General features: G+C 50.2%; 2 protein-coding genes across 2 annotated transcripts; one reads left to right on the plus strand and one right to left on the minus strand.

The window, feature by feature from the left end:
- Positions 1-8,648: 8,648 nt before the first annotated feature.
- Positions 8,649-39,784, plus strand: LOC134935820 (sulfotransferase 1C2-like). The gene is made up of 5 exons (XM_063930638.1): positions 8,649-8,827; positions 12,787-12,913; positions 27,764-27,858; positions 29,928-30,114; positions 38,447-39,784. The coding sequence occupies exons 1-5, from the start codon at positions 8,666-8,668 to the stop codon at positions 38,578-38,580; spliced, it is 705 nt and encodes a 234-aa protein (XP_063786708.1). The 5' UTR covers positions 8,649-8,665; the 3' UTR covers positions 38,581-39,784.
- Positions 39,785-44,857: 5,073 nt separating this feature from the next.
- Positions 44,858-71,164, minus strand: CMAS (cytidine monophosphate N-acetylneuraminic acid synthetase). The gene is made up of 8 exons (XM_063929396.1): positions 70,938-71,164; positions 66,541-66,683; positions 65,828-65,983; positions 64,581-64,711; positions 51,556-51,650; positions 51,076-51,244; positions 46,798-46,954; positions 44,858-46,425 (listed from the first exon to the last, which is right to left on the minus strand). The coding sequence occupies exons 1-8, from the start codon at positions 71,111-71,113 to the stop codon at positions 46,250-46,252; spliced, it is 1,203 nt and encodes a 400-aa protein (XP_063785466.1). The 5' UTR covers positions 71,114-71,164; the 3' UTR covers positions 44,858-46,249.
- Between the last annotated feature and the right edge of the window lie 925 nt (positions 71,165-72,089).

Consider the following 72,089-nt stretch of genomic DNA (forward strand, 5'->3'; position numbering starts at 1 on the left):
GAACCGGACACAATGTACCCTAGTAGAAACGGAATGGACTTGACTTCAAAGACGCATTTCTCTAATTTGCAATAGAGATGATTGACACGGAGACGGGACAGAACCTCTTTAACCCAAAAACGATGTTCCTCTAAATCGTTGGCAAAAACGAGGATATCGTCTAGATAGACCACGACATGACGGTATAGAATGTCTCTGAAGATCTCATTGACAAAATGCTGGAAGACAGCTGGAGCATTGCTCAATCCGAAGGGCATGACGAGGTACTCATAATGTCCATCACGGGTGTTAAAGGCGGTCTTCCACTCGTCACCCTCACGGATCCGGATGAGATTGTATGCACCTCTCAAGTCCAGCTTTATAAAGATGGTAGCTCCGCTAACTCTGTCAAAGAGCTCAGTAATCAGGGGTAAAGGATAACGGTTCTTGATGGTAATGTCGTTCAAACCTCTGTAGTCGATGCACGGCCGCAGACCACCATCTTTCTTTTTTACAAAAAAGAAGCCTGCGCCGGCTGGGGAAGAAGAAGGTCGAATGAACCCCTTTGCTAGGTTCTCTTTAATGTATTCCTCCATAGAATGCATCTCAGGCAGAGACAACGGATAAGTTCGGCCTCGAGGTGGAACCTTCCCTGGAACGAGATCAATCGGGCAGTCCCATTCTCTATGAGGAGGAAGGATATCAGCAGAAGCTTTACTGAACACATCCGTGAAATCTTGATATGGAGGAGGTGGAACATCAGACGACCTGGGGGAGGAAGAACAGACAGGCAATACTTTAAACAAACATGTCTCAGCACAGGAGGAACCCCATTCCAGGATTTGCGTAGTCGTCCAATCAATTGTAGGATTGTGAAGACGGAGCCATGGAAGGCCCAGGACCACAGGATGTGTGGCTCTTGGAATCACTAAAAAAGAAATAAGTTCGGAATGAAGAACTCCCACTCTCAGACGAACTGGTAGAGTCCTTAAAGAAATAACTGCATCAAAAATTTTGCTGCCATCCACGGCAGTTAAAGAAATGGACGAAGGAAGTCTCTCGGTGGGTAGGGACCACCGTTTAACATAGGCTTCGGTAATAAAGTTCCCAGCTGCTCCGGAATCAAGGAGGGCAATGACGTTCCGATAACGTTGAGCAACTTGAAGAGAGACTGGGAGATTACAATCTTGAGGAGATGGAGAGGAGATCATTACTCCTAGCCGGCCCTCTCCTTGGCGAGCTAGGATTTGGAGTTTCCCGGACGTTTGGGACAGGCATTAATGGTGTGAGACGGAGCTGCACAATAAAGACAGAGAGACTCGGAGAGACGTCTTCGGCGCTCAGCAGAAGTTAAACGGGAACGGCCAATTTGCATGGGCTCATCTTTAGTTGGTGACAGATGGCGAGGAGGAGGAGCAGAAGATTTTGGAGCAGATGATCTTCCACGCTCAGTTGCTCTCTCTCTGAAACGTAAATCAACTTTCGTGCAGAGTGAGATTAGCTCGTCTAACTTAGAGGGTAAGTCTCTGGTAGCTAACTCATCTTTAATACGCTCAGATAAGCCATGCCAGAATGCAGCATACAGGGCCTCGTCGTTCCATGCCAGTTCGGATGCCAGGATCTGGAACTGTATCAGATATTGGCCCTCATTCCGAGTCGTTCGCTCGTTCTTTTTTTTCGCATCGCAGTGAAAATCAGCTTAGAGCGCATGCGCAATGTTCGCACTGCGACTGCGCTAAGTAATTCTGCTATGAAGAAAGGATTTTTACTCACGGCTTTTTGTTCGCACCGGCGAACGTAGTGTGATTGACAGGAAATGGGTGTTACTGGGCGGAAACACGGCGTTTTATGGGCGTGTGGCTGAAAACGCTACCGTTTCCGGAAAAAACGCAGGAGTGGCCGGAGAAACGGGGGAGTGTCTGGGCGAACGCTGGGAGTGTTTGTGACGTCAAACCAGGAACGACAAGCACTGAACTGATCGCACAGGCAGAGTAAGTCTGGAGCTACTCTAAAACTGCTAAGTTTTTTTTGTTCGCAATATTGCGTAAACTTCGTTCGCACTTTTAAGATGCTAAGATACACTCCCAGTAGGCGTAGACTAAGCGTGTGTAACTCTGCTAAATTCGCCTTGCGACCGATCAACTCGGAATGAGGGCCATTGTCCTACAGTACGTGACCCCTGGCGTAAACGGAGAATCTCGGATGAAGCTGAGGTTACCCGGCCTGGCTCGTCGAAGATGCGCCTGAATGTTGACACGAATGCAGTGTAAGAAGATAGCAGGGTGTCGGACCTCTCCCATAACGGTGATGCCCAATCAAGGGCTGAGCCACTGAGAAGAGAAATAATGTAGGCAATTTTTGTACGGTCACTGGGAAAATTGCCAGGTTGTAGCTCAAACTGAATCTCACACTGGTTGAGAAATCCCCTGCAGAATCTTGGAGATCCGTCAAATTTTGCTGGCGTTGGAAGATGAAGACGTGGAGCAGAAATGGGTAAGGTGGGTGGGGTTATAGCTGGAGTCACTGTGGTTGACGCACCAGACGCGCCTGATCCACGGAGAGTTGTCTGAATCCCATCCAGCCGAGTAGAGAGATCCTGGAGACAGCGGATGATGTGGCCCTGTGCAGCCTCCTGATGTTCTAGTCGGGCTGCCAGTTCTTGCATCGGCCTGGCCGCTTGATCCTGGTCTCCGGCTGGATTCATTAGGTCAGTGCTTACTGTCACAACTGAGGGCCTGAGCTGACGGGAGGCAGCCTCAGTTGTAGGGGCTGAGATGTACCGGAACCTGGGAGGTTGTATCAGACCCCTGGACATGTAAGTAACATGAAGAAGAACCGCCCGAAGGCGTGACCACGACAACTTGAGTAAAAGTCAATGATGTTTATTTATGACAAACTCCATGCATCACAGTAGCAGTAAAAGAAACATAAAATCAGCAGAGAAATAATACAGTTCCTGGGTACTACAGGGTGGCAGGGGCCACAGAGCTCTGGTAGTATGAGACAGTTCTTATTATCTGCGAGTTGGAAAGTCCTTACCAGGCCTGACTGTAGCAATGAAGAAAGCCCAGGATCGTACCAGCTGGTGTTCCAGGGAAAGCTGGACTGCTGTAAATAAAATAGCTGCTGTGGGTTCTGGTTGGAACCAGACAGATGTTGGCACGGAGTGGATACTGGCTGGAACCAGTTAAATAATAAATGAAGCTTGAGAGCGATGCAATATGAATGAAATGTAGAGTTTGAGAGCGGAGAAATAATAATACCGGTGGAGAGTGGTAAACTGTAGAAAGGACACCGGCCCTTTAAGAGAAGCTGTACTCTGCTGGAAGCTGGGCTGGAAGCAGGTAATGTTGTAGCTGGAAACAGATGAATCCACAATGGATCGGAGAGTCAGGCTACACCGCAGGTGGAATGCTGGTGCGGGTCTCTATGGTGGAAGTCTTGAGACAGGAGCTGGAACCTGGAAGACAATCACAGGAGAGAGACAAACAGGAACTAGGTTTGACAACCAAAGCACTGACGCCTTCCTTGCTCAGGCACAGTGTATTTATACCTGCAGCAAGGAAGGGATTGGCTAGGCAATTATGCAGATTATCAATACTGAGTACAGATTGGTGGAAATGATCAGCTGACAGAATCCAAGATGGCTGCGCCCATGCAGACACTTGGAGGGAAGTTTGGTTTGTAATCCATGTGGTAATGAAAACAGTAATGGCGGCGCCGGCCACCGGAGACAGGAGGCGCCAAGCTGACAGGTGCACATCCAACCACGCGGACACAGCGGAGGCCGCGGCTGACGTAATCGCCACTCAGACACTCTGCATGCAGAAGCTCAGGGACGGCGGCGGAGGCCGCGGGAGACGCCATGCCAGATGTAATATGGCGTTTACTGTGACAGCGTCTCAGAGTGACAGGAGAGGATACAGGAATGTAAACATCAGGATAACAGATGGGATCCGGTCCTGGAGCACTGAGCCAGCCTTAGGAGGCATCTGATGGGTAAGAAATGGCGTCCAGATACCCGGATCGTGACACAAAATTCATCTAAGGTACTTTGAGTCAGAGATTGTGGTTGGACAACCTAATGGATCTCTTACCACAACTTGGTAAACTGCTGCAAGCTGTGAGTGGCCACGGGAACATCTACCGGAGGAAGAGACTGAAAGTCTGCAATCCGGGTATGTTGACCATACAGTAAACTGCAAAGAAAGGCGTAGAGGCAGAAAGTTAACGGAAATTGTGGGCAAATTTAGCCCATGGCAGGAGTTCTACCTAGTTATCCTGGGAAGAAGATACAGAGCATGAGGTAAATCTCCAATTCTTGGTTAACGCTCTACATTTGCCCATTTGTCTGTGGATGACATGCAGAGGAAAACTTAAGGCAGAGCATAAGGCTCTCCAGGAATTTGCTCCAAATTTAACTCCTCGATCCGAGACAATCTCAACAGGAAGACCATGAAGCTGGAAGATCTCACAAATGAAAAGATGAGGTAGCTTTGCAGCTGAAGTCAAACCATTTAGAGGTACAAAGTGGACCATCTTGGAAAATCGGTCAACCACAACCCAGAATGTATTATATCCCTTAGTGGGTGGTAGATCCGTGATAAAAAAAAACATTGCTAAATGGGACCATGGTTGTTTAGGAATGGATAAAGGTTGCAGAGGACCAGCTGGAGCTTCACAAAATATTTTATGTTGTGCACATTTAGCACAAGAGCAGATGAAGACTTGAATATTTGATTTCATGGTGGGCCACCAACAGATTCTTTGAAGAAACTTATACGTCTTCGTCACTCCAGAGTATCCAGCAAAAAGGGAACCATGAGCCCAAGACAATAATGTTTTTTACATAGACCTGAGGAAACAAGGATTTTGCCCGGTGGTGGAGTTAATGAGATCTTAGTGGTTGCAAAGACTGGATTACTCTTCTAATTCTGACTCTCCTTCTATTTCCAAAGATCTTGATAAGACATCAGCTCTCTGTATAAGACTGGAGAGAAACTGGAACAGTAGCAGGAAGCTCATTAGACAGAGTACTACTTCTGACACAGACATCCAAGAGTAGCTTGAAGGCAAGATGTACTGACAATTAGTAGGTGTCAGGGAATGGATTATATAGGGTGCTCTACAACAGGATTGGACACCGGAGTCATGTGAGGAGTAAAGATACTGTGAATGGTTGTAATTGTGTCAGCTGACCTCAGGCAAGATGGAAATGCCCATGCCGCCCCGTACCTCAGCAATAGGTGCATCCTGTGATGACTGACCAGTGGAAACATGCCAGCTAGTAAATAGGTAGCACCGGATGTGATAAGCAGGTGTGAGTTCACGGTTTGTGGCAGTGAAAAGTATCAAGCCTTGGAAAGAGATGAAGTGAAGAAGTTGCCCAAAGCAACCAGTCAGCTGTAATTTATCTAGAACGGTCTATGAATTGACAGAATCTAATTGGTTGCTATGGGCACTCATGAAAAACCGCACTTTAGTAATATACCCATTGCTGTTTGTCTTAATGCAGAATTAAACTGTAACATGTGTAGTGTTTTATCTGCCACTGGCTTGTATTGCAGTTAAAGCCTTGTTAGGACCCCATGGGGCCCCAAGCAAGGTACTAGTTTGGACACCTTGGGGGTCATATCGAGTTGATCGCTCGCTAGCTAGTTTTAGCAGCCGTGCAAACGCTATGCCGCCGCCCACTGGGGAGTGTATTTTAGCTTAGCAGAAGTGCGAACGCTTGTGCAGCTGAGATCTACTAAACATCTTAGTGATATTTGGTGGACCCCTTTCTTTGAAAGTAAAGCATTCATAACCTAGAACCAGAAATAACGACACTGAGACTTGAATTTTGGCAGAAAATTGCTAGCTATTTATTTGTCCCTATCCATTAGGAAACCTGTAATAAAGAAATTAATTTAATATGCCGCTCCAGCTGGCATATGGTGGCGGCCCAAAAGAACGGCTCAATTAATCTGAATTAACTTTAAATAACTAACCCTATAAATTTACTAAAACTTACTATAAACCGGTAATAGGTGACAACTCAACCCCCACAGTGACTACCCCCCGCTCCTGGGTGCCCTGCCGCTGCCTTCCCGGACGGGTGGTCAAGCGGCCATAAGTCGATGGAGGTGAGTGCACCTAAACCACAACAAACTGTAAAAACACTACAGTTTTCCCTACAATACAAAACTGCCGTTCTTTTCCGCCAATAAATAGCCAACGAAAACAGCCAACAACTTAAAGCCAAAGCCCACGTGCCACAAATTCTTAATACCAGGGCGGGAGGGTGGGAAAGCAAATCACCAAGAGACTTAAGATGGCCTCTCCTTCCCTATATATAGCAAACCCTCCCCCTAAAGAAGGCTGTACTTTCCTCACAGCTAGGTCCACCCCTCCCCAGATGTTTAACTCTTTCCTCTCCTATGCAGTCAATACTCTCTCCAAAAACAGTTTGCGCAGTTTCAGAGTAGCTCTGAACCTACTCAGCGCTTGCGATCACTTCAGCCTATTCGTGTCCGGATTTGACATCATACTCCCGCCCAGCGAACGCCCAGCCACGCCTGCATTTTTCCAGACACGCCTGCGTTTTTGCAAACCCTCCCTGAAAACGGTCAGTTGACACCCAGTAACTTCCTGTCAATCTTCTTGCGACCGTCAGTGCGAAGAAAAACTTCGCTAGAACCTGTGCACAACCACAACGGGCTTTGTACCTGTACGACGCGCATGCGCATTGCGGCCCATACGCATGCGCAGAAATGCAGCTTTTTCACCTGATCGCTGCGCTGCGAAAATCGGCAGCAAGCGATCAACTCGGAATGACACCCCCCCTGTTCCCTCTCCATTTGTCAGAGAAAACCCATATTAAACCCCCCCTTCCCCTCTCCCGGGCCTTAAGTGGGAGTTTATTAAAGCTCGGATAGAGATAAAGTTATCAAAGCCTGGAGATAAAGTGGCCGGAAATAAAGTACCAACCATTCAGCTCCTAACTGCCACGTAACAGGCTGTGTTTGAAAAATGACAGGTAGGAGCTGATTGGCTGATACTTTATCTCTCTCTCTCAAGCTTTAATACATCTCCCCCTAGATCTCCTAATAGATGATCTGGGTCTCAGTTATATTCACGTAGGATGCATCATACTCAGATCCCACCTCAGGAAAACGTTCTGTATGTAAGGGACAGGAAAGTGTTAAATGACAATAAAAATGAGCGATTAATCATATAACACGAGACGCCAGCACAGGTCAGCGTGACGCAGCACTAACCCATCACCAGCTGATCAATCGCTGCCGGTTAGGGTCCATCACTGCCCTCCGCACTTAGATAAATTCTCTTATGACCCAATTGATTTCTTTCCTGGTAATCACAAAACCTCACCGAGATTTTCAGCGTGAAGATAATATTATTATTTTCCACGAAGTGATAAGAGCGGTCGGCCGGGTTACCAGGTTTAGTGTACATTTACTTACATAATGGTTAAATAAAGGTTGACCAAGTCCGTATTGATCAAATCATATATGATAGCTTATTGTTTCATTTGAATGTTTGCAATCAATCGTAATCAGCCAAGTCATAAAGTCACTGATAAGCTGCAATTGTGACAAATTAGTTGAACAGTAATGAATGCCGGTCAGGGACACACCTCCTACCTCCCTTATATTAGCCCTGTGCCTCAGCCTCAGTGCTGTTGCATCTTACTAGTGCATCCGCCAAGTAACACTTCCTACGGTCCTCACTATGTCTCTCCACACCGATCTCATCCATGTCTTCAACGGGATCCCCTTTACAACCCGCTCCTCGGCCGAGCTCCTGCGATCCCTGGACACCTTTCAGGCCAGAGAGGACGACATCCTCATCGTCTCCTACCCAAAATCTGGTATAGTCTTATTTCTCTAAGAATGGGGTTTATTCACAAAGAAAGCGAAATGAGAATTGTTTGTTGTCACTATCGCATCAGTTCGATATAATATATAGCTTTGTTGAGTAGCAGTTCTGCAACGAGCCTGTCTTCAGCTGCGGTCCTCTGCAATGCGCGGAGTCGGCAGCCAGGTCCGTTCTGCAAATGCCCCGGCAGCTGAGGCTGCAGCATGGTGATGGGATGGAGCCGCGGAGCAGGGGGGCTGTTGGGGAAGTCAGGAACTTCTCCAGCGAAACCCGCTCTGTGAATAGCACTAGGCAGAGAAAAGCCCTGTTTAATGCAATATGGCATTTCTCTGCTCCATGAATTGGTGCCTCGTGCCTCACAGTAATTGTAGTTTGTATTTGCCTAGTGGGGGTGCCACGAAGCCACCAGGTAGATTCAGCCGACTATAAAATTTCTTTACAAACATTTCTGCCAAATATGAAACTGAATCAGAACGTCGATTTAGCATAATACGGCCAAGGTAGAAACCAAATGCCTGAATGTTATCGGTATTGCTAGCTCCTGGGAGCCCGTACCCCCAATGCCTCAAATTACCAGGACACCAGGATACTAGTGGACAAACGGGAAGGATTCAGCTGGAATTTAATCCTGGTAATACCCCGTAGGATTTGTCTGAATCTGGGACTTGTTAGGTCCTGCAGTGTTTTCCTGAGATTGTGTCCCCATGTGATCAGAGTAACAATGTGTCTTTGTATTCCTGTGTCGGAGTGTCTCACCTGGTGTGTTCCTCACACGGCTATCACAGGTACGCACTGGCTCGCAGAGATCATGAAGCATCTCTACTCCTCCAAAGTTATGCTGACCTCCCCCATTGAGTTCGGAGATGTTTCAAAACTAGAAGAGATGAACAATATCACATCCAGGAGGGTCATCCCCACCCACCTGAACTACGACATGTTACCCAAGGACTTCAAGACCAAGAAATGCAAGGTGAGGGGGTGAGAAGTGAGTGGGGTGAGGAGCGAGTGGGGTGAGAAGCGAGTGGAGTGAGGGGTGATAAGCGAGTGGGGTGAGGGCTGAGGAGCGAGTGGGGTGTTGGGTGGGGAGTGAGTGGGGTGAGGAGCGTGTGGGGTGTTGGATGAGAAGCGAGTGGGGTGAGGGCTGAGGAGCCAGTGGGGTGAGGAGCGAGTGGGGTGAGGAGCGAGTTGGGTGAGGAGCGAGTGGGGTGAGGAGTGAGTGGGGTGAGGAGTGAGGAGCAAGTGGGGTGAGGAGCGAGTGGGGTGAGGAGTGAGGAGCGAGTGGGGTGAGGAGCGAGTGGGGTGAGGAGTGAGTGGGGTGAGGGGCGAGAAGCGAGTGGGGTGAGGGGTGAGAAGCGAGTAGGGTGAGGAGTGGGGTGAGATGTGAGTGGGGTGAGGGGTGAGAAGCGAGTGGGGTGAGGGCTGAGAAGTGGGGTGAGGAGCAAGTGGGGTGAGGGGTGAGGAGTGAGTGGGGTGAGGGCTGAGGAGCTAGTGGGGTGAGGAGTGAGGACAAAGTGGGGTGAGGAGCGAGTGCGGTGAGGAGTGAGGAGCAAGTGGGGTGAGGAGTGAGTGGGGTGAGGGTCGAGAAGCGAGTGGGGTGAGGAGTGAGAAGCGAGTGGGGTGAGGAGTGGGGTGAGAAGTGAGTGGGGTGAGGGGTGAGAAGCGAGTGGGGTGAGGGCTGAGGAGTGAGTGGGGTGAGGAGCAAGTGGGGTGAGGGTGAGGAGTGAGTGGGGTGAGGAGTGAGTGGGGTGAGGGCTGAGGAGCTAGTGGGGTGAGGAGTGAGAGGGGGAAGGAGCGAGTGGGGTGAGGAGTGAGTGGAGTGAGAAGTGAGTGGGGTGGAATGGGGTGAGAAGCGAGTGGAGTGAGGGGTGAGAAGCGAGTGGGGTGAGGAGTGAGTGGGGTGAGAAGCGAGTGGAGTGAGGGGTGAGTGGGATGAGAGGCGAGTGGGGTGAGGGCTAAGGAGCGAGTGGGGTGTTGGATGAGAAGCGAGTGGGGTGAGGGGTGAGGAGTGAGTGGGGTGAGAAGCGAGTGGAGTGAGTGGGGTGTTGGGTGAGAAGCGAGTGGGGTGAGGGGTGAGAAGCGAGTGGAGTGAGAAGCGAGTGGGGTGAGGGCTGAGGAGCGAGTGGGGTGTTGGGTGAGAAGCGAGTGGGGTGAGAAGCGAGTGGAGTGAGGAGCGAGTGGGGTGTTGGGTGAGAAGCGAGTGGGGTGAGGGGTGAGTGGGGTGAGAAGTGAGTGGGGTGAGAAGCGAGTGGGGTGAGGGCTGAGGAGCGAGTGGGGTGTTGGGTGAGAAGCGAGTGGGGTGAGGGGTGAGTGGGGTGAGAAGTGAGTGGGGTGAGAAGCGAGTGGGGTGAGGGCTGAGGAGCGAGTGGGGTGTTTGGTGAGAAGCGAGTGAGGTGAGGGGGATGAGGTGTAAGTGGTAAGAATGGAGGCATGGGGGGCATCCCAGGGTGAGAGAGTGATATATTGAGCTCAGTGGAGGACTGGAGAAGAATGTCATTAGATATGAGGGCTCATTAAAAGACTTTCATGTCATGTACATAATTTGCAGTGTACCTGGCAATCAGCAGTGAGGTCTCATCTGTCCCTGCACAAGAGTCAGATTAGCTACGGAGATTGCTGCAAATGATGCTCTGAAACACATAGGCCCTCATTCCGAGTTGTTCGCTCGCAAGCTGCTTTTAGCAGCTTTGCACACGCTAAGCCGCCGCCTACTGGGAGTGAATCTTAGCTTATCAAAATTGCGAACGAAAGATTAGCAGAATTGCGAATAGACACTTCTTAGCAGTTTCTGAGTAGCTCCAGACTTACTCGGCATCTGCGATCAGTTCAGTGCTTGTCGTTCCTGGTTTGACGTCACAAACACACCCAGCGTTCGCCCAGACACTCCCCCGTTTCTCCAGCCACTCCCGCGTTTTTCCCAGAAACGGTAGTGTTTTTTCGCACACACCCATAAAACGGCCAGTTTCCGCCCAGAAACACCCACTTCCTGTCAATCACACTCCGATCACCAGAACGAAGAAAAAACCTCGTAATGCCGTGAGTAAAATACCTAACTGCATAGCAAATTTACTTGGCGCAGTCGCACTGTGGACATTGCGCATGCGCATTAGCTACTAATCGCTCCGTTGCGAGAAAAAAATACAGAGCGAACAACTCGGAATGACCCCCAATGGTAGTAGCAAGTTAAGGGTGGTATTCAGTATACCGGCTGTTGGGATCCCGGCGCACAGTATACCGGCGCCCGAATCCCGACACCCGGCATACCGACGCCTATTCTCCCTCTTGGAGGGAAAATAAATAGCGTGGTGCGCATAGCACGGAGAGCGCAGCGAGCCCACAGGGGGCTCACTTGCGCTCGCCCCCGCTGTCGGCAAGCTAGCGGTTGGGATCCTGGCGCCGGTGAGCTGGGCTGCCGGCAAACCATACTACACCCGTGAATTAGGAGTCTGTGTACTAAGCCTGGGAGACAGATAAAGTAGAGAGAGAAAAAGCACCAGCCAATCATCTGCTAACTGTCATGTCACATGCTGTGTTTGAAAAATGACAGTCAGGAGCTGATTGGCTGATACTTTATCTCTCTCCCCTTTAGTGTGCATAGTCCACAGAGATGATAGAGAATAAGGTGGAAGCCAGAAGAGTTCCGTGCGGCTACAATGCGCACTTTCACAAATGGTTTAGCGACTTCTTCTGAGAGCAACAAAGGGGGTTATTCAGAGTTGTTAGCAAACAGAAAAAATTGCAATTGGGCAAAACCATGTGCACTGCAAGGGGGCAGATGTAACATGCGCAGTGCAGGAGGGGTAGATGTAACATGTGCAGTGCAGGTGGGGCAGATGTAACATGTGCAGAGAGAGTTAGATTTGGGTTGGGTGTTCAAACTGAAATCTAAATTGCAGTGTAAAAATAAAGCAGCCAGTATTTACTCTGCACAGAAACAATATAACCCACCCAAATCTAACTCTCTCTGCACATGTTACATCTGCCACACCTGCAGTGCACATAGGGGGTCATTCCGAGTTGATCGCTCGCTGCCATTTTTCACAGAGCAGCGAACAGGTTACTACTGCGCATGTGTATGCACCGCAATGCGCAGGCGCGTCGTACAGGTACAAAGCGGATCGTTGCTGGGCGATGGATTTAACGAAGAATCCATTCGCACAGCCGATCGCAAGGAGATTAACAGGAAGAAGGCGTTTGTAGGTGTCAACTGACCGTTTTAAGGGAGTGTTTGGAAAAACACAGGAGTGTCCAGGCGTTTGCAGGGCGGGTGTCTGACGTCAATTCCGGGACCAAAAAGACTGGAGTGATCGCAGCGGCTGAGTAAGTTCAGAGCTAATCATAAAATGCAAAAAAAAAAATCGTCCCGCTTGGCTGCACAGGCGTTCGCACACTTGCAAAGTGAAAATACACTCCTCTATGGGCGGCGACTATGCATTTGCACGGCTGCTAAAAGTAGCTAGCGAGCGATCAACTCAGAATAACCCCCCATGGTTTTGTCCAACTGCTAACTTTTTTGGTTTGTTAACAACTCTAAAAAACACCCCAGAATGAATATCTGTCGGCCAAATCAGTATCATATCTAGTGGGTATGTGAAAGTGAGTTTGTCAGTTGATTAAAATTGATCTGAACCCTCCCCCACCCGCACTAAGTGGATGGTTAGTTCACTAAACTCTATAGCTGAGAGCAATGTATATATATACATATTTTTTTATTTTTTATTTTTTGCAACACTAAAGTCTGCACTAATTACAATTCTTTAGTAAGAGAAGATTGCATCATTTTATATCCTGATAAAGGACATTTTGAAGGGAAATACATGGAGTATTTTAGCGCAGACGTTTTGCTCATGAGATGATGCGCGGCGCCATGATGTACAGTTACTGTATTAGGACGTCACTTCTTGGCAATGATCCTGTGATATCATCCCTCAGGCCATATACATCATTCGGAATCCTAAGGACACAGCGGTCTCGTTATTTCATTACTACAAAGACAACCCCAACCTGCCGACCATCGAGATGTGGAATACTTACTTCAGTATGTTCCTACAAGGAGAAGGTGAGGATCCACAATGTATAGTCCTGTGTGTTACTTGCTGTGTGCGTGTACCTATGTATATCCCTGTGTGGTGTGTTCCCTGCTCTGTGCGTGTACCTATGTATAGTCCTGTGTGGTGTGTTCCCTGCTCTGTGCGTGTACCTATGTATAGTCCTGTGTGTTCACTGCTCTGTGCGTGTACCTATGTATAGTCCTGTGTGGTGTGTTCCCTGCTCTGTGCGTGTACCTATGTATAGCCCTGTGTGGTGTGTTCCCTGCTCTGTGCGTGTACCTATGTATAGTCCTGTGTGGTGTGTTCCCTGCTCTGTGCGTTTACCTATGTATAGCCCTGTGTGGTGTGTTCCCTGCTCTGTGCGTGTACCTATGTATAGTCCTGTGTTGTGTGTTCCCTGCTCTGTGCGTGTACCTATGTATAGTCCTGTGTGTTCCCTGCTCTGTGCGTGTACCTATGTATAGCCCTGTGTGGTGTGTTCCCTGCTCTGTGCGTGTACCTATGTATAGCCCTGTGTGTTACTTGCTCTGTGCGTGTACCTATGTATAGTCCTGTGTGGTGTGTTCCCTGCTCTGTGCGTGTACCTATGTATAGTCCTGTGTGTTCCCTGCTCTGTGCGTGTACCTATGTATAGCCCTGTGTGGTGTGCTCCCTGCTCTGTGCGTGTACCTATGTATAGCCCTGTGCGGTGTGTTCCCTGCTCTGTGCGTGTACCTATGTATAGTCCTGTGTGGTGTGTTCCCTGCTCTGTGCGTGTACCTATGTATAGTACTGTGTGGTGTGTTCCCTGCTCTGTGCGTGTTCCTATGTATAGCCCTATGTGGTGTGTTCCCTGCTTTGTGCGTGTACCTATGTATAGCCCTGTGTGGTGTGTTCCCTGCTCTGTGCGTGTACCTATCTATAGCCCTGTGTGGTGTGTTCCCTGCTCTGTGCGTGTACCTATGTATAGCCCTGTGTGGTGTGTTCCCTGCTCTGTGCGTGTACCTATGTATAGTCCTGTGTGTTCCCTGCTCTGTGCGTGTACCTATGTATAGCCCTGTGTGGTGTGTTCCCTGCTCTGTGCGTGTACCTATGTATAGCCCTGTGTGTTACTTGCTCTGTGCGTGTACCTATGTATAGTCCTGTGTGGTGTGTTCCCTGCTCTGTGCGTGTACCTATGTATAGTCCTGTGTGTTCCATGCTCTGTGCGTGTACCTATGTATAGCCCTGTGTGGTGTGCTCCCTGCTCTGTGCGTGTACCTATGTATAGCCCTGTGCGGTGTGTTCCCTGCTCTGTGCGTGTACCTATGTATAGTCCTGTGTGGTGTGTTCCCTGCTCTGTGCGTGTACCTATGTATAGTACTGTGTGGTGTGTTCCCTGCTCTGTGCGTGTACCTATGTATAGCCCTATGTGGTGTGTTCCCTGCTTTGTGCGTGTACCTATGTATAGCCCTGTGTGGTGTGTTCCCTGCTCTGTGCGTGTACCTATCTATAGCCCTGTGTGGTGTGTTCCCTGCTCTGTGCGTGTACCTATGTATAGCCCTGTGTGGTGTGTTCCCTGCTCTGTGCGTGTACCTATGTATAGCCCTGTGTGGTGTGTTCCCTGCTCTGTGCGTGTACCTATGTATAGTCCTGTGTGGTGTGTTCCCTGCTCTGCGCGTGTACCTATGTATAGTCCTGTGTGGTGTGTTCCCTGCTCTGTGCGTGTACCTATGTATAGCCCGGTGTGGTGTGTTCCCTGCTCTGTGCGTGTACCTATGATAGTCCTGTGTGGTGTGTTCCCTGCTCTGTGCGTGTACCTATGTATAGCCCTGTGTGGTGTGTTCCCTGCTCTGTGCGTGTACCTATGTATAGTCCAGTGTGGTGTGTTCCCTGCTCTGTGCGTGTAGTGTACCTATGTATAGCCCTGTGTGGTGTGTTCCCTGCTCTGTGCGTGTACCTATGTATAGCCCTGTGTGGTGTGTTCCCTGCTCTGTGCGTGTACCTATGTATAGCCCTGTGTGGTGTGTTCCCTGCTCTGTGCGTGTACCTATGTATAGTCCTGTGTGTTCCCTGCTCTGTGCGTGTACCTATGTATAGCCCTGTGTGGTGTGTTCCCTGCTCTGTGCGTGTACCTATGTATAGTCCTGTGTGGTGTGTTCCCTGCTCTGTGCGTGTACCTATGTATAGTCCTGTGTGTTCCCTGCTCTGTGCGTGTACCTATGTATAGTCCTGTGTGGTGTGTTCCCTGCTCTGTGCGTGTACCTATGTATAGCTCTGTGTGGTGTGTTCCTTGCTCTGTGCGAGTACCTATGTATAGCTCTGTGTGGTGTGTTCCCTGCTCTGTGCGTGTACCTATGTATAGTCCTGTGTGGTGTGTTCCCTGCTCTGTGCGTGTACCTATGTATAGCCCTGTGTGGTGTGTTCCCTGCTCTGTGCGTGTACCTATGTATAGCCCTGTGTGGTGTGTTCCCTGCTCTGTGCGTGTACCTATGTATAGTACTGTGTGGTGTGTTCCCTGCTCTGTGCGTGTACCTATGTATAGCCCTGTGTGGTGTGTTCCCTGCTCTGTGCGTGTACCTATGTATAGTCCTGTGTGGTGTGTTCCCTGCTCTGTGCGTGTACCTATGTATAGCCCTGTGTGTTACTTGCTCTGTGCGTGTACCTATGTATAGTCCTGTGTGGTGTGTTCCCTGCTCTGTGCGTGTACCTATGTATAGTCCTGTGTGTTCCCTGCTCTGTGCGTGTACCTATGTATAGCCCTGTGTGGTGTGTTCCCTGCTCTGTGCGTGTACCTATGTATAGCCCTGTGCGGTGTGTTCCCTGCTCTGTGCGTGTACCTATGTATAGTCCTGTGTGGTGTGTTCCCTGCTCTGTGCGTGTACCTATGTATAGTCCTGTGTGGTGTGTTCCCTGCTCTGTGCGTGTACCTATGTATAGCCCTGTGTGGTGTGTTCCCTGCTTTGTGCGTGTACCTATGTATAGCCCTGTGTTGTGTGTTCCCTGCTCTGTGCGTGTACCTATGTATAGCCCTGTGTGGTGTGTTCCCTGCTCTGTGCGTGTACCTATGTATAGCCCTGTGTGGTGTGTTCCCTGCTCTGTGCGTATACCTATGTATAGCCCTGTGTGGTGTGTTCCCTGCTCTGTGCGTGTACCTATGTATAGTCCTGTGTGGTGTGTTCCCTGCTCTGTGCGTGTACCTATGTATAGCCCTGTGTGGTGTGTTCCCTGCTCTGTGCGTGTACCTATGTATAGTCCTGTGTGGTGTGTTCCCTGCTCTGTGCGTGTACCTATGTATAGCCCTGTGTGGTGTGTTCCCTGCTCTGTGCGTGTACCTATGTATAGTCCTGTGTGGTGTGTTCCCTGCTCTGTGCGTGTAGTGTACCTATGTATAGCCCTGTGTGGTGTGTTCCCTGCTCTGTGCGTGTACCTATGTATAGCCCTGTGTGGTGTGTTCCCTGCTCTGTGCGTGTACCTATGTATAGCCCTGTGTGGTGTGTTCCCTGCTCTGTGCGTGTACCTATGTATAGCCCTGTGTGTTGTGTTTCCTGCTCTGTGCGTGTACCTATGTATAGCCCTGTGTGGTGTGTTCCCTGCTCTGTGCGTGTACATATGTATAGTCCTGTGTGGTGTGTTCCCTGCTCTGTGCGTGTACCTATGTATAGTCCTGTGTGGTGTGTTCCCTGCTGTGTGCGTGTACCTATGTATAGTCCTGTGTGGTGTGTTCCCTGCTCTGTGCGTGTACCTATGTATAGCCCTGTGTGGTGTTCCCTGCTCTGTGCGTGTACCTATGTATAGTCCTGTGTGGTGTGTTCCCTGCTCTGTGCGTGTACCTATGTATAGCCCTGTGTGGTGTGTTCCCTGCTCTGTGCGTGTACCTATGTATAGTCCTGTGTGGTGTGTTCCCTGCTCTGTGCGTGTACCTATGTATAGCCCTGTGTGGTGTGTTCCCTGCTCTGTGCGTGTACATATGTGTAGTCCTGTGTGGTGTGTTCCCTGCTCTGTGCGTGTACCTATGTATATTCCTGTGTGGTGTGTTACTTGCTCTGTGCGTGTACCTATGTATAGCCCTGTGTGGTGTGTTCCCTGCTCTGTGCGTGTACATATGTATATTCCTGTGTGGTGTGTTACCTGCTCTGTGCGTGTACCTATGTATAGCCCTGTGTGGTGTGTTCCCTGCTCTGTGCGTGTACATATGTATAGCCCTGTGTGGTGTGTTCCCTGCTCTGTGCGTGTACCTATGTATAGTCCTGTGTGGTGTGTTCCCTGCTCTGTGCGTGTACCTATGTATATTCCTGTGTGGTGTGTTACTTGCTCTGTGCGTGTACCTATGTATAGTCCTGTGTGGTGTGTTCCCTGCTCTGTGCGTGTACCTATGTATAGTCCTGTGTGGTGTGTTCCCTGCTCTGTGCGTGTACCTATGTATATTCCTGTGTGGTGTGTTACTTGCTCTGTGCGTGTACCTATGTATAGTCCTGTGTGTTGTGTTCCCTGCTCTGTGCGTGTACCTATGTATAGTCCTGTGTGTTGTGTTCCCTGCTCTGTGTGTGTACCTATGTATAGCCCTGTGTGGTGTGTTCCCTGCTCTGTGCGTGTACCTATGTATAGCCCTGTGTGGTGTGTTCCCTGCTCTGTGCGTGTACCTATGTATAGTCCTGTGTGGTGTGTTCCCTGCTCTGTGCATGTACCTATGTATAGCCCTGTGTGGTGTGTTCCCTGCTCTGTGCGTGTACCTATGTATAGTCCTGTGTGGTGTGTTCCCTGCTCTGTACGTGTACCTATGTATAGCTCTGTGTGGTGTGTTCCCTGCTCTGTGCGTGTACCTATGTATAGTCCTGTGTGGTGTGTTCCCTGCTCTGTGCGTGTACCTATGTATAGTCCTGTGTGGTGTGTTCCCTGCTCTGTGCGTGTACCTATGTATAGTCCTGTGTGTTGTGTTCCCTGCTCTGTGCGTGTACCTATGTATAGCCCTGTGTGGTGTGTTCCCTGCTCTGTGCGTGTACCTATGTATAGTCCTGTGTGTTCCCTGCTCTGTGCGTGTACCTATGTATAGCCCTGTGTGGTGTGTTCCCTGCTCTGTGCGTGTACCTATGTATAGCCCTGTGTGTTACTTGCTCTGTGCGTGTACCTATGTATAGTCCTGTGTGGTGTGTTCCCTGCTCTGTGCGTGTACCTATGTATAGTCCTGTGTGTTCCATGCTCTGTGCGTGTACCTATGTATAGCCCTGTGTGGTGTGCTCCCTGCTCTGTGCGTGTACCTATGTATAGCCCTGTGCGGTGTGTTCCCTGCTCTGTGCGTGTACCTATGTATAGTCCTGTGTGGTGTGTTCCCTGCTCTGTGCGTGTACCTATGTATAGTACTGTGTGGTGTGTTCCCTGCTCTGTGCGTGTACCTATGTATAGCCCTATGTGGTGTGTTCCCTGCTTTGTGCGTGTACCTATGTATAGCCCTGTGTGGTGTGTTCCCTGCTCTGTGCGTGTACCTATCTATAGCCCTGTGTGGTGTGTTCCCTGCTCTGTGCGTGTACCTATGTATAGCCCTGTGTGGTGTGTTCCCTGCTCTGTGCGTGTACCTATGTATAGCCCTGTGTGGTGTGTTCCCTGCTCTGTGCGTGTACCTATGTATAGTCCTGTGTGGTGTGTTCCCTGCTCTGCGCGTGTACCTATGTATAGTCCTGTGTGGTGTGTTCCCTGCTCTGTGCGTGTACCTATGTATAGCCCGGTGTGGTGTGTTCCCTGCTCTGTGCGTGTACCTATGATAGTCCTGTGTGGTGTGTTCCCTGCTCTGTGCGTGTACCTATGTATAGCCCTGTGTGGTGTGTTCCCTGCTCTGTGCGTGTACCTATGTATAGTCCAGTGTGGTGTGTTCCCTGCTCTGTGCGTGTAGTGTACCTATGTATAGCCCTGTGTGGTGTGTTCCCTGCTCTGTGCGTGTACCTATGTATAGCCCTGTGTGGTGTGTTCCCTGCTCTGTGCGTGTACCTATGTATAGCCCTGTGTGGTGTGTTCCCTGCTCTGTGCGTGTACCTATGTATAGTCCTGTGTGTTCCCTGCTCTGTGCGTGTACCTATGTATAGCCCTGTGTGGTGTGTTCCCTGCTCTGTGCGTGTACCTATGTATAGTCCTGTGTGGTGTGTTCCCTGCTCTGTGCGTGTACCTATGTATAGTCCTGTGTGTTCCCTGCTCTGTGCGTGTACCTATGTATAGTCCTGTGTGGTGTGTTCCCTGCTCTGTGCGTGTACCTATGTATAGCTCTGTGTGGTGTGTTCCTTGCTCTGTGCGAGTACCTATGTATAGCTCTGTGTGGTGTGTTCCCTGCTCTGTGCGTGTACCTATGTATAGTCCTGTGTGGTGTGTTCCCTGCTCTGTGCGTGTACCTATGTATAGCCCTGTGTGGTGTGTTCCCTGCTCTGTGCGTGTACCTATGTATAGCCCTGTGTGGTGTGTTCCCTGCTCTGTGCGTGTACCTATGTATAGTACTGTGTGGTGTGTTCCCTGCTCTGTGCGTGTACCTATGTATAGCCCTGTGTGGTGTGTTCCCTGCTCTGTGCGTGTACCTATGTATAGTCCTGTGTGGTGTGTTCCCTGCTCTGTGCGTGTACCTATGTATAGCCCTGTGTGTTACTTGCTCTGTGCGTGTACCTATGTATAGTCCTGTGTGGTGTGTTCCCTGCTCTGTGCGTGTACCTATGTATAGTCCTGTGTGTTCCCTGCTCTGTGCGTGTACCTATGTATAGCCCTGTGTGGTGTGTTCCCTGCTCTGTGCGTGTACCTATGTATAGCCCTGTGCGGTGTGTTCCCTGCTCTGTGCGTGTACCTATGTATAGTCCTGTGTGGTGTGTTCCCTGCTCTGTGCGTGTACCTATGTATAGTCCTGTGTGGTGTGTTCCCTGCTCTGTGCGTGTACCTATGTATAGCCCTGTGTGGTGTGTTCCCTGCTTTGTGCGTGTACCTATGTATAGCCCTGTGTTGTGTGTTCCCTGCTCTGTGCGTGTACCTATGTATAGCCCTGTGTGGTGTGTTCCCTGCTCTGTGCGTGTACCTATGTATAGCCCTGTGTGGTGTGTTCCCTGCTCTGTGCGTATACCTATGTATAGCCCTGTGTGGTGTGTTCCCTGCTCTGTGCGTGTACCTATGTATAGTCCTGTGTGGTGTGTTCCCTGCTCTGTGCGTGTACCTATGTATAGCCCTGTGTGGTGTGTTCCCTGCTCTGTGCGTGTACCTATGTATAGTCCTGTGTGGTGTGTTCCCTGCTCTGTGCGTGTACCTATGTATAGCCCTGTGTGGTGTGTTCCCTGCTCTGTGCGTGTACCTATGTATAGTCCTGTGTGGTGTGTTCCCTGCTCTGTGCGTGTAGTGTACCTATGTATAGCCCTGTGTGGTGTGTTCCCTGCTCTGTGCGTGTACCTATGTATAGCCCTGTGTGGTGTGTTCCCTGCTCTGTGCGTGTACCTATGTATAGCCCTGTGTGGTGTGTTCCCTGCTCTGTGCGTGTACCTATGTATAGCCCTGTGTGTTGTGTTTCCTGCTCTGTGCGTGTACCTATGTATAGCCCTGTGTGGTGTGTTCCCTGCTCTGTGCGTGTACATATGTATAGTCCTGTGTGGTGTGTTCCCTGCTCTGTGCGTGTACCTATGTATAGTCCTGTGTGGTGTGTTCCCTGCTGTGTGCGTGTACCTATGTATAGTCCTGTGTGGTGTGTTCCCTGCTCTGTGCGTGTACCTATGTATAGCCCTGTGTGGTGTTCCCTGCTCTGTGCGTGTACCTATGTATAGTCCTGTGTGGTGTGTTCCCTGCTCTGTGCGTGTACCTATGTATAGCCCTGTGTGGTGTGTTCCCTGCTCTGTGCGTGTACCTATGTATAGTCCTGTGTGGTGTGTTCCCTGCTCTGTGCGTGTACCTATGTATAGCCCTGTGTGGTGTGTTCCCTGCTCTGTGCGTGTACATATGTGTAGTCCTGTGTGGTGTGTTCCCTGCTCTGTGCGTGTACCTATGTATATTCCTGTGTGGTGTGTTACTTGCTCTGTGCGTGTACCTATGTATAGCCCTGTGTGGTGTGTTCCCTGCTCTGTGCGTGTACATATGTATATTCCTGTGTGGTGTGTTACCTGCTCTGTGCGTGTACCTATGTATAGCCCTGTGTGGTGTGTTCCCTGCTCTGTGCGTGTACATATGTATAGCCCTGTGTGGTGTGTTCCCTGCTCTGTGCGTGTACCTATGTATAGTCCTGTGTGGTGTGTTCCCTGCTCTGTGCGTGTACCTATGTATATTCCTGTGTGGTGTGTTACTTGCTCTGTGCGTGTACCTATGTATAGTCCTGTGTGGTGTGTTCCCTGCTCTGTGCGTGTACCTATGTATAGTCCTGTGTGGTGTGTTCCCTGCTCTGTGCGTGTACCTATGTATATTCCTGTGTGGTGTGTTACTTGCTCTGTGCGTGTACCTATGTATAGTCCTGTGTGTTGTGTTCCCTGCTCTGTGCGTGTACCTATGTATAGTCCTGTGTGTTGTGTTCCCTGCTCTGTGTGTGTACCTATGTATAGCCCTGTGTGGTGTGTTCCCTGCTCTGTGCGTGTACCTATGTATAGCCCTGTGTGGTGTGTTCCCTGCTCTGTGCGTGTACCTATGTATAGTCCTGTGTGGTGTGTTCCCTGCTCTGTGCATGTACCTATGTATAGCCCTGTGTGGTGTGTTCCCTGCTCTGTGCGTGTACCTATGTATAGTCCTGTGTGGTGTGTTCCCTGCTCTGTACGTGTACCTATGTATAGCTCTGTGTGGTGTGTTCCCTGCTCTGTGCGTGTACCTATGTATAGTCCTGTGTGGTGTGTTCCCTGCTCTGTGCGTGTACCTATGTATAGTCCTGTGTGGTGTGTTCCCTGCTCTGTGCGTGTACCTATGTATAGTCCTGTGTGTTGTGTTCCCTGCTCTGTGCGTGTACCTATGTATAGCCCTGTGTGGTGTGTTCCCTGCTCTGTGCGTGTACCTATGTATAGTCCTGTGTGGTGTGTTCCCTGCTCTGTGCGTGTACCTGTGTATAGCCCTGTGTGGTGTGTTCCCTGCTCTGTATGTGTACCTGTGTATAGTCCTGTGTGGTGTGTTCCCTGCTCTGTGCGTGTACCTATGTATAGTCCTGTGTGGTGTGTTCCCTGCTCTGTGCGTGTACCTATGTATAGCCCTGTGTGGTGTGTTCCCTGCTCTGTGCGTGTACCTATGTATAGTCCTGTGTGGTGTGTTCCCTGCTCTGTGCGTGTACCTATGTATAGCCCTGTGTGGTGTGTTCCCTGCTCTGTGCGTGTACCTATGTATAGCCCTGTGTGGTGTGTTCCCTGCTCTGTGCGTGTACCTATGTATAGCCCTGTGTGGTGTGTTCCCTGCTCTGTGCGTGTACCTATGTATAGTCCTGTGTGGTGTGTTCCCTGCTCTGTGCGTATACCTATGTATAGTCCTGTGTGGTGTGTTCCCTGCTCTGTGCGTGTACCTATGTATAGCCCTGTGTGGTGTGTTCCCTGCTCTGTGCGTGTACCTATGTATAGTCCTGTGTGGTGTGTTCCCTGCTCTGTGCGTGTACCTATGTATAGCCCTGTGTGGTGTGTTCCCTGCTCTGTGCGTGTACCTATGTATAGCCCTGTGTGGTGTGTTCCTTGCTCTGTACGTGTACCTGTGTACAGTCCTGTGTGGTGTGTTCCCTGCTCTGTGCGTGTACCCAGGGGTTAAAGTGAGCCGGAACGGGCCGGAACTGCGTTCCGTCAGTTCCACCAGGAGACGGAACGCAGTTCCGCCTCCCCCGGCTCACCTAACCCGATGTCCCGGGCGGCGCTGCAGGGAGATGCCGGGCGCCCGCTGAGATCGCGTTAACCAGCGGGCGCTCGTCTCCCTCTCCGCAGCGGCAGCCGGAGGCAGGAGCTCAGTACTGAGCTCCGGCTTCCAGCTTTGTCAGTGCGCGCTATGGGAGAGACGTCATGACGTCTCTCTCATAGTGCAGAGGAGCGGGCGGCGAGAGAGGACTGCGGCGGGAGCGGGGCTAGGTAAGTATAGTTCTTTCCCCCCCCTCCCTCCCTCCTTCCTATATGTGTACCACAGGCGTTTCTACTGGGGGCCTTTACTACTGGGGCAAACTACTGGGGGGCTCTAGTACTGGGGGCAAACTACTGGGGGGCTTTACTGCTGGGGCAAACTACAAGGGGCAAACTACTGGGGGGCTCTAGTACTGGGGGCAAACTACTGGGGCAAACTACAGAGGGGCAAACTACTGGGGGGCTCTAGTACTGGGGGCAAACTACTGGGGGCCTTTACTACTGGGGCAAACTACAGAGGGGCAAACTACTGGGGGGCTCTAGTACTGGGGGCAAACTACTGGGGGGCTTTACTGCTGGGGCAAACTACTGGGGGCATTACTACAAGGGGGCATGCTACAAAGGGGCAAACTACTGGCAGCATTACTACTGGGGGCTAAACTACAAGGGGGCATAATTACAGGAGCTAAACTACTGGGGGTATAACTACAAGGGGGCAAACTACTGGGGACATTACTAACTTTGGCAAACTACATGGGGGCTAAACTACAGGGGCTAAACAACTGGGGGCACAACTGCAGGGGGCATTACCACTGGGGGCTAAACTACATAGGGCTAACTACATGAGGGCAAAACTACTGGGGGCATTACCACTCAGAGGCTAAACTAGAGGGGGGGGGGGGTTGTAAATTGCTGGGGTCATAACTGCAGGGGCATTACCAGTATGGGCATGACTACTGGGGCTAAACTACAGGGGCTAAACGACTAGGGGCAATACTACACAGGGGCATTACCATTAAGGGCATTACTGATGGTGTGCACAGCTAATGAGGGCATTGTAAAGGGGGCACTTCATAAGGGGCACTACTGTTGGGGGCATTGCATAAGGGGCACTACTACTGTGGGCATTGTATAAGGGATGCTACTGCTGGGGGCATTACTGTATGGGCCGACAAAGAAGCTGCGTTCCCGGTCCGCCCTCCGTCGCTCCGCCCCTACCATCGCCGCCGCACTGGAAGCCCAGGTTCCAGACTCCCAGCTGCAGCGGATCTGGGACCAGGCCGGCTTTATTATCCCTGCCGCTGCATCGAGCTTCTGTGACCGCGGCACTACTAGTTCAAATCTGTCGCTGATTGGCTGCCGGTCCGCAGCAGTTTTGAAATATTAGCGCCGTGGTCACAGGAGCTCGATGCGGCGGCAGGGATAATAAAGCCAGCCTGGTTCCAGATCCACTGCAGCCGCCCTCAGCCTCTTCTGCCGCCCCGCCCTCGGACCTCTGCGCACCCACAGCCTCCTCCTCCGCACTATCTCCGAGGCCCACAGCCTCCTCAACGTCACGCCTACCACAGCCTACTCATCCACAGCACCGCAGACCACCGCCGCTGCTAAACAGGTAATCTTACCCTGCTGCCTTTCTCTCTCCCTAGTCCCTACTGTATTCCCCTGCTGTCACTTTCCATGTCCCTGCTGTCACTCTCCCTGTCACTCTGTCACTCTATAATGTGAATTTCGGCTCATTCTCTGTGCTATAATGTGAATTTTGGCTCATTCTGTGTGCTATAATGTGAATTTCGGCTCATACCGTGTGCTATAATGTGAATTTTGGCTCATTCTGTGTGCTATAATGTGAATTTCGGCTCATACCGTGTGCTATAATGTGAATTTCGGCTCATACTGTGTGGTGTAATGTGAATTTCGGCTCATACCGTGTGGTGTAATGTGAATTTGGCTCATACTGTGTGGTGTAATATGAATGTGGCTCATACTGTGTGGTATAATGTGAATTTTGGCTCATACCGTGTGCTATAATGTGAATTTCGGCTCATACCGTGTGCTATAATGTGAATTTCGGCTCATACTGTGTGGTGTAATGTGAATTTCGACTCATACCGTGTGGTGTAATGTGAATTTGGCTCATACTGTGTGGTGTAATATGAATGTGGCTCATACTGTGTGGTATAAATGTGAATTTCAGCTCATACTGTGAGCTATAATGTGAAAGGGGTCCTACTATTGTGGTGCATAATGTGTATAAGGGGTATATGGTGTGGTAAACTACATTGAAGGGCACGCCCCCTTTTGCGTGGCCACACCCCCTTGTCAGGAGTGCGCGCGCCGAAGGCGCGCACATAATTGCACCCTTCACTTTTCCATACCCCCACTTCAAAATTTCCACTTGGGTACTACTACTGTGGGCATTATTACTATTGTGTGACCACGCCCCTTTCTTTTTGAGACCACACCCCCTTTTTGCAGCGCGCGCCTACGGCGCGCGCAATACCTTTATTTCATGGGCGCCGTGGGGAGGGGGGTGAGTTCCACCACCTCTCTAGGACCACTTTAAGCACTGCGTGTACCTATGTATAGTCCTGTGTGGTGTGTTCCCTGCTCTGTGCGTGTACCTGTGTATAGTCCTGTGTGGTGTGTTCCCTGCTCTGTGCGTGTACCTATGTATAGTCCTGTGTGGTGTGTTCCCTGCTCTGTGCGTGTACCTATGTATAGCCCTGTGTGGTGTGTTCCCTGCTCTGTGCGTGTACCTATGTATAGCCCTGTGTGGTGTGTTCCCTGCTCTGTGCGTGTACCTATGTATAGCCCTGTGTGGTGTGTTCCCTGCTCTGTGCGTGTACCTATGTATAGCCCTGTGTGGTGTGTTCCCTGCTCTGTGCGTGTACCTATGTATAGCCCTGTGTGGTGTGTTCCCTGCTCTGTGCGTGTACCTATGTATAGCCCTGTGTGGTGTGTTCCCTGCTCTGTGCGTGTACCTATGTATAGTCCTGTGTGGTGTATTCCCTGCTCTGTGCGTGTACCTATGTATAGCCCTGTGTGGTGTGTTCCCTGCTCTGTGCGTGTACCTATGTATAGCCCTGTGTGGTGTGTTCCCTGCTCTGTGCGTGTACCTATGTATAGCCCTGTGTGGTGTGTTCCCTGCTCTGTGCGTGTACCTATGTATAGCCCTGTGTGGTGTGTTCCCTGCTCTGTGCGTGTACATATGTATAGCCCTGTGTGGTGTGTTCCCTGCTCTGTGCGTGTACCTATGTATAGGTCTGTGTGGTGTGTTCCCTGCTCTGTGCGTGTACCTATGTATAGTCCTGTGTGGTGTGTTCCCTGCTCTGTGCGTGTACCTATGTATAGCCCTGTGTGGTGTGTTCCCTGCTCTGTGCGTGTACCTATGTATAGTCCTGTGTGGTGTGTTCCCTGCTCTGTGCGTGTACCTATGTATAGCCCTGTGTGGTGTGTTCCCTGCTCTGTGCGTGTACATATGTATAGCCCTGTGTGGTGTGTTCCCTGCTCTGTGCGTGTACCTATGTATATTCCTGTGTGGTGTGTTCCCTGCTCTGTGCGTGTACCTATGTATAGTCCTGTGTGGTGTGTTCCCTGCTCTGTGCGTGTACCTATGTATAGTCCTGTGTGGTGTGTTCCCTGCTCTGTGCGTGTACTTCCCCTGCATTACATATATTATTAATCAGTAATTATACAAATAATAATACATATAATTAGTAACGGTAGTAATTAGAAAGTCACCAGAAATGATTATGGTGTCTCCGCCACAGATGTTATCAGATACAGAGAGCATTAGAATAGGGTTTATAGCCGGCTCTGAGTTACCTCAGGAAGGACAGGAACAGCAATATTACCCATTCCCACCAATCAGATGCTTCATTTTCTCAACTGCACCAATGTCACTGGTTGTCCCACATGGAGAATCGCTGAGCCAGTCACAGTGTCATATAAATGCTCATTTCCCTCAGAAGTCTCCACAATTAGTACAATCACCGGGACCCGATTCCTGGAACTCTTTGCAGCGCTCCCCAACCAGGGCCTGAGTAAGGGCCACATGGGCCTGGGGCCGAAAGTGATGAATGGCCACTTGTGAGCAGAGTGATGTGTGGGTGTGGCCAGAGCCATATGTACCCCCCTCCCCCCTCCTACACTATCAGCCTTGGAGAGAGATAAAGTGGACGGAGATAAAGGCCCCCATTTATCAAGCCTTGGAGAGAGATAAAGTACCAGTCAATCATCTTCTAACTGCCACGTTACAGACTGTGTTTGAAAAGTGACAGCTAGGAGCTGGTTGGTTGGTACTTTATCTCTCTCCAAGGCTTAATACATAGACCCCTGTCTCATTCCAAGGTTTGTTCCATCTCCCCTCCAATATCTCCCTAAACACATAACAGTAGGAGAATGACAATGTTGGAAAACCATCCTAATACTTCTGATGTATGACTGATGGCGTGGCCGGCTGGTCGCCATCATGTGACGTGATAATGGGCCTATCTGGATGTGTAGGGGCCGCAGCTGTAGTCCCGTCTGATGCTCCAGGTCCTAGAAGTGGTCTACGAGGTCTGCCCCAGAAACCGGGACAGTCTCCGCCATCGTCACCCGGATGTCTCCTGTGGGGAAAGAGCAAATCGTAATTTTCCTACAAGAAAATAAAAGGGATTAATCGGAGGGAAGCCTGTGCCGCTATATCTGGGAACACCAAGCAATGGATAGCGCCCTCGCTGTCTTAGAACGTACTGTTCTCCGTTATATGACAGCGCTGGGTCTCTGTGCTGGCACAAAGGTCTCGCAGACCTGGCGATGTACCAGAGTGTTCTGTAATTTCATTGTGATATGGCATTCATGATGAAGCTGATTATTACATGATAATGTGAGTAGTAATGAAACGTACAGTAATATTATTATGTCACGCTATCAGATGTCCCGGGGCGGACCACGAGGCACTATTATTATTATTATCTGTCACCAGATTAGAGTTCCACGTTACGAGACACGTGTGTGTGTGATTGCTGTGGCTCTGTCACACAGTGTACTTATAATGGGACAATCGCTGGATGTGTTTATAACCCCCCTCCCGTGTCACACTAACCCCTGACGTGTATCTTCCAGTTGTCTGCGGATCGTGGTTCGATCACATACTGAGCTGGGAAGGACACCGGAATGAGATGGGAACGTTATTCCTGTATTACGAATCTATGAAAGAGGTCAGATGGTTTGTTTCATTATTGCACTCATTGCGCAGGACCTGTCCCACGTGCAGCGCGGCGGAGGCGTCACCGGAGCATTGCGCAGAGCAGCCGCGGTCCGAGCCTGGGAGGTTGGAGCCCCATCACCGAGTCCTTATACACAATAAGTTCTCCGTCGCCGATATATAGACAACGGGGTACATTTACTAAGTGGCGGACTGTCTTGTGGCTGTTAGGCGGCAGTTGTGTAATCCGACGCACAACCACAGAGAAAGCACACCGTAGACACACCGTAGACTAGAACTGAAGAGAATATCAACACACGGTTTCTGGCGGTTTCCAATTGACACAGAATCCACCTCAATATATATATATCTATATATACTATATTCCATATTACTGTATCCCATATCCAATATGCTTGGGACCAGTAGTATTTTGAATATCAGATTTTTCCGTATTTTTGGAATAATTGCATACCATAATAAGATATCATGGTGATGGGACCCAAGTCTAAGCACAGAAGACGTTTCATTTTTATACACACAGCCTGAAGGTCATATAATACAATATTTTTAATAACTTTGTGTATTGAACATCGGGGGTAATTCCAAGTTGATCGCAGCAGGATTTTTGTTAGCAGTTGGGCAAAACCATGGCCCTCATTCCGAGTTGTTCGCTCGCAAGTGAATTTTAGCAGATTTGCTCATGCTAAGCCGCCGCCTACTGGGAGTGAATCTTAGCATCTTAAAATTGCGAATGATGTATTCGCAATATTGCGATTACACACCTCGTAGCAGTTTCTGAGTAGCTTCAGACTTACTCGGCATCTGCGATCATTTCAGTGCTTGTCGTTCCTGGTTTGACGTCACAAACACACCCAGCGTTCGCCCAGACACTCCCCCGTTTCTCCGGCCACTCCTGCGTTTTTTCCGGAAACGGTAGCGTTTTTTCCCACACGCCCATAAAACGGCCTGTTTCCGCCCAGTAACACCCATTTCCTGTCAATCACATTACGATCGCCAGAACGATGAAAATGTCGTGAGTAAAATTCCTAAATGCATAGCAAATTTACTTGGCGCAGTCGCAGAGCGGACATTGCGCATGCGCATTAAGCGGAAAATCGCTGCGATGCGAAGATTTTTACCGAGCGAACAACTCGGAATGAAGGCCCATGTGCACTGCAGGGGAGGCAGATGTAACATGTGCAGAGAGAGTTAGATTTGGGTGGGTTATAGTGTTTCTGTGCAGGTTAAATACTGGCTACTTTATTCTTACACTGCAATTTACATTTCAGTTTGAACACACCCCACCCAAATCTAACTCTCTGCACATGTTACATCTGCCCCCCCTTGCACTGCACATGGTTTTGCCCAACTGCTAAAAAATTTCCTGCTGCGATCAACTTGGAATTACCCCCATCGTTTGTGTACATTGAGCCACTCAAAAATTTCTGTATTTTGGAATATTTGGATATGGGAAACTCAACTATCTATCTATCTATCTATCTATCTATCTATCTATCTATCTATCTATCTATCTATCTATCTATCTATCTATCTATCTAATCAATCTATCTATCTATCTATCTATCTATCTATCTATCTATCTATCTATCTATCTATCTATCTATCTATCTATCTATCTATCTATCTATCTATCTATCTATCTAATCTATCTATCTATCTATCGTATATGTTACCACATATTGTTTTCAAGAAAAGCCATCAGCTTGTCTCAAGTTAGCACAAGGGTAAAATCTCTGCAGTCGCTGTTTTTTGATAGTCGCCTTAGTCTGAATTACTGTTAGTCCCCCCACACCCTCCGACCCATCCCCCTCCCCAGCGGAACACTCGTCTGACACTAGGCATAGTGGACGTCAGTAAATGAGTCTCGGGAAAGTCTCCGATGTGTAGATTTTTACAAACCTTTCAGCATATGTGTCAAAGTTTGGAGATAAACAGCCAACCAATCAGCTCCTAAGTGTCATTTTCCTGTAGCATGGCAGTTAGGGGCTGATTGGCTGGTCCGTTGTCTCTATACAAGCTTTGATACAAATGCCTCCTCGTGTTTATTCCTCTCATCAGGATCCATTCAAGGCCGTGAGAAAACTCAGCAACTACCTGGGAATAAACATTAACGACAACGAAATCCACGATATCTGCAAGAAGACGTCATTCGCGGAGATGAAGACCAACGTGGAGAAAGAGAATAACGACCTGAAGCACACCGTCTGCTCTCTGACCTCCAACAAGAAGCTGATATTCAGGAAAGGTGAGACGCAATGAGCCGCCAGGGCGGCGCAGTCCATTGCTGGGCTACATAATAAACTGGGCTGTGCCACTCTAGACTCCTCTCACCAGGGCCGGATCTAGGGGGGGGGGGGGGGGGGGGGGGCGCGAAGGGGGCGACCGCCCCCTCCCCTAACAGTCATAGCCACGCCCACTTTTGAGCAGAAGAGAGCCTGAGGCAGAATGATGTGCTGCAGCTTATACCACAGCAGCACAGAGGAGCCAGGAGAGCAAGGGTTACAGAGCATTTGCCCCTCACTTGCTGGTGTGTGGGTACTAGGGCTAATAAATACAATTACCCCATAGCACAGTCACTTGTACATAGAACAATCACAAAGCTCTATCTCAGTCTCACTCAAAAAGTTCAGTCAGAATTGAGAGAGGAGGAGTTAGGACTGCAGATGGGAGGAGTTGGGACTGTAGAGGGAGGAGTCAAGATTAAACAGTAAACCGCCCCCCCTAAAGAAAAGTCTAGATCCGTCCCTGCCTCTCACATATAGCATAGTGGGGGCTATTCAGAGCAGGTGCGGCTCCGGCTCACGCACAGTAATTCCCCAACTAGGAGGAGGGAGAAATTGGCGCTGCCAGACCCCGCTCTCCCTGGGGCCCAGCAGCCACTGCCCAACACCCAGGTACACAGTAATAGCAGCACATCCACCATAGGAGTATATGTAACACTTACACAATCACATCACCCCACAGCCTGCACTTACTAGACTTATATATATAGAGAAGCGCCAGGACCCAGTATACGCTATATCTTACGCTGGACTGGGGTTTATGGCGCAGTACTCCGCTGCGGCTCCTCCGCCGCCCAGGTGTAAGAAGGACGCTACTGTCAGTCTACTCATAATGATGTGCGTAGCAGGAAAGGAGTGAGCAGGCAGCTGCAGGCCTAAATAATACCTTGTTTCAGTGCAAGATGACTAACGCCGCGTCCAGTCATCAGCGGAGGTGCGCCCATTATATGTATACTGAAAGTCTTGTACTATATTTTCATGCTTAACACCGTGCGTAGCGTGCCGTAGGGGTCATACAGGTTAGCAAACTAAAAAAGCACAACTATGGGGGTAATTCAGACCTGATCGCAGCAGCAAATTTGTTAGCAGTTGGGCAAAATCACGTGCGCTGCAGGTGGGGCAGATGTAACATGTGCAGAGAGAGTTAGATTTGCGTGGGGGGTGTTCACACTGGAATCTAAATTGCAGCGTAAAAATAAGATTTTACTCACCGGTAAATCTATTTCTCGTAGTCAGTAGTGGATGCTGGGACTCCGTAAGGACCATGGGGAATAGCGGCTCCGCAGGAGACTGGGCACAACTAAAGAAAGCTTTAGGACTACCTGGTGTGCACTGGCTCCTCCCTCTATGACCCTCCTCCAGACCTCAGTTAGGATACTGTGCCCGGAAGAGCTGACACAATAAGGAAGGATTTTGAATCCCGGGTAAGACTCATACCAGCCACACCAATCACACCGTATAACTCGTGATACTATACCCAGTTAACAGTATGAAATATAACTGAGCCTCTCAACGGATGGCTCAACAATAACCCTTTAGTTAGGCAATAACTATGTACAAGTATTGCAGACAATCCGCACTTGGGATGGGCGCCCAGCATCCACTACGGACTACGAGAAATAGAATTACCGGTGAGTAAAATCTTATTTTCTCTAACGTCCTAGTGGATGCTGGGGACTCCGTAAGGACCATGGGGATTATACCAAAGCTCCCAAACGGGCGGGAGAGTGCGGATGACTCTGCAGCACCGAATGAGCAAACTCTAGGTCCTCCTCAGCCAGGGTATCAAACTTATAGACTCTTGCAAAAATGTTTGAACCCGACCAAGTAACAGCTCGGCAAATTTGTAAAGCCGAGACCCCTCGGGCAGCCGCCCAAGAAGAGCCCACTTTCCTCGTGGAATGGGCTTGTACAGATTTAGGGTGCGGCAGTCCAGCCGCAGAATGTGCAAGTTGAATCGCGCTACAGATCCAGCGAGCAATAGTCTACTTAGAAGCAGGAGCACCCAGCTTGTTGGGTGCATACAGGATAAATAGCGAGTCAGTTTTCCTGACTCCAGCCGTCCTGGAAACATATACTTTTCAGGGCCCTGACTACGTCCAGTAACTTGGAATCCTCCAAGTCCCAAGCAGCCGCAGGCACCACAATAGGTTGGTTCACATGAAAAACTAATACCACCTCAGGAAGGAATTGGGAACGAGTCCTCAATTCCGCCTTATCCATATAAAAAATAGATAAGGGCTATTGCATGACAAAGCCGCCAATTCTGATACACGCCCGGCCGACGCCAAGGCCAACAGCATGACCACTTTCCACGTGAGGTATAGTAGCTCCACGGATTTAAGTGGCTCAACCCAATGCGACTTCAGGAAATCCAACACCACGTTGAGATCCCACGGTGCCACTGGAGGCACAAACGGGGGCTGACTATGCAGCACTCCCTTAACAAAAGTCCTAACTTCAGGCCGTGAAGCCAGTTCTATTTTGGAAGAAAATCGATAGAGCCGCAATCTGGACCTTAATGGAACCCAATTTTAGGCCCATAGTCACCCTGACTGTAGGAAGTGCAGAAATCGACCTAGCTGAAATTCCTCCTTTGGGGCCTTCCTGGCCTCACAGCACGCAACATATTTCCGCCATATGCGGTGATAATGGTTTGCGTTCACTTCTTTCCTAGCTTTAACTAGCGTAGGGATAACTTCCTCCGGAATGCCCTTTTCCTTCAGGATCCGGCGTTCAACCGCCATGCCGTCAAACGCAGCCGCGGTACGTCTTGGAACAGACAGGCCCCCTGCTGCAGCAGGTCCTGTCTGAGCGGCAGAGGCCATGGGTCCTCTGAGATCATTTCTTGGAGTTCTGGGTACCAAGCTCTTCTTGGCCAATCCGGAACAATGAGTATAGTTCTTACTCCTCTCCATCTTATTTTAAGCGCAACGGAATATGCTGCGCTATATAAGAAACTGTTAATAAATAAATAATTATTCTCATTACCCTGGGTAAGAGAGGCAGAGAAGGGAACACATACACCGACTGGTACACCCACGGTGTTACCAGAGCGTCCACAGCTATCGCCTGAGGGTCCCTTGACCTGGCGCAATATCTTTGTAGCTTTTTGTTGAGGCGGGACGCCATCATGTCCACCTGTTGCCTTTCCCAAACGGTGTACAATCATTTGGAAGACTTCTGGATGAAGTCCCCACTCTCCCGGGTGGAGGTCGTGTCTGCTGAGAAAGTCTGCTTCTCAGTTGTCCACTCCGGGAATGAACACTGCTGACAGTGCTAACACATGATTTTCCGCCTATCAGAGAATCCTTGTGGCTTCTGCCATCGCCATCCTGCTTCTTGTGCCGCCCTGTCGGTTTACATGAGCGACCGCCGTGATGTTGTCTGACTAGATCAGCACCGGCCGGTATTGAAGCAGGGGTCTAGCCTGACTTAGGGCATTGTAAATGGCCCTTAGTTCCAGAATATTTATGTGTAGGGAAGTCTCCTGACTTTTCCATAGTCCTTGGAAGTTTCTTCCCTGTGTGACTGCCCCCCAGCCTCGAAGGCTGGCATCCGTGGTCACGAGGACCCAGTCCTGTATGCCGAATCTGCGGCCCCCTAGAAGATGAGCACTCTGCAGCCACCACAACAGCGACACCCTGGCCCTTGGAGACAGGGTTATCCGCCCATGCATCTGAAGATGCGACCCGGACCACTTGTCCAACAGATCCCACTGGAAGATCCTTGCATGGGACCTGGCGAATGGAATTTCTTCGTAAGAAGCTACCATCTTTCCCAGGGCTCGCGTGCATTGATGCACCGACACCTGTATTTGTATTAGGAGGTCTCTGTCTAGAGACGACAACTCCTAGGACTTCTCCTCCGGGAGAAACCCTTTTTATCCTGTTCTGTGTCCAGAACCATACCCAGGAACAGTAGACGCGTTGTAGGAACCAGCTGCGACTTTGGAATATTCAGAAACCAGCCGTGCTGTTGTAGCACTTCCCGAGATAGTGCTACTCCGACGAACAACTGCTCCCTGGACCTCGCCTTTATAAGGAGATCGTCCAAGCACGGGATAATTATTTCGGCCATTACCTTGGTAAATACCCTCGGTGCCAGGGACAGACCAACGGCAACGTCTGGAATTGGTAATGACCATCCTGTACCACAATTTTGAGGTACTCCTGGTGAAGAGGGTAAATAGGGACATGCAGGTAAGCATCCTTGATGTCCAGTGATACCATGAAATTCTCCAGGCTTGCAATAATCGCCCTGAGCGATTCCATTTTGAACTTGAACCTTCGTATATAAGTGTTCAAGGATTTCAATTTTAGAATGGGTCTCACCGAACCGTCTGGTTTCGGTACCACAACATTTTGGAATAGTAACCCCGGCCTTGTTGAAGGAGGGGTACCTTGATTTCACCTGCTGGAAGTACAGCTTGTGAATTGCCGCCAGTACTACCTCCCTTTCTCCGAGGGCAGCAGGCAAGGCTGATGTGAGGTAACGGCGAGGGGGAGTCGCCTCGAACTCCAGCCTGTATCCCTGTGACTTGCAGAAGCTAGGGATCCACCTGTGGGCAAGCCCACTGGTCCCTGAAGTTCCCGAGACGCGCCCCCACCGCACCTGTCTCCACCTGTGGAGCCCCAGCGTCATGCGGTGGACTCAGAGGAAGCGGGGGAAGATTTTTGATCCTGGGAACTGGCTGTCTGGTGCAGCTTTTTCCTTCTTCCCTTGTCTCTGTGCAGAAAGGAAGCGCCTTTGATCCGCTTGCTTTTCTGAAGCCGAAAGGACTGTACCTGAAAATACGGTGCTTTCTTAGGCTGTGAGGAAACCTGAGGTAAAAAATTTTCTTCCCAGCTGTTGCTGTGGATACGAGGTCCCAGAGACCATCCCCAAACAATCCCTCACCCTTATAAGGCAGAATCTCCATGTGCCTTTTAAAGGCAGCATCACCTGTCCACTGCCGGGTCTCTAATACCCTCCTGGCAGAATGGACATTGCATTAATTCTGGATGCCAGCCGGCAAATATCCCTCTGTGCATCCTACATACATAAGACGACGTCTTTAAAATGCTCTATGTTAGCAAAATATTTTCCTGTCTAGGGTATTAATATTATCTGACAGGGTATCAGACCACGCTGCAGCAGCACTATTTATGCTGAGGCAAATGCAGGTCTCAGTATAATACCTGAGTGTGTATATACAGACTTCAGGATAGTCTCCTGCTTTTTATCAGCAGGCTCCTTCAAAGTGGCCGTATCCCAAGACGGCAGTGCCACCTTTTTTGACAAACGTGTGAGCGCCTTATCCACCCTAGGGGATATCTCCCAACGTGACCTATCCTCTGGCGGGAAAGGGTACGCCAGCAGTAACTTTTTAGAAATTACCATTTTCTTATCGGGGGAACCCACGCTCTTTACACACTTCATTCACTCATCTGATGGGGGAACAAAACACTGGCTGCTTTTTCTCCCCAAACATAAAAACCCTTTTATGTGGTACTTGGGTTCATGTCAGAATGTGTAACACATTTTTTATTGCCGAGATCATGCAACGGATGTTCCTAGTGGATTGTGTATATGTCTCAACCTCGTCGACACTGGAGTCAGACTCCGTGCCGACATCTGTGTCTGCCATCTGAGGTAACAGGCGTTTTTTGAGCCCCTGATGGCCTTTGAGACGCCTGGGCAGGCGCGGGCTGAGAAGCCGGCTGTCCCACAGCTGTTACGTCATCCAGCCTTTTACGTAAGGAGTTGACATTGTCGGTTAATACCTTCCACCTATCCATCCACACTGGTGTCGGCCCCACAGGGGGCGACATCCCATTTATCGGCCTCTGCTCCGCCTCCACGTAACCTTCCTCATCCAACATGTCGACACAGCCGTACCGACACACCGCACACACACAGGGAATGCTCTGACTGAGGACAGGACCCCACAAAGTCCTTTGGGGAGACAGAGAGAGAGTATGCCAGCACACACCAGAGCGCTATATAATGCAGGGATTAACACTATACCTGAGTGATTTTTCCCCCAATAGCTGCTTGTATACACATATTTCGCCTAAATTTAGTGCCCCCCCTCTCTTTTTAACCCTTTGAGCCTGAAAACTACAGGGGAGAGCCTGGGGAGCTGTCTTCCAGCTGCACTGTGAAGATAAAATGGCGCCAGTGTGCTGAGGGAGATAGCCCCGCCCCTTTTTCGGCGGACTTTTCTCCCGCTTTTTTCATGGATTCTGGCAGGGGTAATTTATCACATATATAGCCCTGGGACTATATATTGTGATATATTTGCCAGCCAAGGTGTCATATATTGCCCTCAGGGCGCCCCCCCCCAGCGCCCTGCACCAATCAGTGACCGGAGTGTGAGGTGTGCATGAGGAGCAATGGCGCACAGCTGCAGTGCTGTGCGCTACCTTGTTGAAGACAGAGGTCTTCTGCCGCCGATTTTCCGGAACACTTCTTGCTTCTGGCTCTGTAAGGGGGCCGGCGGCGCGGCTCCGGGAACGAACACCAAGGTCGGGTCCTGCGGTCGATCCCTCTTGAACTAATGGTGTCCAGTAGCCTAAGAAGCCCAAACTACCACCAGTTAGGTAGGTTCGCTTCTTCTCCCATTAGTCCGTCACTGCAGTGAGTCTGTTGCCAGCAGATCTCACTGTAAAATAAAAAACCTAAAATATACTTTCTTTCTAGGAGCTCAGGAGAGCCCCTAGTGTGCATCCAGCTCAGCTGGGGACAAGATTCTAACTGAGGTCGGGAGGAGGGTCATAGTGGGAGGAGCCAGTGCACACCAGGTAGTCCTAAAGCTTTCTTTAGTTGTGCCCAGTCTCCTGCGGAGCCGCTATTCCCCATGGTCCTTACGGAGTCCCAGCATCCACTTAGGACGTCAGAGAAAAATAAAGCAGCCAGTATTTACCCTGCACAGAAACAATATAACCCACCCAAAGCTAACTCTCTCTGCACATGTTACATCTGCCCCCCTGCAGTGCACATGGTTTTGCCCAACTGCTAACAAATTTGCTGCTGCGATCAACTCTGAATTACCCCCTATGTGCACTGCAGGTGTGGCAGATGTAACATGTGCAGAGAGAGTTAGATTTGGGTGGGTTATATTGTTTCTGTGCAGGGTAAATACTGGCTGCTTTATTTCTACACTGCAAATTAGATTTCAGTTTGAACACACCCCACCCAAATCTAACTCTCTCTGCACATGTTACATTTGCCCCACCTGCAGTGCAGCATGGTTTTGCCCATTAGTCTGCTTTTTGGGGTTTGCTAACAAACCTGAATAAGACCCCATGTACTAACAAAGTGGTAACTGTGGGGAATCCGGTCTGAAGATCGACAGTGTCTAGGTCGACAATGTTTAGGTCGACCACTATAGGTCGACAGTCACTAGGTCGACATGGATGGAAGGTCGACAGGGTTTCTAGGTCGACAGGTCTAAAGGTCGACATGAGTTTTTCACATATTTTTTCTTTTTTTGAATTTTTTCATACTTAACGATCCACGTGGACTACGATTGGAACGGTAAAGTGTGCCGAGCGAAGCGGTAGCGGAGCGAAGGCACCATGCGAGGGGACGCGGTGCACTAATTTGGGATCCCGGTCACTCTACGAAGGAAACGACACCAAAAAAAAAAAAAAATCCTCATGTCGACCTTTAGACCTGTCGACCTAGCACATGTCGACCTAGAAACCCTGTCGACCTTCCATCCATGTCGACCTAGTGACTGTCGACCTATAGTGGTCGACCTAAACATTGTCGACCTAGACACTGTCGATTTGATGAACCACACCCAACTGTGGTAGGAGGAGTGCGTGCTAGAAAGAGACCGTCGCTATACATTAACAGCATGGATAAACATAAAGGAGTTAGGAAGAAGAGAATGAAAACAATGGCAACTGTGATGAATAGAGTGTGTTCCAAGCGGCACCGTCATAGAGATTATGTCACATATCATGATTTATTTCCTACATTCCGCCCTTAATATTTAGATTTGGCTATAGGGTTACAGTGTATTTAATGTTTTTACCACTGATGGTAAATATTTGTGATTAGACAATAATAAAGATTCCAAAAATTCCATTCACGCTCCCCTTTGCGAGGTACAGCACAAACGTGGGAAGTGCACTTATGTCTCTGCGACATACTGTAGCGATGGTTTATTATCCTGTACTACAGTAAGAGATATAAGGGGTGTACAGATTAACCCTATGGCCTGTCCACTGCGGCAAATACACCTGCCGGCTGGAGAATAATTCCGTACACATACAAATCCCAGATCTCATCTTTCTCTTGCAGGTACCGTCGGGGAATGGAAACATTATTTCACCAATAAACAGAACAGACAGTTCGATGACCTGTATAAGGCAAAGATGAATTGCAGCAGCTTGGCCAAACACATCCGCTATGGAACTGAAACGGCAGCTCTGTGACCTGCGTCCCAGAGCGATGGCGACTCACGGAGGATTCCACAGTTACTGAATAAACTGGACAAGTGCAACCCCAGTGCAAAGGTCAAAGACAAACGAGTTCCTCTGTGAACCCCAGTTGTGATGAGGGTACAATGGGGGACACATTTAGGGTCATCTGACCTCTTTCCACACCTAAAGCTGTCATTAATTGGATATGAATTAATCTCAAATCAGGGAAGGGAAGACTGGTGTAATTTCCCATTGTGGCCACAAGGTGTCGCTGTGTAACTGAAGAAAGAAGATCAAGGTGGTCATTCCGAGTTGATCGCTAGCTGCATTTGTTCAAAAAAACGTCACTTCTGCGCATGCGTATGTGGCGCAATGCGCACGCGTGACGTACTATTACAAAGAATGATGTAGTTTTGCACAGGGTCTAGCAATGCATTTCAGTCGCACTGCTGGCCGCAGAGTGATTGACATGAAGTGGGCGTTTCTGGGTGGTAACTGACCGTTTTCAGGGAGTGTTCAAAAAAATGCAGGCGGGCCAGGAAATACGCAGGCGTGGCTGGGGTGTGTTTGTGACGTCAAATCAGGAACTGAACAGTCTGAAGTAATCGCAAGCGCTGAGTAGGTTTTGAGCTACTCTGAAATTGCACAAAAAAACTTTGTAGCCGCTCTGCGATCCTTTCGTTTGCACTTCTGCTGAGCTAAAATACACTCCCAGTGGGCGGCGGCATAGCGTTTGCACGGCTGCTAAAAACAGCTAGCGAGCGATCAACTCGGAATGACCCCCATAGTCACTGCAACAACCCAAACCCATCGCTGCATGGAAAATAAAAAGTTACTTTGTAGATTATTCTTTAATGAGAGACTGAACAAATCACTTTACCCATCATCTTGTAGAAAATACAGTCAGACAGTGTGTGTGTGTATACATGTATATATATATATATATATATGTACACACAAATACGTATGGGGAAATCAGCAACTGTCTTTTCTGAAAGATTTATATGCACCTTTAATATAAATGTAATATCTGAAATGATGCGTTTTGTGGGGAATCCCTTTTCCTGTGCACTTCTGACTTCCTGTAATGTATGTAACCCACGCACTATCTGAAGATGCTCTAATCAGCGGACGCTCCAATCTGCCTGGTGCCGCTCCGCCCTACACTGTGCGCTGGGAATTGTTATAGGTCTTTACTGTACAAATGAATGACATAGTGCCTCTTTTCCTTTGAATAAACAATGCAATGCTTAGCGTGTTACTGAACACATTTATTTATTACCAGTTATGTATATAGCGCACACATATTCCGCAGCGCTGTACAGAGAATATTTTCCCATTCACATCAGTCCCTGCCCCAGTGGAGCTTACATTCTATATTCCCTACCACATGTACACACAGACACATTCAATCTAGTGTTAATTTTGTTGGGAGCCAATTAACCTACCAGTAGATTTTTGGATTGTGGGAGGAAACCGGAGTACCCGGTGGAAACCCACGCAAGTACGGGGAGAATATACAAACTCCACACAGTTAGGGCCATGGTGGGAATCGAACCCATGACCTCAGTGCTGTGAGGCAGTAATGCTAACCATTACACCCTCCGTACTGCCACATCTGACTCGTGTAATATTATTCTCGCTGTATAACGCCGCGCGCACAGGCTGCACATACAGGGGGATAAGTTGGGGAACAATGGCAATACGCAATCACAGAAGTGACACGTAATATAAAACCTGGGCGATGTCTACACGATACATGCAGACGTGACGCATGACCAAATACACACGTGTTTGCGATAGATGTAGAACTAATGATGCAATAAACATACCGGCAAACAGGGTTGGATTAAGGGCCACAAGGGCCTGGAGCTGAAAATGAAGGGCCTCTTGGTAGCACAGGAGGTGTGGCTAGTTCTGCATGGGTGTGGCCAGTCCCATATGGGTGTGTTCCCTACACCAGACCTGTTGCTCTCTGTTGTGAAACTACAAATCCCAGCATGCCCTGCCAAAGTTTTGCTATTAGTAAGTTTTGTGAGGAAAACAGAAGTACAATATTTATGCTTATGATTTATGGCCGACCCGGAGTCTAGCTGGCGGCTGCTCACCATCACGGTGACGGGCCTATTTTTATGTGAAGGCCTGGACCTGCAGCTTCATCCACACCATTGTTAATCCTGCTCTACAGGTGACATATTCCACATCTGTAGGGTACAGACTGCAGTGTACTCGTGTTTCTGGGGATTTAGGGTTCCGTCTGCGGGAAATGACGCAGGGAATCAGGAATCCGTTGCATGCAGTACCTCCAGGCCTGGGAGTCACCTGGGATTCCCCATCACTTCAGCGTACCAGCCCCGCTCTTCCAGTGTACAGTGACAGTCCACCAGGACGGCTGGAAATAAGACAAGTCCACAGGAGTCCTCACTAAACCCTCCTTGTGGCCGGACGTAGCGCAGATAGAGCAGCATGCAGTGTACTGCTGTCGGAGAAAGAACGAGCACCTTGGTGAAGTGACAGTATAGCAGCCTACACGTCACAGGGTGGAGATACGTTCTCCTGTACACTCACATGGCCAAGTACCGCACCGAACCCACCGCACACCGCCCTTCAGCCAGCAGCACATGAGGCTGATGGATAAAACCGCCAGACGTGTACGGAGACTCCGCTGCCCATAGTGCGGGGACTCTCTATGATCACATCACAGTGTAACTGAGTGCAGGCAGGAGATATAGATGTGCTACATACGGTCAGTATGATCAGACAGAGGCGCAGGAGACTCCGCCAATGTCATCGCCGTTATTCACACTGATTTCTGTATGCTGGGGACAGGTGGCTTACACAAATAAACAGGGTCTCCCTGTACCAGTGTCCCCCCTGTACCACTCCTATCAGTGTCCCCCCTGTACCGCTCCTATCAGTGTCCCCCCTGTACCGCTCCTACCAGTGTCCTCCCCTGTACCGCTCCTATCAGTGTCCTCCTGTACCGCTCCTATCAGTGTCCCCCTGTACCGCTCCTATCAGTGTCCCCCCTGTACCACTCCTATCAGTGTCCTCCCCTGTACCGCTCCTATCAGTGTCCCCCCTGTACCGCTCCTACCAGTGTCCTCCCCTGTACCGCTCCTACCAGTGTCCTCCTGTACCGCTCCTATCAGTGTCCCCCTGTACCGCTCCTATCAGTGTCCCCCCTGTACCGCTCCTACCAGTGTCCTCCCCTGTACCGCTCCTATCAGTGTCCTCCTGTACCGCTCCTATCAGTGTCCCCCCTGTACCGCTCCTATCAGTGTCCTCCCCTGTACCGCTCCTATCAGTGTCCCCCCTGTACCGCTCCTACCAGTGTCCTCCCCTGTACCGCTCCTACCAGTGTCCTCCTGTACCGCTCCTATCAGTGTCCCCCTGTACCGCTCCTATCAGTGTCCCCCCTGTACCGCTCCTACCAGTGTCCTCCCCTGTACCGCTCCTATCAGTGTCCTCCTGTACCGCTCCTATCAGTGTCCCCCTGTACCACTCCTATCAGTGTCCCCCCTGTACCACTCCTATCAGTGTCCCCCCTGTACCGCTCCTATCAGTGTCATCCTGTACCGCTCCTATCAGTGTCCCCCCTGTACCGCTCCTATCAGTGTCCTCCTGTACCGCTCCTATCAGTGTCCCCCTGTACCGCTCCTATCAGTGTCCTCCCTGTACCGCTCCTATCAGTGTCCCCCCTGTACCGCTCCTATCAGTGTCCTCCTGTACCGCTCCTATCAGTGTCCCCCTGTATCGCTCCTATCAGTGTCCCCCCTGTACCGCTCCTATCAGTGTCCTCCTGTACCGCTCCTATCAGTGTCCCCCTGTACCACTCCTATCAGTGTCCACCCCTGTACCGCTCCTATCAGTGTCCCCCCTGTACCGCTCCTATCAGTGTCCTCCTGTACCGCTCCTATCAGTGTCCCCCTGTACCGCTCCTATCAGTGTCCCCACTGTACCGCTCCTATCAGTGTCCTCCTGTACCGCTCCTATCAGTGTCCCCCTGTACCACTCCTATCAGTGTCCACCCCTGTACCGCTCCTATCAGTGTCCCCCCTGTACCACTCCTATCAGTGTCCCCCCTGTACCACTCCTATCAGTGTCCCCCCTGTACCGCTCCTATCAGTGTCATCCTGTACCGCTCCTATCAGTGTCCCCCCTGTATCGCTCCTATCAGTGTCCTCCTGTACCGCTCCTATCAGTGTCCCCCCTGTACCGCTCCTATCAGTGTCCCCCCTGTACCACTCCTATCAGTGTCCCCCCTGTACCGCTCCTATCAGTGTCCTCCTGTACCGCTCCTATCAGTGTCCCCCTGTACCGGTCCCATCAGTGTCCCTCTGTACCGCTCCCATCAGTGTCCCCCCTGTACCGCTCCTATCAGTGTCCTCCTGTACCGCTCCTATCAGTGTCCCCCCTGTACCGCTCCTATCAGTGTCCCCCTGTACCGCTCCCATCAGTGTCCCTTCTGTACCGCTCCTATCAGTGTCCCCCCTGTACCGCTCCTACCAGTGTCCTCCTGTACCACTCCTATCAGTGTCCTCCTGTACCGCTCCTATCAGTGTCCCTTCTGTACCGCTCCTATCAGTGTCCTCCTGTACTGCTTCTATCAGTGTCCTCCTGTACCGCTCCTATCAGTGTCCCTTCTGTACCGCTCCTATCAGTGTCCCTTCTGTACCGCTCCTATCAGTGTCCTCCTGTACCGCTCCTATCAGTGTCCCTTCTGTACCGCTCCTATCAGTGTCCTCCTCTGTACCGCTCCTATCAGTGTCCTCCTGTACCGCTCCTATCAGTGTCCCCCCTGTACCGCTCCTATCAGTGCCTCCCGCACCTCCCCTAACACTGCCCTCCCGCACCTCCCCTAACACTGCCCTCCCAAACCTCCAATATCAGTGTCTCCCGCACCTCCCCTAACACTGCCCTCTCAAACCTCCGCTATCAGTGCCTCCCGCACCTCCCCTAATACTGCCCTCCCAAACCTCCAATATCAGTGCCTCCCATACCTCCCCTAACACTGCCCTCCCAAACCTCCGCTATCAATGCCTCCCGCACATCCCCTAACACTGCCCTCCCAAACCTCCGCTATCAGTGCCTCACACACCTCCCCAAACACTGCCCTCCCAAACCTCCGCTATCAGTGCCTCCCGCACCTCCGCTATCAGTGCCTCACACACCTCCCCTAACACTGCCCTCCCTCACCTCCCCTATCAGTGCCTCCTGAACCTCCCCTAACACTGCACTCCCTAACCTCCCCTAACACTGCCCTCCCGAACCTTCGCTATCAGTGCCACCCACACCTCCCCTATCAGTGCCCCCACGAACCTCCACTATCAGTGCCTCCCGAACCTCCCCTAACCTCTGCTATCAGTGTCTCACGCACCTTCACTATAATTTCTCTCCCACACCTCCCCTATCAGTGCCTCCCACACCTCTTCTACCAGTGTCATCCCGCACCACATCTATCAGTGCCTCCCGCACCTCCCCTAACACTGCCCTCCCGAACCTCCGCTATTAGTGCCTCCCGCACCTTCTCTAACACTGCCCTACCACACCTCCCCTATTAGTGCCTCCCACACCTCCCCTATCAGTGGCTCCCACACCTCACCTAACACTGCCCTCCCGCACCTCCCCTATCAGTGCCTCCCGCACCTCCTCTACCAGTGTACTCCCGCACCTCCTCTACCAGTGTACTCCCGCACCTCCTCTACCAGTGTACTCCCGCACCTCCTCTACCAGTGTACTCCCGCACCTCCCCTATCAGTGCCTCCTGCACCTCCTCTACCAGTGTCCTCCCGCACCTCCCCTATCAGTGCCTCCTGCACCTCCTCTACCAGTGTCCTCCTGCACCTCCTCTACCAGTGTCCTCCTGCACCTTCTCTAACACTGCCCTACCACACCTCCCCTATTAGTGCCTCCCACACCTCCCCTATTAGTGACTCCCACACCTCCCCTCAGTGGCTCCCACACCTCACCTAACACTGCCCTCCCGCACCTCCCCTATCAGTGCCTCCCGCACCTCCTCTACCAGTGTACTCCCGCACCTCCTCTACCAGTGTCCTCCCGCACCTCCCCTATCAGTGCCTCCTGCACCTCCTCTACCAGTGTACTCCCGCACCTCCCCTATCAGTGCCTCCTACACCTCCTCTACTAGTGTCCTCCCAGAACCCCCTAGTAGTTTCCCTCCCCCCAGCACCTCTCCAAATCATTGCCCTCCCAGTCCTCCTCTCAGTGCCTCTGGCACCTCTTTCCATCCACAGTCATTTCCACAACATAAAAGCAGACACTGCAGTCTAGTTATCACACTGTATTTATTGCAGAACCTGCACAGCAGCCGGTGACGGTATTGTCTGATTCATTCCTTACCACCAAGCGCACAGAAAAGAACCATAAACCCGATTCCATGTATAAATAAAATCTACATAATCCCAACCCAAACATCATAAAAGAAATGATTTGTCAGCCTGTAACACTCTCTGGGCTTCCAATGATTTGATCCCAAATGTTTGTAAACCGTTCTGTAGAGAGAACTATAAAAGATATTCATGAATCCACCGGAAGATAAAACAATTCCTATATATGGTATATAACTGCGCCAGACGCTGACAGATTCAAGTACGCTGGAGAAACAGAAGATAAAACATATGTACAGCATAGTGCAATTAAATTAATCCCCTCCCGATTACATACCGCAGATACACTGCTATAAAAATATACCACCTGTAAAAGTAAACGTTATAGCGGACATGTAGCAACCCGGTGAGCACAGGTGACCTGACACTTCCAATGAGAATGCCCTAACGGTACACGCCAGGACTGAATGCCGGACAGATCGCGAATGCGGCATATCCGATTGCGCAGCCAAACGCACATATGTACTGCCGGAACATTCTCCATAGGATTACGCAGCTAAAATGTGCAGATGGGTAGCGTGTGTTAGTCCGAGGCCTATCGGGTGCTAACAATTTGTTTCTACACGTTATCTTACAAAAATAAAAAACGCTGGAAAACGTCTGTGTTTTCCAGGCATGACTTATATCACCAGGGTTACTTAGCTTAAATTGTTCTATGACACACCAAAGGTTTACTGAATCCATCTCTGAAAAGTAATTTTATGCCGAGAGCAGCTTAGGGTCAGGTGTATCCCAAAACATTGCCGGATGCTATAAAGAAATGCCTAAAAAGCAGAGAGAAAGCAATATATATAGATCTGCAATACAGTATGTGTACAAATCAATAAAAGTTGCACAATGGCGTAAAAAACCCTCCACACTTCGCTCCTGAAGTACGAGATTAAAGGAAATTTTGGTTTCTGTTCAGCATCTGATTTTAAAAGCCCCGAGAACCATCTCACTCCTCGGGAAAACTAATTTCTAGGCCCCTGCGGTAATTTTCATGCTCACGAAAACTAAAAGGTAAAAATAACATTTTAAATAATATGGGATGGGCCGTAACAAAGACATGACATACACTATAAAGCAGCAGAACAAGATGCATTTTCTTAGTAGCGTCATAGGGGTCTTAAGTCCTCAGCGGTCAGGATAGAGGCGCTGTCCGTATGGCGCTGCAATTACTGGCGCGGCATCAGACGCGGAACTTCTGCTTCTAGCGATTTGTCTTAAAGCTGCTTTAAGTAAACTCTACATACAACATTCTTCACTGCAGGACCTTCATTAACTACAGTTCATCTGCCCATCTCCATCAACATTATTATGTGGTCTGCAAATTCCTGGATGGCTCCGTAGCCGCCTCCATATTGGCAGACAAAGGCGTCCGTCATCTTGGCGGCCGTGCAGGCGTCAGCTGGGACCCCGCTGGTACCAACCAGCTTCAGGCACTCCACGTCCGAATTGCTGCACCCTGCCAGAGAGGAAACACGGGGAGAAGGATGGGTTACCGGCCGGGAGCTATGGAAAGTGACTGATGGCGCTGTACTATCTCTGGAATATACCGTTATAATAAGCTCACATGTAACATGTTACAGTATACACACAGGACAGCCTCACACATAGCATGTTGTCACTGACTACACATAGGATAAGGCGGCTGCCTGGCGACCTGGCACATCTTATCCTAGGAGAGCAGGAGCCTATAGCCAGCACGAGGACGTGTGTGAGACTGACCTGCTGCCAGTGGCTGAGCTAATATAGGAGGACAAGGAGGATGGTGCTCTGCGAGAGCCGCCTGTTACAAGGATACAACGCGGAGCCAGCAGATATACGCAGCACTGACCCATGTAAGCCACTTGGTTCCAGGACTTCAAGCCCAGCTCCTCCTTCCATCTCTCCAGCACATCTTTCTTCTTGGACACATTCGCCTCAATAGTACACGGAAGCTTCAGGGTGGAGACCAGCGTGGGACTTATGTTCCTCTCAGAGATCAGCCGGACCTAATAAATACGTTCAGAGGAGACACAAATACCTGTACAATTTATATGGCTGTCGAGGAGGTCTGTACAACTGTACTATACAAAGTAATGAGGGATGATCCTGGGATATCGGAGACCCCTTACCTGCACGTTTCTATCCAGCGACTATGGGCCAGAGACCCCTTACCTGCACATTTCTACCCAGTGACTATGGGCCAGAGGCCCCTTACCTGTACATTTCTACCCAGTGACTATGGGCCAGAGGCCCCTTACCTGTACATTTCTACCCAGTGACTATGGGCCAGAGACCCCTTACCTGTACATTTCTACCCAGTGACTATGGGCCAGAGACCCCTTACCTGTACATTTCTATCCAGTGACTATAGGCCAGAGACCCCTTACCTGTACATTTCTATCCAATGACTATGGGCCAGAGACCCCTTACCTGTACATTTCTATCCAGACACTATGGGCCAGAGACCCCTTACCTGTACATTTCTATCCAGAGACGATGGGCCAGAGACCCCTTACCTGTACATTTCTATCCAGTGACTATGGGCCAGAGACCCCTTACCTGTACATTTCTATCCAATGACTATGGGCCAGAGACCCCTTACCTGTACATTTCTATCCAATGACTATGGGCCAGAGACCCCTTACCTGTACATTTCTATCCAATGACTATGGGCCAGAGACCCCTTACCTGTACATTTCTATCCAGAGACTATGGGCCAGAGACCCCTTACCTGTACATTTCTATCCAGAGACTATGGGCCAGAGACCCCTTACCTGTACATTTCTATCCAGTGACTATGGGCCAGAGACCCCATACCTGTACATTTCTATCCAGTGACTATGGGCCAGAGACCCCTTACCTGTACATTTCTATCCAGTGACTATGGGCCAGACACCCCTTACCTGTACATTTCTATCCAGAGACTATGGGCCAGAGACCCCTTACCTATACATTTCTACCCAGTGACTATGGGCCAGAGACCCCTTACCTGTACATTTCTATCCAGTGACTATGGGCCAGAGACCCCTTACCTGTACATTTCTGTCCAGTGACTATGGGCCAGAGACCCCTTACCTGTACATTTCTATCCAGTGACTATGGGCCAGAGACCCCTTACCTGTACATTTCTATCCAGAGACTATGGGCCAGAGACCCCTTACCTGTACATTTCTATCCAGAGACTATGGGCCAGAGACCCGTTACCTGTACACTTCTACCCAGACACTATGGGCCAGAGACCCCTTACCTGTACATTTCTATCCAGTGACTATGGGCCAGAGACCCCTTACCTGTACATTTCTATCCAGTGACTATGGGCCAGAGGCCCCTTACCTGTACATTTCTATCCAGAGACTATGGGCCAGAGACCCCTTACCTGTACATTTCTATCCAGTGACTATGGGCCAGAGACCCCTTACCTGTACATTTCTATCCAGTGACTATGGGCCAGAGACCCCTTACCTGTACATTTCTATCCAGAGACTATGGGCCAGAGACCCCTTACCTGTACATTTCTATCCAGTGACTATGGGCCAGAGACCCCTTACCTGTACATTTCTATCCAGTGACTATGGGCCAGAGACCCCTTACCTGTACATTTCTATCCAGTGACTATGGGCCAGAGACCCCTTACTTGTACATTTCTATCCAGTGACTATGGGCCAGAGACCCCTTATCTGTACATTTCTATCCAGTGACTATGGGCCAGAGACCCCTTACCTGTACATTTCTATCCAGAGACTATGGGCCAGAGACCCCTTACCTGTACATTTCTATCCAGTGACTATGGGCCAGAGACCCCTTACCTGTACATTTCTATCCAGTGACTATGGGCCAGAGACCCCTTACCTGTACATTTCTACCCAGTGACTATGGGCCAGAGACCCCTTACCTGTACATTTCTATCCAGTGACTATGGGCCAGAGGCCACTTACATGTACATTTCTATCCAGTGACTATGGGCCAGAGACCCCTTACCTGTACATTTCTATCCAGACACTATGGGCCAGAGACCCCTTACCTGTACATATCTATCCAGTGACTATGGGCCAGAGACCCCTTACCTGTACATTTCTATCCAGTGACTATGGGCCAGAGACCCCTTACCTGTACGTTTCTATCCAGTGACTATGGGCCAGAGACCCCTTACCTGTACATTTCTATCCAGTGACTATGGGCCAGAGACCCCTTACCTGTACATTTCTACCCAGTGAGTATGGGCCAGAGACTCCTTACCTGTACATTTCTATCCAGTGACTATGGGCCAGAGACCCCTTACCTGTACATATCTATCCAGTGACTATGGGCCAGAGACCCATTACCTGTACGTTTCTACCCAGTGACTATGGGCCAGAGACCCCTTACCTGCACGTTTCTATCCAGTGACTATGGGCCAGAGACTCCGTACCTGTACGTTTCTATCCAGAGACTATGGGCCAGAGACCCCTTACCTGTACATTTCTATCCAGTGACTATGGGCCAGAGACCCATTACCTGTACATTTCTATCCAGTGACTATGGGCCAGAGACCCCTTACCTGCACGTTTCTATCCAGTGACTATGGGCCAGAGACTCCGTACCTGTACGTTTCTATCCAGAGACTATGGGCCAGAGACCCCTTACCTGTACATTTCTACCCAGTGACTATGGGCCAGAGACCCCTTACCTGTACGTTTCTACCCAGTGACTATGGGCCAGAGACCCCATACCTGTACATTTCTATCCAGTGACTATGGGCCAGAGACCCCTTACCTGTACATATCTATCCAGTGACTATGGGCCAGAGACCCCTTACCTGTACGTTTCTACCCAGTGACTATGGGCCAGAGACCCCTTACCTGTACATTTCTATTCAGTGACTATGGGCCAGAGACCCCTTACCTGCACATTTCTATCCAGTGACTATGGGCCAGAGACCCCTTACCTGTACATATCTATCCAGTGACTATGGGCCAGAGACCCCTTACCTGTACATTTCTATCCAGTGACTATGGGCCAGAGACCCCTTACCTGTACATTTCTATCCAGTGACTATGGGCCAGAGACCCCTTACCTGTACATTTCTATCCAGTGACTATGGGCCAGAGACCCCTTACCTGTACATTTCTACCCAGTGAGCATGGGCCGGAGACTCCTTACCTGTACATTTCTTCCAGAGACTATGGGCCAGAGACCCCTTACCTGTACATATCTATCCAGTGACTATGGGCCAGAGACCCATTACCTGTACGTTTCTACCCAGTGACTATGGGCCAGAGACCCCTTACCTGCACGTTTCTATCCAGTGACTATGGGCCAGAGACTCCGTACCTGTACGTTTCTATCCAGAGACTATGGGCCAGAGACCCCTTACCTGTACATTTCTATCCAGTGACTATGGGCCAGAGACCCATTACCTGTATATTTCTATCCAGTGACTATGGGCCAGAGACCCCTTACCTGCACGTTTCTATCCAGTGACTATGGGCCAGAGACTCCGTACCTGTACGTTTCTATCCAGAGACTATGGGCCAGAGACCCCTTACCTGTACATTTCTACCCAGTGACTATGGGCCAGAGACCCCTTACCTGTACGTTTCTACCCAGTGACTATGGGCCAGAGACCCCATACCTGTACATTTCTATCCAGTGACTATGGGCCAGAGACCCCTTACCTGTACATATCTATCCAGTGACTATGGGCCAGAGACCCCTTACCTGTACGTTTCTACCCAGTGACTATGGGCCAGAGACCCCATACCTGTACATTTCTATCCAGAGACTATGGGCCAGAGACCCCATACCTGTACATTTCTACCCAGTGACTATGGGCCAGAGACCCCTTACCTGTACGTTTCTACCCAGTGACTATGGGCCAGAGACCCCATACCTGTACATTTCTATCCAGAGACTATGGGCCAGAGACCCCTTACCTGTACATTTCTATCCAGAGACTATGGGCCAGAGACCCCTTACCTGTACATTTCTATCCAGAGACTATGGGCCAGGGACCCCTTACCTGTACATATCTATCCAGTGACTATGGGCCAGAGACCCCTTACCTGTACGTTTCTATCCAGAGACTATGGGCCAGAGACCCATTACCTGCACATTTCTATCCAGTGACTATGGGCCAGAGACCCCTTACCTGCACGTTTCTATCCAGTAACATCCTAATCCCATCCAGGTCCCGGAGACTGTAGGAGATTAATTCATGGTCCTGGTTGACGTACACCCGCCCATCGGTGAGACATCCGTCAATGTTACAGACCAAGAGCTGCACCAAGGTGGGGCCGCCCGTGCCGAAATAGCCATACCTATATGGACATCGAGAGGACCGCGGTTAGTCTGCCGCACATGTCCACCAGTGCAGTGACACAGTATCAGCTGCAACGCGGAACTCTGCATTATCGCCTCTGGGAGCAGATGTTCCAGATTATCCGCAATCGCCCTGCTCCAGAGATCCTGTAATCACACCGCGACCGTTCTCTTATTTCTGCGGCTTCAGCGTTAATACAGGAGATTCTGCAACTCGTCACTAGCAGGACTGGACTGACCTACTGAGGTCACAGTGATGCCCCTTCCCAAATCTGATTGCTCCTTTCATTCTGCTTTATTATAATAATACCTTTTAACTCTTTGTTCAGCAATTGGCCAATCCAGATCAATGTCAATATCCACACTGTGTTCCGGCTTCATCTCGTAATAGGCCATCTTCCCACCCTGAAAGCAAACATCAGCTAAGATTGTATTATCTACCAATATAACAATGCCGCATCACACCAGAAACACCTCCGTATCAGCTACAGGGGTGACAGAAAGATAGAAACCATCCGCATCTAACAATGAGACATGGGTCACCTCACCCACCAATCCTAAAATGGGCTTGTGGTCAGGAGCACGTCTGCGCCTGCGCCAATCTAAGTAACCCACGTCTAGCACTACGCGTTTTGCAAGAGAACCTGTAAGGAGATCTGGAAGACATGTATTCTGCAGCTACACTTACGTCACCATCTAAAATAACTGGCCATGCTGTAGGGATTTCCCTGTACAGGAAATATATGGCATTAGATAAAATCACATGATGGTATACCAGCAGCGATGACTGAGACGTGCCTACGGTATGTCTATGTCGTGTGTGTTTGGGGGGTGGGGGTTTGTGTATCCTTTGTTATGTAAAAATAAGAATTTACTCACCGGTAATTCTATTTCTCGTAGTCCGTAGTGGATGCTGGGAACTCCGTAAGGACCATGGGGAAAGCTTTTAGACTACCTGGTGTGCACTGGCTCCTCCCACTATGACCCTCCTCCAAGCCTCAGTTAGGATACTGTGCCCGGAAGAGCTGACACAATAAGGAAGGATTTTGAATCCCGGGTAAGACTCATACCAGCCACACCAATCACACCGTATAACTCGTGATATTATACCCAGTTAACAGTATGAAATTTAACTGAGCCTCTCAACAGATGGCTCATAACAATAACCCTTTTGTGAACAACAACTATGTACAAGTATTGCAGACAATCCGCACTTGGGACGGGCGCCCAGCATCCACTACGGACTACGAGAAATAGAATTACCGGTGAGTAAATTCTAATTTTCTCTAACGTCCTAGTGGATGCTGGGAACTCCGTAAGGACCATGGGGATTATACCAAAGCTCCCAAACGGACGGGAGAGTGCGGATGACTCTGCAGCACCGAATGAGAGAACTCAAGGTCCTCCTCAGCCAGGATATCAAACTTGTAGAATTTTGCAAACGTGTTTGCCCCTGACCAAGTAGCAGCTCGGCAAAGTTGTAAAGCCGAGACCCCTCGGGCAGCCGCCCAAGATGAGCCCACCTTCCTTGTAGAATGGGCTTTTACTGATTTAGGATGCGGCAGTCCAGCCGCAGAATGCGCCAGCTGAATTGTGCTACAAATCCAGCGAGCAATAGTCTGCTTAGAAGCAGGAGCACCCAGTTTGTTGGGTGCATACAGGATAAAAAGCGAGTCAGTTTTCCTGACTCCAGCCATCCTGGAAACATAAATTTTCAAGGCCCTGACTACGTCCAGTAACTTGGAATCCTCCAAGTCGCTAGTAGCCGCAGGCACCACAATAGGTTGGTTCAAGTGAAAAGCAGATACCACCTTAGGGAGAAACTGGGGACGAGTCCTCAATTCTGCCCTATCCATATGGAAAATCAGATAAGGACTTTTAAATGACAAAGCCGCCAATTCTGATACACGCCTGGCCGAAGCCAAGGCCAATAACATGACCACTTTCCACGTGAGATATTTTAGATCCACGGTCTTTAGTGGCTCAAACCAATGTGATTTTAGGAAATTCAACACCACGTTGAGATCCCAGGGTGCCACTGGAGGCACAAAGGGGGGCTGAATATGCAGCACTCCTTTTACAAATGTCTGAACTTCAGGTAGTGAAGCTAGTTCTTTTTGGAAAAAAATCGACAGAGCCGATATCTGTACCTTAATGGAGCCTAATTTTAGGCCCATAGTCACTCCTGCTTGTAGGAAGTGCAGAAATCGACCCAGCTGAAATTCCTCTGTTGGGGCCTTATTGGCCTCACACCAAGCAACATATTTCCGCCATATGCGGTGATAATGTTTTACCATTACATCTTTCCTGGCTTTAATCAGCGTAGGAATGACATCCTCCGGAATGCCCTTTTCCTTTAGGATCAGGCGTTCAACCGCCATGCCGTCAAACGCAGCCGCGGTAAGTCTTGGAACAGACAGGGCCCCTGCTGCAGCAGGTCCTGTCTGAGCGGCAGAGGTCATGGGTCCTCTGAGATCATCTCTTGAAGTTCCGGGTACCACGCTCTTCTTGGCCAATCTGGAACCACGAGTATTGTCCTTACTCCTCGTTTTCTTATTATTCTCAGTACCTTTGGTATGAGAGGCAGAGGAGGGAACACATAAACTGACTGGTACACCCACGGTGTCACTAGAGCGTCCACCGCTATCGCCTGAAGGTCCCTTGACCTGGCGCAATATCTCTCCAGTTTTTTGTTTAGGCGGGACGCCATCATGTCCACCTGTGGCCGTTCCCAACGATTTACAATCAGTGTGAAGACTTCTGGATGAAGTCCCCACTCTCCCGGGTGGAGGTCGTGCCTGCTGAGAAAGTCTGCTTCCCAGTTGTCCACTCCCGGAATGAACACTGCTGACAGTGCTAGTACATGATTTTCCGCCCATCGGAGAATCCTTGTGGCTTCTGCCATTGCTGTCCTGCTTCTTGTGCCGCCCTGTCGGTTTACATGGGCGACCGCCGTGATGTTGTCTGACTGGATCAGTACCGGCTGGTGTAGAAGCAGGGGTTTTGCCTGACTTAGGGCATTGTAAATGGCTCTTAGTTCTATAATATTTATGTGCAAGGAAGTCTCCTGACTCGACCATAGTCCTTGGAAGTTTCTTCCCTGTGTGACTGCCCCCCAGCCCCGAAGGCTGGCATCCGTGGTCACCAGGACCCAGTCCTGTATGCCGAATCTGCGGCCCTCTAGGAGATGAGCACTCTGCAGCCACCACAACAGAGACACCCTGGTTCTTGGAGACAGGGTTATCAGCCGATGCATCTGAAGATGCGATCCGGACCATTGGTCCAACAGGTCCCACTGAAAGATTCTGGCATGGAACCTGCCGAAAGGAATTGCTTCGCAAGAAGCCACCATCTTTCCCAGGACTCGCGTGCAGTGATGCACCGATACCTGTTTTGGTTTCAGGAGGTCTCTGACTAGAGATGACAGCTCCTGGGCTTTCTCCTCCGGGAGAAACACTTTTTTCTGGACTGTGTCCAAAATCATTACCAGGAACAGTAGACGTGTCGTCGGAACCAGCTGTGACTTTGGAATATTCAGAATCCAACCGTGCTGGTGTAGCACCTCCTGAGATAGTGCTACTCCTACCAACAACTGCTCCCTGGATCTCGCCTTTATTAGGAGATCGTCCAAGTACGGGATAATTAAAACTCCCTTTTTTCGAAGGAGTATCATCATTTCCGCCATTACCTTGGTAAACACCCTCGGTGCCGTGGACAGTCCAAACGGCAGCGTCTGGAATTGGTAATGGCAATTTTGTACCGCAAATCTGAGGTACTCCTGGTGAGGATGATAAATGGGGACATGCAGGTAAGCATCCTTGATGTCCAGGGATACCATGTAATCCCCCTCGTCCAGGCTTGCAATAACCGCCCTGAGCGATTCCATCCTGAACTTGAACTTTTTTATGTATGTGTTCAAGGATTTCAAATTTAAAATGGGTCTCACCGAACCGTCCGGTTTCGGTACCACAAACAGTGTGGAATAGTAACCCCGTCCTTGTTGAAGTAGGGGCACCTTGACTATCACCTGCTGGGAATACAGCTTGTGAATTGCCTCTAGTACAGCCTCCCTGCCTGAGGGAGTCGTTGGCAAGGCAGATTTGAGGAAACGGCGGGGGGGAGACGCCTCGAATTCCAGTTTGTACCCCTGAGATACTACTTGCAAGATCCAGGGATCCACCTGTGAGCGAGCCCACTGATCGCTGAAATTTTTGAGGCGGCCCCCCACCGTACCTGGCTCCGCCTGTGGAGCCCCACCGTCATGCGGCGGACTTGGAAGAAGCGGGGGAGGACTTTTGCTCCTGGGAACCTGCTGTTTGTTGCAGCCTTTTTCCCCTACCTCTGCCTCTGGGCAGAAAGGACCCGCCTTTTCCTCGCCTGTTTCTCTGGGTCCGAAAGGACTGTACTTGATAAAACGGCGCTTTTTTAGGCTGTGAGGGAACCTGGGGTAAAAATGCTGATTTCCCAGCTGTCGCTGTGGAAACTAGGTCTGAGAGACCATCCCCGAATAACTCCTCACCCTTATAAGGCAAAACTTCCATGTGCCTTTTGGAATCTGCATCCCCTGTCCACTGCCGAGTCCATAAGCCTCTCCTAGCAGAAATGGACAATGCACTTATTTTAGATGCCAGCCGGCAGATCTCCCTCTGTGCATCTCTCATGTATAAGACTGAGTCTTTTATATGCTCTATGGTTAGGAGAATAGTGTCCCTGTCTAGGGTGTCAATATTTTCTGACAGGGAATCTGACCATGCAGCGGCAGCACTGCACATCCATGCTGACGCAATAGCTGGTCTAAGTATAATGCCTGAGTGTGTATATACAGACTTCAGGATCGCCTCCTGCTTTCTATCCGCAGGCTCCTTTAGGGAGGCCGTATCCGGAGACGGAAGTGCCACCTTTTTAGACAAACGTGTGAGCGCTTTATCCACCCTAGGAGGTGTTTCCCAACGTGCCCTATCCTCTGGCGGGAAAGGGAACGCCATTAGTAATTTTTTAGGGTTACCAATCTTTTATCGGGGAAAGCCCACGCTTCTTCACACACTTCATTTAATTCTTCAGATGGGGGAAAAAATAAGAATTTACTTACCGATAATTCTATTTCTCGTAGTCCGTAGTGGATGCTGGGGACTCCGTAAGGACCATGGGGAATAGCGGCTCCGCAGGAGACTGGGCACATCTAAAGAAAGCTTTAGGACTACCTGGTGTGCACTGGCTCCTCCCCCTATGACCCTCCTCCAAGCCTCAGTTAGGATACTGTGCCCGGACGAGCGTACACAATAAGGAAGGATTTTGAATCCCGGGTAAGACTCATACCAGCCACACCAATCACACCGTACAACTTGTGATCTGAACCCAGTTAACAGCATGATAACAGAGGAGCCTCTAGAAAAGATGGCTCACTACAGCAATAACCCGATTTTTTGGTAACAATAACTATGTACCAGTATTGCAGACAATCCGCACTTGGGATGGGCGCCCAGCATCCACTACGGACTACGAGAAATAGAATTATCGGTAAGTAAATTCTTATTTTCTCTAACGTCCTAAGTGGATGCTGGGGACTCCGTAAGGACCATGGGGATTATACCAAAGCTCCCAAACGGGCGGGAGAGTGCGGATGACTCTGCAGCACCAAATGAGAGAACTCCAGGTCCTCCTCAGCCAGGATATCAATTTTGTAGAATTTTACAAACGTATTTGCTCCTAACCAAGTAGCTGCTCGGCAAAGTTGTAAAGCCGAGACCCCTCGGGCAGCCGCCCAAGATGAGCCCACCTTCCTTGTGGAGTGGGCATTTACAGATTTTTGGCTGTGGCAGGCCTGCCACAGAATGTGCAAGCTGAATTGTACTACAAATCCAACGAGCAATAGTCTGCTTAGAAGCAGGAGCACCCAGCTTGTTGGGTGCATACAGGATAAACAGCGAGTCAGATTTCCTGACTCCAGCCCTCCTGGAAACATATATTTTCAGGGCACTGACAACGTCTAGCAACTTGGAGTCCTCCAAGTCCCTAGTAGCCGCAGGCACCACAATAGGTTGGTTCAGGTGAAACGCTGAAACCACCTTGGGGAGAAACTGAGGACGAGTCCTCAATTCCGCCCTGTCCAAATGGAACATCAGATAAGGGCTTTTTCAGGATAAAGCCGCCAATTCTGACACGCTCCTGGCCCAGGCCAGGGCCAACAGCATGACCACTTTCCATGTGAGATATTTTAACTCCACAGATTTAAGTGGTTCAAACCAATGTGACTTTTGGAACCCAAAACTACATTGAGATCCCAAAGTGCCACTGGAGGCACAAAAGGAGGCTGTATATGCAGTACCCCTTTTACAAACGTCTGAACTTCAGGGACTGAAGCTAGTTCTTTTTGGAAGAAAATTGACAGGGCCGAAATTTGAACCTTAATGGACCCCAATTTCAGGCCCATAGACACTCCTGTTTACAGGAAATGTAGGAATCGACCCAGTTGAATTTCCTCCGTCGGGCCTTACTGGCCTCGCACCACGCAACATATTTTCGCCAATTGCGGTGATAATGTTTTTGCGGTTACATCCTTCCTGGCTTTGATCAGGATAGGGATGACTTCATCCGGAATGCCTTTTTTCCTTCAGGATCCGGCGTTCAACCGCCATGCCGTCAAACGTAGCCGCGGTAAGTCTTGGAACAGACAGGGTCCTTGCTGGAGCAGGTCCCTTCTTAGAGGTAGAGGCCACGGATCCTCCGTGAGCATCTCTTGAAGTTCCGGTTACCAAGTCCTTCTTGGCCAATCCGGAGCCACGAATATAGTGCTTACTCCTCTCCATCTTATCAATCTCAGTACCTTGGGTATGAGAGGCAGAGGAGGGAACACATACCAGAGCGTCTACAACTATTGCCTGAGGGTCCCTGGACCTGGCGCAATACCTGTCGAGTTTTTCCCAACGGTTTATAATCATGTGGAAGACTTCTGGGTGAAGTCCCCACTCTCCCGGGTGGAGGTCGTGCTGAGGAAGTCTGCTTCCCAGTTGTCCACTCCCGGAATGAATACTGCTGACAGTGCTATCACATGATTTTCCGCCCAGCGAAGAATCCTTGCAGCTTCTGCCATTGCCCTCCTGCTTCTTGTGCCACCCTGTCTGTTTACGTGGGTGACTGCCGTGATGTTGTCCGACTGGATCAACACCGGCTGACCTTGAAGCAGAGGTCTTGCTAAGCTTAGAGCATTGTAAATGTCCCTTAGCTTCAGGATATTTATGTGAAGTGATGTCTCCAGGCTTGACCATAAGTCCTGGATATTCCTTCCCTGTGTGACTGCTCCCCAGCCTCGCAGGCTGGCATCCGTGGTTACCAGGACCCAGTCCTGAATGCCGAATCTGAGGCCCTCTAGAAGATGAGCACTCTGCAACCACCACAGGAGGGACACCCTTGTCCTTGGTGACAGGGTTATCCGCTGATGCATCTGAAGATGCGACCCGGACCATTTGTCCAGCAGGTTCCACTGGAAAGTTCTTGCGTGGAATCTGCCGAATGGGATTGCTTCGTAGGAAGCCACCATTTTACCCAGAACCCTTGTGCATTGATGCACTGAGACTTGGCTCGGTTTTAGGAGGTTCCTGACTAGCTCGGATAACTCCCTGGCTTTCTCCTCCGGGAGAAACACCTTTTTCTGGACTGTGTCCAGGATCATCCCTAGGAACAGAAGACAAGTCGTCGGAACCAGCTGCGATTTTGGAATATTGAGAATCCAATCGTGCTGCCGCAACACTACCTGAGATAGTGCTACACCGACCTCCAACTGTTCCCTGGATCTTACCCTTATCAGGGAATTGTCCAAGTAAGGGATAACTAAAATTCCCTTCCTTCGAAGGAATATCATCATTTCGGCCATTACCTTGGTAAAGACCCGGGGTGCCGTGGACCATCCATACGGCAGCGTCTGAACTGATAGTGACAGTTCTGTACCATAAACCTGAGGTACCCTTGGTGAGAAGGGTAAATTTTGACATGAAGGTAAGCATCCTTGATGTCCCGAGACATCATGTAGTCCCCTTCTTCCAGGTTCGCAATCACTGCTCTGAGTGACTCAATCTTGAATTTGAACCTCTGTATGTAAGTGTTCAAAGATTTTAGATTTAGAATCGGTCTCACCGAGCCGTCCGGCTTCGGTACCACAACAATGTGGAATAATACCCCGTTCCCTGTTGCAGGAGGGGTATCTTGATAATCACCTATTGGGAATACAGCTTGTGAATGGCTTCCAAAACTGTCTCCCTGTCAGAAGGAGACATCGGTAAAGCCGACTTTAGGAAACGGCGAGGGGGAGACGTCTCGAATTCTAATTTGTACCCCTGAGATATCACCTGAAGGATCCAGGGGTCTACTTGCGAGTGAGCCCACTGCGCGCTGAAATTCATTGAGACGGGCCCCCCACCGTGCCCGATTCTGCTTGTAAAGCCCCAGCGTATACTGAGGGCTTGGCAGAGGCGGGAGAGGGTTTCTGTTCCTGGGAACTGGCTGATTTCTGCAGCCTTTTTCCTCTCCCTCTGTCACGGGGCAGAAATGAGGAACCTTTTGCCCGCTTGTCCACGAAAAGACTGCGCCTGATAATACGGCGTCTTCTCATGTTGAGAGGCGACCTGGGGTACAAACGTGGATTTCCCAGCTGTTGCCGTGGCCACCAGGTCTGAAAGACCGACCCCAAATAACTCCTCCTTAATAAGGCAATACTTCCAAATGCCGTTTGGAATACGCATCACCTGACCACTGACGTGTCCATAACCCTCTACTGGTAGAAATGGACAACGCACTTAGACTTGATGCCAGTTGGCAAATATTCCGCTGTGCATCACGCATATATAGAAATGCATCTTTTAAATGCTCTATAGGCAAAAATATACTGTCCCTATCTAGGGTATCAATATTTTCAGTCAGGGAATCCGACCACGCCGACCCAGCACTGCACATCCAGGCTGAGGTGATTGCTGGTCGCAGTATAACACCAGTATGTGTGTAAATACATTTTAGGATACCCTCCTGCTTTCTATCAGCAGGATCCTTAAGGGCGGCCATCTCAGGAGAGGGTAGAGCCCTTACAAGCGTGTGAGCGCTTTATCCACCCTAGGGGGTGTTTCCCAACGCACCCTAACCTCTGGCGGGAAAGGATATAATGCCAATAACATTTTAGAAATTATCAGTTGTTATCGGGGGAAACCCACGCATCATCACACACCTCATTTAATTTCTCAGATTCAGGAAAACTACAGGTAGTTTTTCCTCACCGAACATAATACCCCTTTTTGGTGGTACTCGTATTATCAGAAATGTGTAAAACATTTTTCATTGCCTCAATCATGTAACGTGTGGCCCTACTGGAAGTCACATTTGTCTCTTCACCGTCGACACTGGAGTCAGTATCCGTGTCGGCGTCTATATCTGCCATCTGAGGTAACGGGCGCTTTAGAGCCCCTGACGGCCTATGAGACGTCTGGACAGGCACAAGCTGAGTAGCCGGCTGTCTCATGTCAACCACTGTCTTTTATACAGAGCTGACACTGTCACGTAATTTCTTCCAACAGTTCATCCACTCAGGTGTCGACCCCCTAGGGGGTGACATCACTATTACAGGCAATCTGCTCCGTCTCCACATAATTTTTCTCCTCATACATGTCGACACAAAAGTACCGACATACAGCACACACACAGGGAATGCTCTGATAGAGGACAGGACCCCACTAGCCCTTTGGGGAGACAGAGGGAGAGTTTGCCAGCACACACCAGAGCGCTATATATATACAGGGATAACCTTATATAAGTGTTTTTCCCCTTATAGCTGCTGTATAGTCAATACTGCGCCTAATTAGTGCCCCCCTCTCTTTTTTAACCCTTTCTGTAGTGTAGTGACTGCAGGGGAGAGCCAGGGAGCTTCCCTCCAACGGAGCTGTGAGGGAAAATGGCGCCAGTGTGCTGAGGAGATAGGCTCCGCCCCTTTATCGGCGGCCTTATCTCCCGTGTTTCTATGTATTCTGGCAGGGGTTAAATGCATCCATATAGCCCAGGAGCTATATGTGATGCATTTTTTTGCCATCCAAGGTGTTTTTATTGCGTCTCAGGGCGCCCCCCCCCAGCGCCCTGCACCCTCAGTGACCGGAGTGTGAAGTGTGCTGAGAGCAATGGCGCACAGCTGCAGTGCTGTGCGCTACCTTGTTGAAGACAGGACGTCTTCTGCCGCCGATTTTCCGGACCTCTTCTGCCTTCTGGCTCTGTAAGGGGGCCGGCGGCGCGGCTCTGGGACCCATCCAAGCTGGGCCTGTGATCGTCCCTCTGGAGCTAATGTCCAGTAGCCTAAGAAGCCCAATCCACTCTGCACGCAGGTGAGTTCGCTTCTTCTCCCCTTAGTCCCTCGATGCAGTGAGCCTGTTGCCAGCAGGTCTCACTGAAAATAAAAAACCTAAACTAAAACTTTCACTAAGAAGCTCAGGAGAGCCCCTAGTGTGCACCCTTCTCGTTCGGGCACAGAGATCTAACTGAGGCTTGGAGGAGGGTCATAGGGGGAGGAGCCAGTGCACACCAGATAGTCCTAAAGCTTTCTTTAGATGTGCCCAGTCTCCTGCGGAGCCGCTATTCCCCATGGTCCTTACGGAGTCCCCAGCATCCACTTAGGACGTTAGAGAAACTACGGGTAGTTTTTTCTCCCCAAACATAATACCCTTTTTAGTGGTACTTGGGTTTATATCCGAAATGTGTAATACCTCCTTCATTGCCTCAATCATGCAACGAATGGCCCTAGTGGACATTAGATTTGACTCATCGTCGTCGACACTGGTATCAGTATCCGTGTCGACATCTGCGTCTGCCATCTGAGGTAGCGGGCGTTTTAGAGCCCCTGATGGCCTTTGAGACACCTGGGCAGACACGAGCTGAGAAGCCGGCTGTCCCGCATTTGGCATGTCGTCAAATTTTTTGTGTAAGGAGTCGACACTTGCACGTAATTCCTTCCATAAAACCATCCACTCAGGTGTCTGCCCCGCAGGGGGTGACATCACTTCTATAGGCATCTGCTCCGCCTCCACATAATTTTCCTCATCAAACATGTCGACACAGCCGTACCGACACACCGCACACACACCGGGAATGCTCTAACAGAGGACAGGACCCCACAGAAGCCCGTTGGGGAGACAGAGAGAGAGTATGCCAGCACACACCAGAGCGCTATATAATGCAGGGACTAACTGAATTATGTCCCCTATAGCTGCTATAATATTTACTGCGCCTAAATTTAGTGCCCCCCCCCTCTCTTTTTTACCCTTTTCTGTAGTGTAGACTGCAGGGGAGAGCCAGGGAGCTTCCTTCCAGCGGAACTGTGAGGGAGAAATGGCGCCAGTGTGCTGAGGGAGATAGCTCCGCCCCTTTTTCGCGGACTTTTCTCCCGCTTTTTTAAGGATTCTGGCAGGGGTATTTATCACATATATAGCCTCTGGGGCTATATATTGTGATTGTTTTGCCAGCCAAGGTGTATTTATTGCTGCTCAGGGCGCCCCCCCCCCAGCGCCCTGCACCCTCAGTGACCGGAGTGTGAAGTGTGTATGAGGAGCAATGGCGCACAGCTGCAGTGCTGTGCGCTACCTTGGTGAAGACAGAAGTCTTCATGCCGCCGATTTTCCGGACTTCTTCTTGCTTCTGGCTCTGTAAGGGGGACGGCGGCGCGGCTCCGTGACCGAACACCAAGGCCAGTTCCATGCGGTCGATCCCTCTGGAGCTAATGGTGTCCAGTAGCCTAAGAAGCCCAAGCTAGCTGCAAGCAGGTAGGTTCGCTTCTTCTCCCCTTAGTCCCTCGATGCAGTGAGCCTGTTGCCAGCAGATCTCACTGTAAAATAAAAAACCTAAATTATACTTTCTTTCTAAGAGCTCAGGAGAGCCCCTAGTGTGCATCCAGCTCGGCCGGGCACAAAAATCTAACGGAGGCTTGGAGGAGGGTCATAGTGGGAGGAGCCAGTGCACACCAGGTAGTCTAAAAGCTTTCTTTTAGTTGTGCCCAGACTCCTGCGGAGCCGCTATTCCCCATGGTCCTTACGGAGTTCCCAGCATCCACTAGGACATCAGAGAAAACAAATTAACTGCTCAAAGTGTATATATTCCTCCTATCAGCAGCAGCCAGGCCCATCGCAGCGACAAAACTTATTCTAGTGTCTGGTCACATGGTGTATATATTCCTATCAGCAGCAGCCAGGCCCATCGCAGCGACAAAACTTATTCTAGTGTCTGGTCACATGGTGTATATATTCCTATCAGCAGCAGTAACCAGGCCCATCGCAGCGACAGAACTTATTCTGGTGTCTGGTCACATGGTGTATATATTCCTATCAGCAGCAGCCAGGCCCATCACAGTGACAGAACTTATTCTGGTGTCTGGTCACATGGTGTATATATTCCTATCAGCAGCAGCCAGGCCCATCACAGCGACAGAACTTATTCTGGTGTCTGGTCACATGGTGTATATATTCCTATCAGCAGCAGCCAGGCCCATCACAGCGACAGAACTTATTCTGATGTCTGGTCACATGGTGTATATATTCCTATCAGCAGCAGCCAGGCCCATCGCAGCGACAGAACTTATTCTGGTGTCTGGTCACATGGTGTATATATTCCTATCAGCAGCAGCCAGGCCCATCACAGTGACAGAACTTATTCTGGTGTCTGGTCACATGGTGTATATATTCCTATCAGCAGCAGCCAGGCCCATCACAGCGACAGAACTTATTCTGATGTCTGGTCACATGGTGTATATATTCCTATCAGCAGCAGCCAGGCCCATCGCAGTGACAGAACTTATTCTGGTGTCTGGTCACATGGTGTATATATTCCTATCAGCAGCAGCCAGGCCCATCGCAGCGACAAAACTTATTCTGGTGTCTGGTCACATGGTGTATATATTCCTATCAGCAGCAGTAACCAGGCCCATCACAGTGACAGAACTTATTCTAGTGTCTGGGTACTTTATATAAATTCTGATTTCTCTAACGCTCTTGCTACACCCTGTAAACGTATTACACTGCCCCATAAGGATGTTCTAGACCAGGGGTTCTCAAACTCGGTCCTCAGGACCCCACACAGTGCATGCTTTGCAGGTAACCCAGCAAGTGCACAGGTGTATTAATTACTCACTGACACATTTTAAAAGGTCCACATGTGGAGCTAATTATTTCACTTGCGATTCTGTGAGGAGACCTGCAAAACATGCACTGTGTGGGGTCCTGAGGACCGAGTTTGAGAACCTGTGTCCTAGACAAATGATCTTTCTAGCAACACCTCATGATGCGGGGCCCAGTAATGCGCACATGACGGAGGGAAGCTGACCTGCAGGTAGCCCTGGGTGATCAGGTCCTTGGTAGCAAAGTAGAAGGATCCGTTCTCATACAGCTCTCCACTCCAGTCCTGCCGCCGCGGCCTGCACTTTGGGTTAAAGTTCTCCGCCACCGTGGCCTCACCTGCGGAATGAGCACATTAATGCCGTGTACACACAGAGTCACCTCTGCTTCTCACACCAGGACCCTGTATAACGGCTGGGAACGCTACTGCAGACAACGTTCATGTACAATTTACACATTCTCATAGGACAACCAAATGACAAATAAATTATTGTCCCCTTTCTCCTCGACCACACAGCACTGACTCCTGCCCCATCCTATGATCCTTCTGTGAGGAGTGCAGGGTCATACCATTATCACAGAAGATGGGGAGGCTGGTGTATACTGTGCAGTCAGCAGGACATACTTGCCCGCTTTCTGGTTTCTACACTTAGTGAGGGCACAGCCACTTGGGGAGACTGCAGCATATTATGAAAAAGTGTTGCCATTGGCTGGCAGGGCATGCTGGGACTTGTAGTCACGTGGTAGCTAAGAGCCACAGGTTGCCCAGCCACAGGTTGCCCATCATTGCTCTACATGCTTCCACTTCCAATAAGACTAGGCCCGATGTGGTGATTCAGGAGGGAACCACTAATGTGCTGACAGGTAGCAGGGTAACATACATCCTGCACCATGTATGAGGTAGTATTAGGGTAACATACATCCTGCACCATGTATGAGGTAGTATTAGGGTAACATACATCCTGCACCATGTATGAGGTAGTATTAGGGTAACATACATCCTGCACCACGTATGAGGTAGTATTAGGGTAACATACATCCTGCACCATGTATGAGGTAGTATTAGGGTAACATACATCCTGCACCATGTACGAGGCAGTATTAGGGTAACATACATCCTGCACCATGTATGAGGTAGTATTAGGGTAACATACATCCTGCACCATGTATGAGGTAGTAAGAGTGTAACATACATCCTGCACCATGTACGAGGCAGTATTAGGGTAACATACATCCTGCACCATGTATGAGGTAGTATTAGGGTAACATACATCCTGCACCATGTATGAGGAAGTATTAGGGTAACATACATCCTGCACCACGTATGAGGTAGTATTAGGGTAACATACATCCTGCACCACGTATGAGGTAGTATTAGGGTAACATACATCCTGCACCATGTATGAGGTAGTATTAGGGTAACATACATCATGAATGAGTACATGCATGGCTTACCTGACGCCTTCACCTCTCTCCACCTGAACAGATGATGCCTCACTACAGAAAACACAGAGTCGTAGCCCTCCGTCCGGATCATGTCCACCACCTTGGTGAGGTCGCTGGGATGGAGACAAGGGGAGGTGGCCTGTATATTCCCAACGATATCCACCTCTGCATGAGACAAGAATAGCCCCCGTCAGACCTGGTGTACCTGCGGCACTGACAGTCGCATCTACACAATGTTCTCCGGGATGGTGCAGGTGTGACAAAGCCGAGTATTGTGTGACGTCAGAGAACATGGAGATATATCCATCCCCTGATAAATAATACACACATAACCAATAATATACATAAGAATAGGTGTCAAGCGGCCAATAGGAGCACAGAGCGAGCCCAATACCAAATCCATGATCAATTATCCGTCATTTATTAGACCCACCGGCTGAGGAAGTGACTGATTGTAGATGTTGGTGAAAACGTTACTGTCTCCCATATAAGACAGAGGGACACACTGGAGGCGGGCACCTGCACCAGGGAGGCGGGCACCTGCACCAGGGAGGCGGGCACCTGCACCTGGGTACTATACAGAATCAGGATCGCTGCCCCATACCCGGCCTAGGATGATCACAAGTTACCCGAAGACAGGGCATGCCACGTGAGGAGGAGGATGTAACACAGGACACGGCACACAGCGTGGCACACAGCGCGGCACAGGCGTGACCACTGACCGGGATGATGCAGCAGGAACTCCTGTATGGTCTCCAGGGAGGATGTGGTGTCTCTGGATACCTCGGGGGTCCGGCGGTGGACCTGCGCCCCATACTGCTTCGCCACTTTCTCAATTTCATCACTGTCCGTAGAAACCCAAATGCTGAAAGACAAGTGACAATAAGAAACTGTGATGGGGCACCGAGGGCAGGGCTGGGTGTGATAGGACAGACGCTGCTGCCAGCCAGTGCCAGGAGCGGGTAATGTGTAATGCGTGGCATCTGCTGTACAGAACACGGGGCACCTGTATTCCCTGCATCATACACTGTGTGGCCGCCATACTGACACTATCACACACTATACACAATCACTGCGTCACAGACACACACACAGACCTGACCCCACCTTACCGCTCATCTCACACTATGTATAACACCCCCCCATATCTCACCCCATATCTCACACTATACACAATCACTGCGTCACAGATACACACACCTGACCCCACCTTACCGCTCATCTCACCCTATGTATAACACCCCCCCCATATCTCACCCTATGTATACCACGTCACCCCATATCTCACACTATACACAATCACTGCGTCACAGACACACACACCTGACCCCACCTTACCGCTCATCTCACCCTATGTATAACATCCCCCCCATATCTCACCCTATGTATACCACGTCACCCCATATCTCACACTATACACAATCACTGCGTCACAGACACACACAGACCTGACCCCACCTTACCACTCATCTCACACTATGTATAACACCCACCCCATATCTCACCCTATGTATACCACGCCACCCCACATCTCACCCTATGTATACCACGCCACCCCAGATCTCACCCTATGTATACCACGCCATCCCACATCTAACCCTATGTATACCACGCCACCCCATATCTCACCCTATGTATACCACGCCACCCCATATCTCACACTATACACAATCACTGCGTCACAGACACACACAGACCTGACCCCCACCTTACCGCTCATCTCACCCTATGTATAACAGGCCACCCCATATCTCACCCTATACACAATCACTGTGTCACAGACACACACACAGACCTGACCCCCACCTTACCGCTCATCTCACCCTATGTAAACCACGCCACCCCACATATCTCACCCTATGTATACCACGTCACCCCATATTTCACACTATACACAATCACTGCGTCACAGACACACACAGACCTGACCCCACCTTACCGCTCATCTCACCCTATGTATAACACACACCCCCATATCTCACCCTATGTATATCACGCCACCCCACATCTCACCCTATACACAATCACTGTGTCACAGACACACACACACACAAACCTGACCCCACCTTACCGCTCATCTCACCCTATGTATAACAGGCCACCCCATATCTCACCCTATGTATACCACGTCACCCCATATCTCACACTATACACAATCACTGCGTCACAGACACACACACACCTGACCCCACCTTACCGCTCATCTCACCCTATGTATAACAGGCCACCCCATATCTCACCCTATGTATACCACGTCACCCCATATCTCACACTATACACAATCACTGCGTCACAGACACACACACACCTGACCCCACCTTACCGCTCATCTCACCCTATGTATAACACCCCCCCGTATCTCACCCTATGTATACCACGCCACCCCACATCTCACCATATACACAATCACTGTGTCACAGACACACACACACAAACCTGACCCCACCTTACCGCTCATCTCACCCTATGTATAACACCCCCCCCATATCTCACCCTATGTATACCACGTCACCCCATATCTCACACTATACACAATCACTGTGTCACAGACACACACAAACCTGACCACACCTTACCGCTCATTTCACCCTATGTATAACAGGCCACCCCATATCTCACCCTATGTATACCACGTCACCCCATATCACACACTATACACAATCACTGCGTCACAGACACACACAGACCTGACCCCACCTTACCGCTCATCTCACCCTATGTATAACACCCCCCATATCTCACCCTATGTATACCACGTCACCCCATATCTCACACTACACACAATCACTGCGTCACAGACACACACACACCTGACCCCCACCTTACCGCTCATTTCACCCTATGTATAACAGGCCACCCCATATCTCACCCTATGTATACCACGTCACCCCATATCTCACACTATACACAATCACTGCGTCACAGACACACACAGACCTGACCCCACCTTACCGCTCATCTCACCCTATGTATAACACCCCCCCATATCTCACCCTATGTATACCACGTCACCCCATATCTCACACTATACACAATGAGTGTGTCACAGACACACACACACACAAACCTGACCTTACCGCTCATCTCACCCTATGTATAAAAGGCCACCCCATATCTCACCCTATGTATACCACGTCACCCCATATCACACACTATACACAATCACTGCGTCACAGACACACACACACAAACCTTACCCCACCTTACCGCTCATCTCACCCTATGTATAACAGGCCACCCCATATCTCACCCTATGTATACCACGTCACCCCATATCACACACTATACACAATCACTGCGTCACAGACACACACACACAAACCTGACCCCACCTTACCGCTCATCTCACCCTATGTATAACATCCCCCGCCCCCATATCTCACCCTATGTATACCACGTCACCCCATATCTCACCCTATGTATACCACGCCACCCCATATCTCACACTATACACAATCACTGCATCACAGACACACACAGACCTGACCCCACCTTACCACTCATCTCACCCTATGTATAACACCCCCCCCCATATCTCACCCTATGTATACCACGCCACCCCATATCTCACCCTATGTATACCACGCCACATCTCACCCTATGTGTACCACGCCACCCCATATCTCACCCTATGTATACCAAGCCACCCCATATCTCACCCTATGAATACCACGCCACCCCATATCTCACCCTATGTATAACATGCCACCCCATATCTCACCCTATGTATAACATCCCCCCATATCTCACCCTATGTATACAACGCCACACCACATCTCACCCTATACACAATCACTGCGTCACAGACACACACACACAGACCTGACCCCACCTTACCGCTCATCTCACCCTATGTATAACATCCCCCCCATATCTCACCCTATGTATACCACGTCACCCCATATCTCACACTATACACAATCACTGCGTAACAGACACACACAGATCTGACCCCCACCTTACCGCTCATCTCACCCTATGTATAACATCCCCCCCATATCTCACCCTATGTATACCACGTCACCCCATATCTCACACTATACACAATCACTGCGTCACAGACACACACAGACCTGACCCCACCTTACCACTCATCTCACCCTATGTATAACACCCCCCCATATCTCACCCTATGTATACGCCACCCCACATCTCACCCTATACACAATCACTGCGTCACAGACACACACACACAGACCTGACCCCACCTTACCGCTCATCTCACCCTATGTATAACATCCCCCCCATATCTCACCCTATGTATACCACGTCACCCCATATCTCACACTATACACAATCACTGCGTCACAGACACACACACACCTGACCCCACCTTACCGCTCATCTCACCCTATGTATAACATCCCCCGCCCCCATATCTCACACTATACACAATCACTGCGTCAGACACACACACACCTGACCCCACCTTACCACTCATCTCACCCTATGTATAACACCCCTCCCATATCTCACCCTATGTATACCACGCCACCTCACATCTCACTCTATGTATACCACTTCACCCCATATCTCACACTATACACAATCACTGCGTCACAGACACACACAGACCTGACCCCACCTTACCACTCATCTCACCCTATGTATAACACCCCCCCCATATCTCACCCTATGTATACCACGCCACCCCACATCTCACCCTATGTATACCACACCACCCCACATCTCACCCTATGTATACCACGCCACCCCATATCTCACCCTATGTATAACATGCCACACCATATCTCACCCTATGTATACCACGCCACCCCATATCTCACCCTATGTATAACATGCCACTCCATATCTCACCCTATGTATAACATCCCCCCCATATTACACACATACAGGGAGGGGGATCTCACCCTATGTATAACACCCCCCCCCGCCCCATATCTCACCCAATGTAAAACATAGGGGCCCCTGGATGTGTATGGGGGTGTATATGGGCTCCCTGTGGGTGAGTATAGGGGCCCCTGGGTGGGTGTATGAGTGTATAGGGGCCCCTGGGTGGGTGTATGAGTGTATAGGGGCCCCTGGGTGGGTGTATGAGTGTATAGGGGCCCCTGGGTGAGTATAGGGGCCCCTGGGTGGGTGTATATGGGGCCCGCACCTGTCGAAGCCCCCGCAGGCCGCCGCCGCCCGCAGCACCCAGGCGATGAGCGGTTTCCCCGCCAGTCTCTTGATGTTCTTGTGCGGGATCCCCTTACTGCCGCCCCGGGCCAGCACCACGGCCGCCAGGTGTCCCCTCCGGGCCCCGCCATCTCCGGCTCCCCGCTCCGCCGCCATCTTACCGGCGACGTGTCCGCTTCCGGCCGCGTCACCCACATACAGCCCGGGGCCGGAGGGGTTACTGTGCGCGTTCCGGGAGCGGTGGGGTTAATGTGCGCGTTCCGGGACCGGAGGGGTTAATGTGCTCATTCCGGGGCCGGAGGGGTTACTGTACGTGTTCCGGGGCCGGAGGGGTTAATGTGCGCGTTTCCGGGGACAGAGGGGTTAATGTGCGCGTTCCGGGGACAGAGGGGTTAATGTGAGCACTCCGGGTACAGAGGGGTTAATGTGAGCACTCCGGGTACAGAGCGATTAATGTGAGCACTCCGGGTACAGAGGGGTTAATGTGAGCACTCCGGGTACAGATGGGTTAATGTGAGCACTCCGGGTACAGAGGGGTTAATGTGAGCACTCCGGGTACAGAGGGGTTAATGTGAGCACTCCGGGTACAGAGGGGTTAATGTGAGCACTCCGGGTACAGAGGGGTTAATGTGAGCACTACGGGTACAGAGGGGATAATGTGAGCACTCCGGGTACAGAGGGGTTAATGTGAGCACTCCGGGTACAGAGGGATTAATGTGAGCACTCCGGGTACAGAGGGGTTAATGTGAGCACTCCGGGTACAGAGGGGTTAATGTGAGCACTCCGGGTACAGAGGGGTTAATGTGAGCACTCCGGGTACAGAGGGGTTAATGTGAGCACTCCGGGTACAGAGGGATTAATGTGAGCACTCCGGGTACAGAGGGGTTAATGTGAGCACTCCGGGTACAGAGGGGTTAATGTGAGCACTCCGGGTACAGAGGGGTTAATGTGAGCACTCCGGGTACAGAGGGGTTAATGTGAGCACTCCGGGTACAGAGGGGTTAATGTGAGCACTCCGGGTACAGAGGGGTTAATGTGAGCACTCCGGGTACAGAGGGATTAATGTGAGCACTCCGGGTACAGATGGGTTAATGTGAGCACTCCGGGTACAGATGGGTTAATGTGAGCACTC

This window comes from Pseudophryne corroboree, chromosome 6, assembly GCF_028390025.1.
Source record: "Pseudophryne corroboree isolate aPseCor3 chromosome 6, aPseCor3.hap2, whole genome shotgun sequence".
In the NCBI taxonomy this organism is placed as follows: Eukaryota; Metazoa; Chordata; class Amphibia; order Anura; family Myobatrachidae; genus Pseudophryne; species Pseudophryne corroboree.

Excerpts from the sequence above, each read along its gene's own strand:
- LOC134935820 (XM_063930638.1), top strand. The coding sequence starts at position 8,666 with ATGAAGCATCTCTACTCCTCCAAAGTTATGCTGACCTCCCCCATTGAG. Across the intron at positions 8,828-12,786 it reads TCAAGACCAAGAAATGCAAG|GCCATATACATCATTCGGAA; the intron begins GTGAGGGGGTGA and ends ATCATCCCTCAG. Across the intron at positions 30,115-38,446 it reads GAAGCTGATATTCAGGAAAG|GTACCGTCGGGGAATGGAAA; the intron begins GTGAGACGCAAT and ends TTTCTCTTGCAG.
- CMAS (XM_063929396.1), bottom strand. The coding sequence starts at position 71,113 with ATGGCGGCGGAGCGGGGAGCCGGAGATGGCGGGGCCCGGAGGGGACAC. Across the intron at positions 51,651-64,580 it reads TCACCCAGGGCTACCTGCAG|GGTGGGAAGATGGCCTATTA; the intron begins GTCAGCTTCCCT and ends GTTTGCTTTCAG. Across the intron at positions 46,426-46,797 it reads GAACCAAGTGGCTTACATGG|GGTGCAGCAATTCGGACGTG; the intron begins GTCAGTGCTGCG and ends CCTCTCTGGCAG.